Here is a 72,089-nt window from a genome sequence, read left to right as displayed (position 1 = left end):
AATTCTATCCTACCTCAAATCCTAACCTTGATTCACATTTTGCAGATTTCCCCATAGTAGCCGTCATGGAGCACACAATGCAGCTGGCATGCAAGGAAGCCCTCCTCCGTAGAAGGGAGCATAATGCACAAGTGCCTCCACCAGAGTGATATGTGCCTACCCTTAAGAGGTACACACCAAAAAGAGGCCCTAAGCAACACTGCCCCAGATGCAGACTAAAAACTCCCCAAGCCAAGAGAATAAAGGCTCAAGGGAGCACCCGGAGTGTGGCAACACCAGCCGTGGAGGCCCCCACCAGACGCTCGGGCACCAGGTGCTCGAAAGAGGAGAAGGTAGCTAGAGACAAGTGAAAATTTGATAAATTGTTTAAAAGCATTCTTGAAATAGCTGCAGCCAGGGACTACACCATTCAAATCCCGGTCGATATCTTCCCCACCCAGCATAACAAGAGCCCACCACCAGCACAGCCCTAGTCGTCTGATCACCCAAATTCACCATGCCTCTCATACAAATAGAATAGGCCCTATGTACATAAGTTGCTTGCCAAATGCCATTTTGTCATGATTTTTTGTCCTTAAGTGGTTAAAGGGGCAGGCTCCCCTACTGTATAAACCTTCCTTACCTACTACTAATATACGTCACGTCTTTAACAAGCGCCAAGGATATGCATCACAGTCAGCACCATATGATTTTGATAAAGTAATATCTTTTTGTGCTGCATCTGTTCATTATAATTGATGCATGTGACTTGCATATACTCTCACAAAGTGTCAAGTGGATGCAGGATGACACAGGTCTTTGTACGAAAGTGTTCAATGCCCAAGTCACCTCACAACCACCAACCTCACAAAGAGCCATGACGAAGTCACACTGCCGAAAGCGAAAATCCCCCTTGCCGATTGCCCACATCGCATGGCCCAAAGCATGATCAGGCCACTTTCTCTTTCTGGGTCAAACTCTACACCTAGCACTCACCGCAACTGTTACCTCAATTGTACCAACATCGCATGTTACAAAGAGGTTTTGCAAAATCTCTAGTGTATCTCCCCATCTCAACAATTGTTCCTCTAGCAATGAGGTTGGGACACAATCATCGCTGTAATATCTTTCGCAGCCTTTGAATCTCGACATTTCCCGATCCAATTGAAAGGTTGTGGCCTCAAAGTAAAAAAGAAAAGAAAAGAAAAGAAAAAAGCACTCGTAATCACAACACGACACCTAGGGCCTCAAATTAGGTACGCCCAGTGATCTTGCTTGGCTAGCTCTGTCTCTAGTCCCCTAGCCCTCTACACATCCCCCATAATTGTTCAGGGCACATCAAGGGTAGGACATGCCTAGGGAGCTTGTCTCGCCTATGGTTAGACCTGTCACCTTGACCCATTTGCACGATTCCTTTTTGCACTCCGCCTTAATACCATTGCAATCGATCGTGGTAAGCACCACACGAATGGCCAAGAAAAGTACACTGTACTCATCAAGCAAGCCTGGTAGCTACCAACTATACCAAAATTTTGGCATCAATGTGTTCAATTATGCTACATCGTGCTGTCACAATGCAAAGGATGTCTCATACACCTTCATGTGTACTTCTCCTCAACATGGACAATTTTGCTTGATCCACACATTGTTACAAGGAACTAGACCCGTGATCTTCTAACTATGTAATATCTAAGTATGCACGAGCACTCATATAATATCTACACCGAAATATATGCACAGTTTGGGTCCTCAAGTGCAGGACAATACTCTCAGCTTGCTTAGAGTTCGTCGACCTGTCTCCCAAACTAATCAAACTACATCTTGTGCACGATAAGAAGACTAGCACTACCCCCAGGGAGAGACCACATATGAGAGGTTTTCAAGTGTAGGTATTGATGACTCCACAAAAAGTACCATCTGCTCTTCATCAACACTTAACTCTAAATTCGTACCCTTTATCACCCTGCAAGCCCGTATAACCCCCAAAAAACCAACACTTGTGTGGTGGTCATCAATGCAATCCCTAACAAAGAACAACCCTACCACCAACTCCAACAACCCTACCACCAGCCACCTAGGCCAACAACGTGCCCCCAACAACCTTCCTCTGCACCACCACCAACACTCCTCCATGGCAGCCTACAGATGTCCCTTTCACCCACGTCTTCGGTGCATGCCAAAGCCTGCTACCTACAACGGTGAGTGCCATGGGACTAACACTTGTCTAGGAGGGGGTAATGTTAGCCCTCAGCGAACAAGGTGGAAAATCCAAAAAATCTAAAGCAAAAGACAAAGACCAAGGCAAAAGTGAAACGGAAGACAAAGGCGCGCCAAGAAAAATATGGAAACACAAGAAGTGCAGAAAAGTCCTAAATAAAGGAAAAATGCACACAAGAAAAAGTGCAAGTCAATACTTTTGTAAAAGCGCGCAAGCGCATCAGGACTTGATTTAAAGAGTGCCAACCTCTCACCCGTGCAATTTGTAAATGTAGACAGGCGGTGGAAAGGAAGCTAGGAAGATAGGAGGACAATGGGAAAAAGGGCCTAGGCCACGGTCAGCCATGTAAAAAAGGGGATAAGGGGATGACTGCCCAAAAGGGATTTAGGGTTTTGTATATAAAGTTAAAAAGTGAATGAGAAGCTCATTCTTGTGTGTGGCCAAAAGGCGGCTCTCCTCTTCTTCTTATTCTTATTCTTCTTGCTTGCTTGAGCTTGTGCTTGAGAGAGGGAGTGAGTGTGTGAGGGTGAGGGACTAGGGAGGAGAAGCTCTCCATATTCTCCTCTCTATTTCTCTTCTCTTCTCTTCTCTTCTCTTCTCTTCTCTTCTCTTCTCTTCTCTTCTCTTCTCTTGCTCGCGGCAATGGGAGCTTGAGGATGGAGCTCACTTGAAGCTGGCACTTGGATTGTGGAGCTTGGGTTCCAACCAATATTTTCTCTATCATTCAAACTCCAATTCAAGTATGACTATGCCCACATCTATGAGAAAATATTTGCCTAAAAGAGCTTGGGTGTAACCAAGATTTTCTCGATCATTCTACCAATCATTGGTATCATAGTCAATGGAGTCATCATCTCATTCATCTTCACTCTCGTCCTCTATCAATTCTTCTTCATTTGGTTTGCTTTCCTCTTCAACATTGACACCTAGCTCTCACATCATAGAGGCAAAGATGTCATTGTGATAATTGAATAGGACTTGGTCAAGGTTCATCAATTGCCAATTGTGGCTATTATAAGTAGCTCATCGGGCATGGAGGTAAGCTCACTACACCTGTAGAGATGGATGGCGCATCGGCTGTGTGAGAGGTAGCCATTAGTGCTTGGCTTGGAACACTTGAAGCAATAAGTGGTCCGTGGGTCTTGGCGGTTGAGCGAGAGCTCCCACATGGTCATAATAACCATTGACATACTAAGTGTAGATGTCAAACCCATCTAGCTACGCGGTCCATCATCAATGCCCACACATGTTGAGCTTGCCATCTCAACACTCTTTCCCACTCACTTCCCTCCCCTCCCCCCCCCCCCCCCTTTTACCACCCCATATGGTAGGTCCCATTAGGCTTTCAAAAAAAACCCAAATTTTTAAAATCCCTCCACATATATTTAAACAAAATCATTCCTTGGTGTCTTTTTGTGAGAAATGCTTCTAGTTTGGTCATTCTCTTACCTCCATTCCACAAATCTTCTCAGCTTTCTATGTTGATACACCCATAGCCATACAACCCCTAGCTTGTCCTAGCCATAGCCACACAGCAACTAGCTTCTCTCTTTCTTCAATGGTAATTCTGTTGCCTCCATCCCACAAATCTTCTCATATTTTTATGGGATGGAGGTCATTCTCTCTTTCTTCCATAGTCATTCTCTTACCTCCATTCCACAAATCTTCTTATCTTTCTATGCTCATATAGCCATAGCCACATAGCACCCAACTTTTCTCATTCTTCCATCTCCATATCTATCACTATTTTGAAGTATTCTTACTTGTATTTTTCTCCTTCCAAGTAGTATTCTTCTCGGATTTATTCTAATGGCATCTACATGTCAGCAAAGGTAACTCTGTCATTTCATATCTAGTATCTATGTACACAAAAAGAATGAGTGTGGCAAATGGGAAAGAGCATTGTTCGAGAAGGATTCATGAGTTTACATGCAACCTTCAATAATAGAGTCTCATCAAGTTTGTCACCAGGGTGTATTACAAAATCATTGTAAGGACAAAGTGCTTGGGTTTCGAGAGGTTTGAGTTGGTGGTCTTGTTGCATTAATTCAACATGTGTAAGGTGTGAAGGACTTGAAACTACCTCCTCGGACTAGTCGATAATTCTTTCCCTTGAATTATAAGTCACTACTTTTATATTCTTCACTTTCCATATGCTATTGAGGTTTTTACTTCTCTCTTGTCAGACATTTTCCCTTCCAATCTTGTTGAGGATCAACTTTCAGAAGCTTATCTCGGGCATACAAATCTCCACATGTGGATGTGGGTGAGACAATGATGATCGAAAAGTCATTGCAATATCTTCTAGATTTTCTTTTATAACTTCATGTACATAGTACCTACATCAATTAATTTGTATGGTTCTCTTAAATTACTTGTCCATCTCTCAATTTGTTAGAATGGCACATTCCAAATGAGTGGACACTTCAAACATTAAAATTGAAGATCGTACATGACATTCATAACTCATTGAAATTTGAGAGAGCCTCAAGATCAATGGATCTTTCATGGTTTGTCCCAATTCATGTTTTTCTAAATACATTCAAATCCAATAATGCACATCATTATTCCTCCATATTTATTTGTAAGACCATAAGTGAGGACTTTCTTTATTTCAATTTTGAAGAAGAATGAAATGAGGTGGGTGGGGTGCACAAAGGCGAAATATTTTCATGCAGAGTGGTAGTCCCTAATACTATCATCCATTACTTGATTGCATGCTCATCATTGTACATGTGTATATATTACTAATATTGGATGAAAAAAGTAGGCCAATGGATTCTCTTAGAGTCCACTAAAGATATGGGACAAATATTTGATATTCAAATTCATATAAGGTGCACTCATGGCTCTTAGAGATGCCATCGACTTGTTGAAGCATGGCATAGTTGGCATCCAAGATTTTGAAGCAATGCAAGCTAGCTTGGTGGCAAGTGCACTTGGAAGAGTAGCAAGTCCCCCCCCCCCCCCCCCTCCCCCCCAATGGGCCAAGTTTAGACTTTACCAGACTTTACCAAACCCTTGAAGGCTACTGTCGATGCCAAGTAGAAAGTAAGTGTACCAATAGTTTGTTCAAAGATTTTGTTTTACTATGAATACTATTTTGAGCTAACTTCTTATCAATGTAGGCTATGCTCAACATTGATGACTTCGCAAGTTGCTAGAAGGGCCAAGGAGTGTTTGAGAAGGACGCCTCAATAGGGCACCATATTGGCTAAATCTCGACTAGCAACATAGCCATTGTACAAGCTACTTTCACCCAGGATGGGCAAACTCAAATCTCTATCTTGAATGCCTTGTCAAAGGTGCTCTATGTTTCATCCATCACCCCAACTGTGCACAAAATAATTATTGTGAAAAATAAGTTGGTAAAGCATGTATTTGGCACATGCCTATGTGGAATTGTGCTACAAGCTGTGGGTATTGGAAGAGCCATTGGGGTGAGCCAGTGGGCATCCATGCACGAGAGTATCAAGGTTGGTCTGCTCCAGAGGCCAAGAAGAGACGCAAGTAGCTCCACAATAAAATCAAGCACCCAAAAATTGCCTCAAACTTATATTGCGCCCATAATACCAAGCAAAAATTTTGTGATTAAAAAAAGTCCATTGTACTCTCCAATATAATACTAAAATTTTTCTTGCAATCTATCTCTTGAAAACGTTTTGTATCTTTTTCTGTTCAACTATCATAATATTAAAGTCTTTCATGAATGGATGTTACATGGTATATGTGTTAATATTTTCAAAGTATGAAAGATGATAAAAATATAATTAAAAATTTATGGATAAATTTTTTATTGTTTGATATGCTAGATAGCTTAGTTTTGTCATCTTGCCCTTTCATGTGCCATAGCATCCTAGGTCTCCTATGTAAATGGGCTTTTTTTAATCATGTTTTGGCATTTTGAAAAAAAAATTGCTCATGTACTTCATTGCTTGGATGACACATGTTAAGTTGTCATTAGGTAAAGGAGAAAGGCTAAGTGGCAGACTGCCTCAATAATAAAGTGCTCATTCTATTTAATTGTCGAGTTTTCAAGTGATGTTCCAAATTAAAAATTACACCATCATACACAATTATAGTATGAGACATTCGAGATTGAATAAAAAGAAAAGGTTTTTCATTACATTTTGAAGTTTACTAAGTGCATTACATTGCAGTGTGCATTACAAAAACTCTAGGCCCTTGGCATTGATAATCTCTCTCCCCTCTTATCCTTGTAGTTAATTGTATGTCTCTTTGCATGGTGGTTACCCACTTGACATGAATTGTGCATACATATGCATCCTCAAAAAGAGCGATAAGGTAAGCTTCTACGACTTCATGGATAGCCTCCACTATAAGCGCTTCCATGTGAAATCGATCTCTGTAAGAGTGAAGGATTTCCTTCACTAAGTATGCAAATGGTACTTTTCGGATCAATAGGTCTATGCTCTTTTGTACTTGTGGATCTCCCTAAGGGTTGCTAGGTGATAGTTCTTCCTCCTCTTTAGCCTTTTTCCTAGGAATCATTTAGTTAGAATTTGCCATGGTTGTCATCTCTGTGCTTGTTTGGGCTGAGGCTGGGGCTCAAGTGCAAGTTTCTCGATGGGGGCGGGTCTGGAATGGAGAGGAGGAGTACTAGAGGAGGACGATGATGTTAACCTCATCACAAGTAAAAGTGGAAAGGCACAAGTCGATAGCCAAAAGAGGCCGCCAGAAGGAAATCAGACACAATGGAAGAAGCAAGAAGGGAAACGGTTGAAAGTGCAAGGGTAGCCTTAAAAGCTAAGGCAAAGGCAAAAGCGCATTTTTCAATGTGAGGCATCCCCAAAACCTTTTGCAAAAGAGTGCCAGCTCCCTCCTGTGCAAATTGTAAAAGTAGATGGGTGGTAGGAGGAAGCTAGGAAGATAGGAGGACAATGGGAAAGAGGTCTTAGGCCACAGCCGGCCATGTAAAAAAGGGGATGACTTCCCAAAAAGGATTTAGGGTTTTGTATATAAAGTCAAAAAGTGAATGAGGAGCTCATTCTTTGGTGTGTGGCAAAGTGAACTCATCTTCTTCTATTCTCTTCTCTTTGCTTCTTGCTTGCTTGTGTGTGCTTGAGAGAGGGAGTGTGAGAGTGTGAGGGAGTGAGTGTGTGAGGGTGAGGGATCTTGGAGGTGAAGCTCTCCATCATCTCCTCTCTTCTTCTCTTCTCTTTCTTCTCTTCTCTTGTCTCATGCGCAGCTATGGAAGATGGAGCTTGGAGGTGGAGACTTGAGGATGCTTGAGCTCACATCTCAAATCGTGGAGCTACCAGTGTGCTTGAGGGAGGAGGCAACTCATTTGGGCATCAGGGTAAGCTCACTACACCCTTGTAGGATCAAAGGTGCGTTAGCTAGGTGAGAGATAGCCATAGGTGTTCGCTTGAAACGCTTGAACAATAAGCAGAGTGGTTCGTGGGTCTTGGCAATTGAGTGTGAGCTCGCCTCTACATTTGGTTCCATTGCCGCCACCAACAAATTCAAGCTTGAGCACTTGTGTACCTCAAATCGAGCGATGAAGTAAGGGTTTCACCCCCAAACCGAAGCTTGAGATAGGTAGGAGGTTTTGGGTTTTTAATCTTTGCAACAAGTAGGTATTTTGGTTTTTTTATGTTAGGCAAGTAGGAGAAATCATTTCAATAACTTACTTTTGATTTTTGTTGCATTTAGAGTAGGATAGGACCAAGAAATCAAAGGAAAAAACTTTAGGGTTTCTACTATGAAACAACCCCAAACAGGGCACAAACAAGGAGAAAAATGGGAAAAAATAGTGCTTAAAGATGTTAGAATCGTGAAAGTGTAGCCATTTTGAGTATTAAAGAACTGGCCATTGAAGATCGCAAGGATCCAATTCTCTGTTGACTTTATATTCATGAAGGGAGTGGACTATGACATCATGTTAGGCTGGCCCTGGATGCGCAATGCACGGGTCATAGAAGACTATGATAACAGTCTACTCTTCTTAGGCAATCAAATGGAGGCAGTAAAAGTAGAGATGGATACATGGAATACCACACTAATCGACTTGGATGCCATCTCCACCTTGCTGAAGGGTGATGCACAAATTAGACAATCTCACTGACCAAATATATCCCCTGTCTCGAAGATGAGCAAGATTGGATGCACGTTCTCACCACGATAGATCTCCCATTCTCGGATAGTAAGGAGTATGAGCAAGCTCCTAAGACAGCTGATAAGCCCAGAAACGCACCCTCAATGCCAATCTACATGATGGCCAAAAACTCGAATGGATGATTCAACCCTGTCAGGCTCCACGTCCCAAGTAACAAGCAAGAACTCCTGGAGATCCTAGAGTGTCTAACAAGCAAGCTAGCTGGCATTCTAGTTGCTAACCTTAAACCTCTCCAAGATCTCTTGGATGAACCTAAGTGGCAACGGACCAAAGTGCACAACTTAAACTTAATGTACAATTGAGCCTTAGTAATCGACGAGAAGGAAATTCCCTATCAAGACCAAGGAGATGACAAATAGTCAAAGCAGAATGGTACTAGCGAAGAATATGAGGATTACTGTTCCTTCAGTGATGGAAGCGAAGGAGAGAGAGATACGGTGGAATGTGACATTGAGGGAAGGGTGATAGAGCAAATTCAATCTGACTCCAACCCGCATTGGAAGAGTGCCTTTAGAATCGAGAGAGGAGTCATGCACATGGATTGCGATCGAGCCTGGATGGAGCATATAGGGGCAATTGACTATGATTGTGCTACATGGCACATAGCTCAATGGCTACTTCTGCTTCTCAAATTTGACTTCTCTGTTGTCATACGCAAGGGAAAGCAACACTATATGGCTTATCATATGTCTCACATACCCACGAGAGAAGCCATTGGACAGGGCATTGGATATGAATTGCCCCCCACATACATCTATTCACCCTATCTAGCGAAAGAGATCTATTTAGAGCCGACTTGATGCCATACTAGGTAGACAACATAGTCCAAGTGTTGAAGCACAAACTACCTGACCGACCCATAGAAAAATCCAGACTAAGGCGACTCATTCTCAAAATCCAACCCTATCAATTAATAGTAGGCCAACTCTATCGGCTAGGGCAAGACAGATTGCTATGAAGATGTATGTGTGAGCACAAAATGCATGACATACTAGTTGAGGCACATGGCAGAATTGTAGGAGGACACTTCAGTGGAGATACGATGGCCCACAAGGTGCTACAGTCTCAACTATGGTGGCCCATGCTTTTTCGAGATGTGGGATGATTCGTGAAACGTTGTGATGAGTGCCAACGGATCAAGGTGCCAGTTCACAAGGACAAAATAGAGCTAAGTCCCATCATAGCACGACAACCATTCGAGAAATGGGGGATCGATTTCATTAGGCCTATCAATCCCGTGGCTCAATATTCACAAGCCAAATACATCATCATTATCATTGATTATCTCACAAAGTGGGCGGAAGCTCGAGCCACTAGGAAGAACGATGCACAAACCACTACTAAGTTCTTATGGGAGTAGGTAATCTCTCGATTTGGCTGCCCCATCAAACTTATTAGTGATGAAGGCACACACTTCATCAATGAGGTGATTGCTCGTCTCCTGTCCACCTTCCTGATCATCCATTAGAGATCCTTACCCTACTACCCTTAGGCAAACAACCAAGTGGAATCAACAAATAAGATTTTGGTAAACGTCCTTACCAAGGTAGTCTTTGCTTCATGCAGTGACTAGGATAACAAGGTAATGGCAGCCTTATGGGCCTATCGAACAACCTATAAAATGGATGTGGGACATACCCCCTTCAAGTTGACCTACAGAACGGAGGCAATTCTACTTGTAGAATTCTTCATCCCTAGCTTGAGAATTGCCATTCAAGAGAGATGGGAGGAAAAGGAAGCATGGGTGAAACGTCTAGTTGAGCTAGAATGCTTATCAAAAACTCAACTTTTAGCTACTCACATGCTGATTTGCGAAAAGGCATAACACAAGAGTTGGTTTGACAAACACGTCAAGCAGTGAGATTTCAAACAAGGAGAGTTAGTATTGTTGTACTCGGTCAAGGGACATAAGCAGGGGTTTAGGACCTTTCAGAGTTTGCACCATAAGATGAATCGATAATGTGGAACTTGAAACCCTGGAAGGTGAGGGCATATGCTTCTTTAATGGGGTAGCCACATAAAAAGTACTACCTCCCCACACATCCACTTCACAAACCCCCGATGCTAGAATCCCCTGTCAATGTATGAGTAGCCACCATTATGGAGATTGAAGTGGAGGATAAGGAAGCAATAGCTCCAGCTTACCTGTGCATGACCATTATAGCCCAGCTGACACATGCCATTGATGCATTGATCGATGAGGGTGCTGACTTTAATGTCTTGACTCATGATCATTGGACTCAAATCGGCAAACCACAGTTATAGCCCACTAATGCCAAACTCAACCCATTTGGTGGCGGATTATCTGCACTTTTGGAAAAGTGTAAAGTTGCAGTCTCTATCAAGTTTGAAAGCTTGCCCATGATCTTGTATGTGTTTCCAAACAAGAAAGATGCAGCCTTAGAATCACTGTTAGAATGAACCTTTAAGTGATGCACTTACTGTCACAGCCTTTAGCAAGGGTTGCATGACTCTATCATAGTCCGCAAAGCCACCGGTAGAGAAACCCACCATCAAGCCTAAGGAGAGGGGTCGTGATTCGTCACCACCCACCAAACCTCAGCACCCGCAAAAAGCCGACCACAAAGCTAAAACCCTTGACCACCAGCTCAAATGGGTGCCAAAACATCCAAGACCACCACCTAGGAGCACCCAACCACGTACTCACAAGGCTAGGAACCTTCCCTCAAAACCTAGGAGGCCTAGAAGAAACTACATGCATCGAATGAACAATCAAGCCAAGATGGGTCCCCAATACGTTATTGCAAGCATAAGGTTATTACAAGGGTAATACCTGGATTTGGGTAGCTAAAGCCAAGATGGCCAAGGATACTACTCAAACGCCTTGCCCACACAAAGCATCAAGACAAATCAAGCATCAACGTCACAAAAGCCTTTGCTTGCAAAACCCATTACCCTTCCAAAACCTAAATCCATCGAAACTCAACAAGTCCATCAACCAAAACTGTAGCTCTCTACTCATGAACCACCTCAACCTTGCCTTACTAGTACCCCAACTGCCATCCAAGCATCTAGTAGAATGCCACCCACTACACTGGCCATGCCTAGTACACCAAGGCCACACCCCCAATTGGAACCGCAACCAAAACTGCACATGTCAGCTGCTAAACTATTAAGCCCAACCAAACCAAAGCCACATGTTAGCCTTAGACCCTCTTACTAGCGGAGATCCATTCTAACCTTGGCCACGAACTTAGCTAAGAATATAGGCAATGACTTGGTTCCTTACCTCAGATGCTTGGATGCCACGTTTACCATGCCGACTAAAAGCTACAATCGGCTAAAAGTAATTCACTCTTAGGAATATGCTCCACGCTAATGGAGAACTATTCAAGGTGCTCATCCCTTCAATGTGCACACAAGGGAGAACCATTGAAGGCGCTCGTCCCTCGTGTAGGTACCAGCTGGGCAACAGCTCCAATAAAAATTGTGATTGTGTCTCTTCCTATGTATAATGATGAAAATGTTTCAAAGTGCCACAAACTAATGATAACATGAAGCTCTCTCTTGTTATATCTAGACAATGTTTTGAGAAATGGGATAAAGACTTTGTTGACCCATTAGTTGTATAACCATAGGAAACTAAGCACCCAACGTTTTAGTGAAAAGATAAAATGCTTATACCTCACGTGTCATGTGTGTGAGGAGAAAACTAGTAATGCAAAAAAAAGGGCTTTATGGGTCATTCCAAGCACACATGAGTTATAAGTCCAACGCAAAAAAGCTCATTCTCCCATGGTTTTCAAGACAAGGGTTTTCTTGTCATCTGGTTTGGTATCTCCCTCTCCTTGGTTTTTGGCAATTCTCACCAATCTCCTCCAAAAGGCACTCCTTCTTCTCCATCCACCAAGCAGTGGATCTTCTCCAAGCGATGAACATTCTCCCCATCCTCCTCTTCCCTAGGGAACATCTTTCTCCTCCTCTTGCAAGCAAGATCATAGTTGTTATCCTCCACCTAATAGCAACTCCTCTCCTCTTCCTCCTGCCACTAGCCTTTTAGGAGCACTTCTCCTCCACTAGATAGCAAATCTTCTACTCCTCCTTATGCCATCCAAGAAGTATAGTGGCCCTTCTCTATTTACCTTCTTTTTACCTCCTCCTCCTTCTCCATCAAAAGGGCTTATCCTCCAACCAAAGCAAGCCAAAGAAAGAGTTGACAAAAGCTACCTCCTCTTTGTTAAAACTCTCCCATATACCCATTAACCCTTAACAAGTTCAGCTATGGACATTCTGATAGCTCTCTTCTTATTGAATTTGACAACAAAGATGGAGGACCCCCAATTGCAATCGTTAATTCTAGGTTTGCAACATGATGGTGGTTATGCTACAGCAAATCTTTCTTCCCTTCTTCAAAGTCTCACTAATTCATGTAGATCTCAAGAATGGTGGGTCTTCCTATGTCAATGTTTGTTCTAGATTAAAGTGCAAATCTATTTGGCTACAAGAGATTGATGTGCGAGATAATTTATATAATAAGAGATATAGGGTGAGCTTCCAACAACTCCTTCAAGAGCTCAAACCTTTTTGGCCATTGCATCAAATTTTAGTGTGGTCTCCAAATAGGAGAAGTCATTGAGCTGCTTCTACTTGCTCATAATGACTCCACTCACCACATAGCTAACACTTTTGGCATTGGGGAGTCTATGATTAGAAAACTTTGTCACCGTATTCTGCAAATCCTTGCAGTGAAATGTAGACCTAAGTTCATTTGCATTCCATAAGGCAGCCGCATGTATAATAACAAAATTTGAAGCTCTCACTTGATTTCCATATGTTTATGGAGCTATCAATGGCATGCATATCAAGTTGTACAACCACAGGAAGCCAAGCACTTGACATTTTATTGAAAAGAAAAAATGCTCATATATTTGTGTGTGAGAAGAAAGCTAGTAATGCAAAAAGAGGGCTTATGGGTCATTCCAAGCACATATGAGTTAGGAGTCTAGCGCAAAAAAGCTCATTCTTGCTTTGTTTTCAAAATCAAGGTTCTCATGTCACCTGATTTGGTGTCTTCCTCTCCTTGGTTGCAAGTTATGGTACTTTGAAGCTTTTACTTTGATACTTAGCATAGATGCTTTGATACTTATCGTAGAGAACTTAGTCACTTTAGATACATACTTATTGCTTGCTTGGATACTTACTTCCTTACTAGTTTTAGATAGTTACTTCATCACTCTATGCATGTACTTACTCTACGTATTTGGTCACTTAGTTGCTTGATTATTATAGATACCTAGTTACTTTAGGTGCCCACTTAGGTACTTTGCTTACATACTTACTTTGACACTTAAATTACTTTTCAAACTGGATATAAAGTGACACAACAACTTTGTAGATGGAATGACATCATCCATTAATATCAAAAGGATAGAATAGAAATGCAATTTCATGGGTGTTGTATTCCTTGTATTGACAAGGAGCTGGACAATTTGCAATTGAGTTTCTAGTTGCTTCTCTTCATGCTTCTCTTTTGACTCAATGTGCCTAGGTTCCACTTCCTTTACTGCTTGTGCCCAATTACTCATGCCTCACTCAAGTGTTGCACCAACATTGCCCATTGACATGCTTTTTCATTTTTTGTTGCGTTGGCCTCAATTGCTCTCCCAATAGATGGGCCAACATTGCTTTCTTCAATCTTGTTCTCATCACACTTGTGTTGAGCCTTCTCTACAATGGCGGCCCTTCCAACCGCCTTAGTGTCCTCCTCATTTGTCTCCATGGGTTGTCTTGGGTTTTGAATTTCAACTCTTGGTGCATTGGAATCCTCCTCATCAACTAGAGATACAATGTCTACATGGGCATATTCTTATCCATTAAAACCACCCTAAAGACCATAAATCTTTGGGGTGGTTGACAACATATTACCCATTCTTTCATAAGACTCCCATCTTGATGGCTCTATATGCGATGTGGCCTCTTTGCTAATCTCTTTCATGTATGCCTTCTTCAAGTTGTCCCACTTATTTCAACACTGACTTTTTGTGGATTTTGTTCCAGAACTTGCATTTACATCTCAAGGAAATTCAACCCAATGCTTAGCCTTCAAATTCCCTTGATCCAAGGAAATCCATTTATCCTAATAATAGTCAAGAAGAGTGGAAATTTGGCAACAAGATTTGATCTCACTCTTCTTTTTGCATGCTGTTGGCCCTTCCATCACTCGAGTTGGTGCTGAAGAGACTTTATGCAATGATGGAGTATTTCTTTGTGACAAGGAGAGTCCGGTGATGGCTTGTAGGCATGCACATTTGAAAAAGGTCGAGAGTTTGGGACATCAAAAGAGTGTTGAGGACTTGCAACATTACTTGATGGTTGTGTTCATTAGTTTCTTAACTTTAATAAGAATTGATTTAGGATCACTTACGAAAGCGATGAAAGATTTTGTTGTAGAAAGATCAGCAATCATAGGCCATAGATTAATTTAGGACATGAATAGAAGATTATAGATTGAGAAATTGTTCAAAGGTTAACATTTTGTAGATTATTGATTGCTTTTTGGGTTATAGCGATTGTAGATTATACATTAGAAATTGCACAAAGCACAAAGGTTAGCAATTGATTTATAATCATTTACGAAAATGAGGCAAAATTTTGATGCAGAAAGGTTATAGATTGAGATTATACATGAATGGATAGAGTATGTCCCTCTCAAATGAATAATAGATGAATTGAGACTATATTATAAGCTGTATAGATTGAGACTAATATGAAATTATATAAACCAAAAAGCTCTTTATCCAAAGATTATAGTTGGAGAGTATCCAAATACCGATTTGGAAACAATGATGCATCTACCGAGGTATACTAATACATAGTACTCAATCCAAATTTCCAATGTGAAAAATATTGGCAAATTAATGCAAGCTAATTGAGTCAAGTTCATAGAATTGAAATCCATGACAAAGACATGTAAGACATATATGTGAAAGAGTGCAATTTACAATGCTATTATAATCTATAATAATTTGGAGACAAAAAAGAAAGTGGCTTAGAAGATGTAATTCAACACTGAAAACATGTTCAAGGGATCTTACAATTGAGAGAGAGAGAGAGAGAGAGAGAGAGAGAGAGAGAGAGAGAGAGAGAGAGAGAGAGAGAGAGAGAGAGAGAGAGAGAGAGAGAGAGAGAGAGAGAGAGAGAGAGAGAGAGAGAGAGAGAGAGAGAGAGAGAGAGAGAGAGAGAGAGAGAGAGAGAGATAACTATGTGACAATAATACTATCATTATCTACGATTAATTGATACCCAAAAGGAAGTTGCTTACAACGAATGGATTAATTAGTGGTGTACTTTGTGTAGGTTAATCCTAAACACATGCCATTACTCACCACACCACAGCTACAAAATTTTCAAATGTTGAAGAACATTCACTCTAGCATAATCAAAAGCTTACCACACTAGCTTGCACTTTTGATCAGAGGTTGTTGTAGGCAATTGTCCAGAGGATGGCAGTAATGCTAGAGCAGTGTTGGATGATGGAGGAGTTGCAGGCTGGAGGATGGAGAGGTGGTGTGTTGAAGCAGTGTTGGATGAACAAGAGTAGTGTTGGAAGCTATAGGGGTGGCAAGGCAAGACACTAATGCAAGGTGGCAGCCATAAGAGTGGTGGCATAGGACTAGAGCTGCCCGATAGGATTCTCAAGGTAGTTTTCAAGCTTCCTCGCACAAGGAAAGTTGGACTACAACAAATAGCATTGTGCCACGTGTGCCTGATGAGGACCACAGTCTCGTTTCTTCAAGGTTACAACCTTTTTCCTGTTAGTTACATGCATGCTAAGGGGGTAGACATTAAAGATGCGCCATGTAAGAAAAGCACCCACATATGAGTACTTGTAACTCATGTGCATGGGCTATCATACACACTTCTTTTTCATTTCAATTCCAGATAAATCAATTTCAAAATGGAAACTTCAATCTCTTTTGTCTTTTTTTTTTGTGCATTTTCAATTCTGCTCATCCTCTCAGATTATGGTGCGCCTACGTGGCTCAATAAAGCGAGCCTGCCTAGATAATTTTTGTTTTTTGGAGGCATTAAAAAAATACAAAAACGATTTGCCAGAAATGCATGCCATCCACACAGTCCCGAGCCGGGAGGCTACGTATCGACGGGGAAGCCATGGATGGAGCCTCTTTGCAAGCTTCTTCCTGAATCTTGTGTGGAACTGAGACGGCCTTATTTCACGTCACTCACAGGAGAGGCTGGCAAAGCTTGCTCCCGTTCGATGCGCACAGGAACTTGCTAATGGAATGCTTTGATCGATTGTTCACGCTGCAACCTGTTAAGCAAGACAGGTGGAAACATGAAAAACTCTGCCTGCACATTAGGGATTTCCTCTAAGAAGCTTTTTGCGGGGCAAGCATTCAACAAACGTAGTAAAGCTTAAGTTCCTACTGACAAAAATTCATGGACTTGGATGCGCCCGGTCCGTTTTTCCATGCCGCACCAGCTTCTTTCAACCCTCGGGATTGCACTGCTGTGTCATATGCTTAGAACACAGTAGCTCATCTATCATCACAGCGAAAATCGCCGTGCTTTACGACAATGTCTAACTGCAAAGATTTTGCAGAAGTTGTACTGACCGCTGATAGGTTTTATCCTCTTTGCAAGCCTTCCAGGGCATTACTAAGCGCAAGTAGGGCCATTTTGTTGAGTCGGGACTCCGAGTGTTGTGCTCCAGCATTTTCACCCAAGAAACGATGGAGATTGAGCTACACATCGCTTGATGGTCGGAAGGATATCTTCTTGACTGGGGACAGAAGCATGCCAAAAGGTCTAGCCATGGTACAGATGCATGCAGCAGAGGCAGATCTTGTACCCGTTGAAGGTGGTGTTTATAGTCAAACAGAGAGTGGAGTATCTTCGTCAGCATTTACTGAGGCACAGTCAGAAGTACAAACAGATACAGAAGTGATTTCTGGAGGAAAGCAAGAGAGAGCGCAAGCCACCCTCAGAGGAGCAGGAAATATAGAGAAAGGACAAGCTACCCTCAGAGCAGCTGGCATATTTCCTGGGGGCTATCGCAGGCCAGAAGTGCGTCTTCCAGGACTAGTGCTGATGGTGACAGCAGGGGATGTCTTTGGACCTGATGCAAAGGAGTCACTGGAAAAGTTAGACTTGGCTGTGGCAGGTGGGTTGACAATGGTTGTTTTAGGAGGTGCAGAGGGTGATACTGGAGCTAGGGTCTATGAGGCTGCTTGTGTGCTGAAATCCATACTTCGAGGAAGAGCTGGGCTCCTTGTAGCTGAGCGAGTGGACATTGCTGCTGCATCTGGGGCTAGTGGGGTACTTCTTTCTGATGAAGGTTGTTGATATGTGCACAAATTTCTGGGATTGTTTTTTCTTTTGCTTTTAATGTCTGTGCTGTTGAAATGCATTGACACATAGATTCTCTGAGGCTTTGTTAAACTTGCTGTTGTTTCTACTGGGATGCAGGTCTTCCTGCTGTTGTTGCTCGCAGTATGATGCAGAATGTTAGTTCAGAAAATTCTGTTCTACCTCTAGTAGCCAGGAGTGTGGCTTCAGCTCAATCTGCCTTGACTGCAACAGCTAGTGAAGGAGCAGACCTTTTGATCTTGCAAGTACCACAAGATGCAGATGTATCAACCCTTGTTCGGAGTGTTTGTGAAGGGGTCAGCATTCCAGTTTTCTTACGATTATCGAACATCAGACTTCAGTCAGTTTTTACACCTGAGAGCATATTTTCTTCAGCAGTGAAGGCTGGAGGGAATGGGCTTGTATTTGATGGAGTTGAACTTAGAAACCTGGAAATGGACAGCATAAACAGTCTGGTTTCATCTTTGATCTCTTCTATGGAGAGCATGGGAAGGTCTTTGAGTGAACCAGACATGTCTTTGCCAAGCCCAGGGCTTAATGAGCCTGTTCAGAACATTTCTGAAGTTGGTGAATTAATGTCCCTGGATACACAAGCCAAATTGATTCTGGATGAAGAACGAGTTTTGTTAACCTCTTTGATTGAACTTGTCCATGAAGCATCCCCTGAGGTACATTAGCATTTTTGGTTTTTTTGTAAAGTATTTGTATTTGTTAAGCAGTACAAAACCATCCCCTAGGTGTGCATTTGTTGTTAATATTCTCTTGTTTGAAACGTTGTGGTGTGTTTTGCTTCACCCAATTTATGAGGACTTTGATCTGTTGTTCAATTTACGGACTCTTGATTTCTTCTTTCAAGCTCTAATATGCGCAATGTTTGTGATTTGACTGGTGCAAGTTATGTGGTCTTTAAGGGTAAGTTGAAGTTATTTGCATGAGCCTGGCTTCTTGTGGATTGACAGGAAATGTTTCTGATTCGCTTTAACAGATGGAAGAGATCTCCTTGCTTGAAGATGCAGTTGCACAGCTAGATGAACCATTCTTACTAATGATTGTGGTACGATCTCTATATAGAACTTTGTGTTTGCAAAGGTGCACATCTGTCTCTAATAGCAACAGCTTGAAAATAACATGGCTAAATAGTTGCATATATACATCAAGCGACACATAACTTCCATTTAGATGCTTCATAAAAATTATTATTGAGTTTTGGGTAAAGTCAAAGACAGAATTAACACCATCCATGTAACGGCAAAATAATAGTGACTGTTTTGTGCAACTCAAATTAAAAATACAGCAGCAATGCAAGGTTACTACCAAAAGGAAAGTGAAATCATAGACTTTCCACATTCACTAGGGATATGCGCCCTACTATTTATAAGTGATTGAAGAAGTTCTAGAAGGGATTCCCATTGGTCACTGCTCTTTAGTTTTTTGAGATCCCATTGGTTCCATTGTTGGGTGCACTTGCTGTTGTGTATCACATGGAGAACTTAGGAGATCATTTGTAGGAATTTTGGTGTGATCACAATACTTGGGCTGTAGGCCCTTTCATAGTCTCATGAACACATTGGAAAACCTGCACTTGGAGGGCATTAGGGGTGTTACATCCTTGGACATGTCAAAAGAGGCAAGTGAGTTTGTACGTAAAGCATGATAATTGATTGCACTATTCTAAGTTTGAGATGTAAGGGTCAAGTTGACAACTTACAGGATTCAAGAGGACTAATGGAACTTAAGTGGTTTCTCTTCCATTGAGCGTGCATGGAGGATTAGTTTATGGAAAGTGTGAGCTCTCACCTACTTCTTCACATGGTTCACACTCTACCTATCCTTTGTCTATCTCTTTCTTGATCAAGGGTCAGCTGGGGCCATCTCAAGCATCTCCATCACACTTACCCTAACCTTGCAAAGGCGGGGAGAAGATTGGCATCTCTCAGTCAATGCCAATCATGGGGGATGCCCTATAGGTCGTGGGCCTCCAGATCTCCCTCATTGAGAGAGATAAGCGGTGATGGGAAAGAAGATTACCCTCTTGAAGTTTAGCTGTAAGGATGATAGGAAGTTTGTATACTACCAAGTGGAGGAGGTTAATAGTGCCCTTGCTTCCATGTGGCAATCAAAGGGATTTAAGATTCATGTGTAGAAGTGTTGTACAGATGGAGTAACTCTTTGGTGGGAGTCATACATCATGACCCATGATTTGACATGGTATCATAGCATACCTTTTCTTGACATGGTATCAGAGTAGAGGTTCTTAGAGAGCTAAAGATACTCTTCATTGGAGAAGGCAAAGATAGGTTGCGGGTTTGTCATCACCTTCAGATCTCCCCTATTTCTATTGTATCATTGGGAGATACCTTTCCCTCCCCTCCTCCCTTTATGTGTTTGCCATGCTCGTGCCATGGCCTCTACACAGATGGAAGGACCGACCATTGGGTGCACCTCCTGTGGCAAGAACGGTCATACCATTGGTGTCATTGACCTTTGCTCCCTATCCCACCGAAGATTGTTGTCATACCTGTTGGAGATGTAATCCACATTTGCTAGAGAAAACTAGCTCATAATCGGTGCAATGGTGATGAGTTGAGACTAGGTTTGAATCCTAGGCCAAATTGAGGAAGATTTCCATAATTGGATAGACCCAAGGTCATCCATCGCCTTAAGGTTTTGGGGGCTAGATGGCTAGCCCAATTATGGGAAACTTCTGGTTAAGTGCACACTAGTGTGAACAATACTGGAATGGGTGACCTCTCAGGAAGGGGAGGTACAAGGGGCTCCCACCCAAGTTCTAACTTGGTATTGATGAGTTGAGACTAGGTTTGAATCCTAGGCCAAATTGAGGAATATTTCCAAATTAGATAGACCCAATGTTATCTATCACCTTAAGGTTTTTGGGGCTAGATGGCCAGCCCAATTATGGGAAACTTTTAGTTAAGCGCACAGTGGTGTGAACAATATTGGAATGGGTGACCTCTTGGGAAGGGAAGGTACAAGGGGCCTCCACCAAGTTTCTAACTTGGTATCGGAGCTTAGATTGCTGAGCTTGGGTGGCACTAGGATCTCAACCAAGGTGTGGCTTGAGGGGGGGGGGGGGGGGTTGTTGGAGATGCAATCCACACTTGCTTGAGAAAACTAGCTCATTATCGGTGCAATGACGATGAGTTGAGACTAGGTTTGAATCCTAGGCTAAATTGAGGAAGATTTCCATAATTGGATAGACCCAAGGTCATCCATCACCTTAAGGTTTTGGGGGCTAGATGGCTAGTCCAATTATGGGAAACTTCTAGATAAGTGTACATTGGCATGAACTATACTGGAATGGGTGACCTCTCGGGAAGGGGAGGTACAAGGGGCTCCCATCGAGTTTCTAACTTGGTATTAGAGCTCAGGTTGTTAAGCTTGGGTGGCACTAGGACCTCAACTAAGGTGTGGCTTGAGGGGGGGTGTTGGAGATACAATCCACACTTGCTAGAGAAAACTAGCTCACTATTGGTGCAACGGCGATGAGTTGAGACTAGGTTTGAATCCTAGGCTAAATTGAGGAAGATTTCCATAATTGGATAGACCCAAGGTCATCCATTACCTTAAGGTTTTGGGGCCTAGACGGCTAGCCCAATTATGGCCCAATTATGGGAAAATTTTGGTGAAGCATACACTGGTGTGAACAAAACTGGAATGGGTGACCTACTAGGAAGGGGATGTACAAGGGCCCCCCACCTAGTTTCTAACTATACCATTGAACCCGGCAGTCGTTATGCCAACTCCCCATTTTGGGCCACAAAGATCATTCTGCATCAGCTATTGGATTTTTATGCTCCAGGCAATAAGATGCATTTGATGCGTTCTAAGTCCTCTCGAGCAAATGAAGGCTTTAAGACCCCACGCGGTAATAAGCCCTCTTGGAGATTGCCACAATGTGCTATGGAGGTTTCCCCCACCTAGTTTCAGGTGCAGTGGCTTCCATGGCCATTGGTTTTGCAGTCTGCTCCACTGAGAGACAATGGCTGTTGGGTATCGTCTCCTTGTTAATCCACTCCTTTGAGAGATAGCGGTTGTTGGTTATTGTCTCCTCCTTAGTCCACTCCTTTGATACCCTATTGCTTGGAGGACTGCGTTTCGCTCCCTTCACAGTGCCAGTTCCCTATAGGACTGCTTGAGCTAGGGCAGTTATCTTCGAGCTTTTGCTCCATGGTATCAACATGGTTCATTCATCATGATAGAGTGACTCACAATTCATCATCTTCTTCACTCTTCTTTTTTTGAAATTTTGAGTCTTTTTTTTTCTGTGTGTTTGCCATACACTATGTTTCATCCTACAAACTCTATAGTCTCTTTGATATGATATGAGTGCATACTGTCTTGCCACTTTTCTTGACAGCCACTCCACGTATTGGGACGGAAGAATTGTCACCAATGGTGATGGAACCCCCTTTGGCATAGAGATCTTGAAGCTAATCCTGTTGAGAGGTCTCTGTCAATAGGACATGGGTTCTCCTTGGTGGAAGAAGCAAGTGTAGTATCTTCAACCTTAAATAAATGAACAAAGATCAAATTTGTAATAGTAGGGTTAGCCTTTGAATCCTTTGAATTGTCTTTTGCCTTCAAATGGGGATACTCGTGCCAACACTTCTCCTCCAGACGAGTGCCCTTCTTGTAGTGTGGGCACTTAGGCTTAGACTTCTTCTCATCCTTCTTGTCATTCTGTTTCTTGTTATTGTTGTTTGCCTTCTTGTTCCCCTTCTTGTTTCCCCCTCCTATACTTCTGGTAAAAGCCTTGGTAGAGATGGATCCTTTGGCTCCTATCTCTTCGCGACACTTGTCATTCTCCAATATAAGCAGAGCTAGCTCCTCCCAAAGAAGAGTCTCATGTGCTCTGGAGGTAAGAAGGTTGGTGTAGAAAGCATTATATTTAGGAGATGGTCGTTGGGTAAGGAGAACCATTGGCATATCCTCTGAAGGTATCATTTGACTAAGGGATGCAAGCTCATCCTGCATATCCTCCATTTGGTTGATGTGATCCTTCATAGAAGGAGAGTTATCAACGGAGAGCATTTGAAGCTGCTTCTCTAGGGTGATATGGTGGGTGAAAGTCTTTTGATGGTACAAGGAAGAAAGCCTTGTCCAAACTTTTGCCTCCATCTGCAACATGTGTACATGAACAAGGACAGAATCTTGTAGGCTCATAAAGAAAATTAACCAGGTGTGTGAGTTGAGTCGACCCCAAAGGACTACATGATCCATAGTTGAGCCTCCCACTTCGTAGGATCAAAGGGAGTAATTAGATCCATTCAACCAATCTTTGGTAAGGAAGGGAGAATGAGCTTTTGAACAAAAGGTGCCATTATAGGCATTGGCAGGCTAGGACAAGCCCTATGGGAGACATGGAGAGAGGGGGGAGCTGAAGGCTGCTGCAATCTTTGAGACTTGTCAGAAGATGGTGTCAATTCAGAACAGGGCTTGAATCTCTGATCTTCGCAGTGATCACAATGCCTATCTGAGGGAGTATGAATAGACTCCTCATTTGAGTCATCAAACACATTGAACGGGTGGTACTCCATCTCTTTAGACTTGCACACACACTAAATCTGCTGTGTTTTGCTATAAAAGAACTTGAATGGAGAGAATAATCAGCTACACCTGCATTTTCAGTAGCAGTGTGGTCTCCTCTAGTTGGAACTTCTGTGTCATCACTTAGGCAATGATACTGCGTGAAAGTGTGCAATGGAAGAGAAACACGAACAGGGAGATAAAAAAGACAAGAAAGATAGCAAGAAGAGAAGTGAAATCTTCACTGAATCTGAAATGAATGCTGAATACAATGATGGACTGATCAGTCCTTGCACACAGCCCAAAACATCAGTGAGGGCACCAGATCAGGCTGATGACGATGTTAGCACTCGAGATAGAGGAGTATGATGTAGGGGTGTGCAACCTGCAGAAAACTTAGATGATCTTCCCCCAACTGTGTGACTGCTATAAATAGCCAAAAGTGGCCAGAACTGGCTGATCAGCTGAAGGGGAATAAAATAATGCAGTTGACAGTCATAAACCGGCTGATCAGCCTGCCTGGTGTGCAAAAATGCTGATGTCAGTTGGCAAACAGGCTGCCCTGCTCTACCTAGGCATAGTGTGAACACTGAACACACCTGAACACACTCAAAAAGAATGCAGATAAACTGAATAATCTAGAATGGTCAGAGCTCCAATGTTTCTGTCAGACTCTGATGGAGCTCTCAACCAAGAGATGAGTGATTGACAAAATGGCAGGCTAATAAGCACATCTTGCATGTTCGACTAGCCTTAGTGCAGGTACTTCTGCCTTAGACCTCTTGTCATAGTGATGGCGAGGATTGTTTTTCTGCAAGAGACACTTGTTTGCAACCCATGATTTCATGATGGGCGATGCTACAAGTCTACAAGTAAAGAATTGGTCAAGGCGTGTTGTGTGGCTCTCTAATAGTGATCTCAGAAGGAGTCACCATTGCAAAGTGCAGGAATGTGGAGGGAAAGTCTAGTTGTGCCAAGGTAGTGTGACTAGGTATATCAAGATTCGTCCTGCTGCAACCTGTGACTTCATGATGGATGATGTAACAAGTCTGCAAGTAAGGAATTGGTCAAGGTGTGTTGTGTGGCTCTCTAATAGTGATCTCAGAAAGGAGTCACCATTGCTAAGCGCAGGAATGTGGAAAGGAAGTCTAGTTGTGATAAGATAGTGTGACTATATACATAAAGATTTGTACTTCTGAAGTTGTGGGAAGGCAGAGTCTATGCACATAAAGATTTGTACTTCTGCAACCCATGACTTTGCGACGGACAATGCTACAAGTCTGCAAGTAAAGAATTGGTCAAGGTGTGTTGTGTGGCTCTCTAATAGTGATCTCAGCAAGGAGTTAACGTTACTAAGCACAGGAATGTGGAGGGAAAGTCTAGTTGTGCTAAGGTAGTGTGACTATGTGCATAAAGGTTTGTACTTTTGAAGTTGTGTGAAGGCAGAGTCTATGCACATAAGGATTTGTACTTTCTGAAGTAAATATACCTTCATCCCAAACCGAAAAAGGCATATACAGTGGTTCAATATTTCTGTTTACACAGGACCAATCTCTAAATCAAACTGTGTACTGTTGGTGTAGATCAGTAGGCAACTGACATTTGGCACATGATGCTTAGTATAAATCATATTCACGAAAGTAAGTTTTGAAACCCAACATTGTTTGCAAGAGGGAAAATCTGAAGTTGAAAAAGAGTTGATGATCATCATGTTTTAAACTTTGGCTATTCATTCTGCTTTAACTAATATTCACAGATCTAGACCAAAGATGTATTTATTCTGTGCTTTGATATGAAAAGGGTGAATTCAACTCTGGGAAATCATCTGTGATAAATGCCCTTCTTGGGAAGAGATATCTGAATGAGGGAGTTCTTCCAACCACAAATGAAATAGCGTTACTCCGACATGCTAGTAGTGGGATTGATGGAAAGGAAAGATCTGAGAGGCATCCAGATGGACACTTCATGCACTATTTGTCTGCTGAACTCTTGAAACAGGTGAATGCTGATGTTAAGGTTTCTAGTTTGCCTGATCCAAATAGACTGTATTATATGCAGGATCTGGACTTTCTGTGATGTTCTCATAATTTTAAGCTTCATTTGGTCAGTGCAGATCAACCTCGTAGATACCCCAGGTACAAACGTTATACTCAAACGGCAGCAGAGACTTACAGAGGAGTTTGTGCCTCGGGCAGATTTGGTGCTCTTTGTCTTATCAGCAGATAGACCTTTTACAGAGAGCGAGGTAAAGGGCCAAGCACAATAGTGTGTATGCTATATTGATGTTTGATGTGAGACTTGCAATGAACATTTCACTGAATGGGAGAGACACACAAAGTTGAAAGTACTGGTGTAATTGCACTCGATAATTTGCAAAATAATACCGCAGTGATTAAACAAAAAGAATAAGGGGAGAGACTTCAAATCAAATGTACAAGTTGATGAATGCTGTAATTTAGAAAAATCACATCTGATTCTGCACTTTGAAGAGGATAGGCCCAAAAACTGGAAATCCCAAAGCCTGGAAACTGGGTGCCAAACCCTGAAGAGGGTAGACTCGAATCAAGGTAATTGGATGTGGGAAAAGGCAAAGATGGATGGACAGGCAATACCACTAATGCCTTTACAACTGATAATTATTACAGTTGATTGACAATGAAGGCAGAAGCTTTAAGCCCTAAACCCATTATGGACAATTATCTAGGTAGAAGCCTAAACCCCTAACCCTTCTTTCCCTCTCTCCCTTATCCCCCTCAAAGAGAAATCTCACGGGGGGTGTCATTCCTTGCCTTCTGCTGAGGCTTTAATTAGTCCTGTCATCTCTGCCTCCTTTTTACTTGACCCTCCCTCTTCTTCCTTCTCTCGTAACTTCTTCTCCCCTCCCCTCCTCATCTTCTCGACCCTTTGTGCCCCTCTTCCTTCCCTTGCAGCTGCCTTCATCGCTAGTACTGCCCGATTTTCTCAATGAATATGAAGAATGCTGCAGTGATTTGTTGTTGTCAATGCATGATCCCAAGCTTTCACCCAAGACCAATCCCATGCGATGAATGATATCTGATTCAACAGGTAGAAGATAGTTTGGATAGTAGATACCCTCTTGTTCATGAGTTGTGCATGCATTATTAGATCAAGATTAATGTGTTCAATGGCATTACTGACTTCCATTTACTTGACCACTGGGATTTTGAATAGCTATGCCATTTGGGAAGAGAATGTCAATTCTTCCAGGTTAACCACTAACAAGAATGAAAATAAAACTCAAATCAAAGCCTGCACTCTAGGATTGTGTCCTCAAGAAGTAGGCAGCAAGACAATTTCTAGACAATAGTATCGGTAGAGTATATGGTAAACAATAGCTTAATGCAAGATGATGCACTAGGTTTCAAGCAATAGGAGGAGCAACATGACATAGTCACACTTACCACATCATTGAAATATCTCATACGAGGTAGATGATCCAAAATTAATCTATTAAATAATCCATGCATAGCAGATAGGCACAAAGATGGGGAGCCAGTGCTAAGTGTCAATATAGTGTTCATGTGCCAAAAGTACCTTGTGGGTGGAAGGCTAGAAACAGACGTTAGATTGTAGATGACAGTAAGGGACAGCTGAGATTGCGATGTCCTCCGCGAAAGGGGTGTGGGCAACAAGCTGAAGACATGTGAAACCTTCAAAAACGAGATGTCTAGCTGAATCGAGGGCAACATACCTATTTATAGAAAGTTTGGGCCCTCCCAAGTGGGTTTGTGCTTATGGAACCTAGACACTCTCTAGGAACACATTTCTTTTAAATAAACAAGGTTACTTCATTTTAAGCATGTTTTGGGGCTGTTTAAGTGAAGCTAATGCATTTTTTAGCTCAACAGTTATGCAAACTCTAGGAGAGTAGAATGGATACTTCCTTAGCTCAGCGTACTAGAAGGGTTGCTAGGCATGTAGCACATGATGTAGGGGAGGCCCATTTGGTTGATTTTATAGAAGTAAATCATTGTGATAAGTATGTGTTCATGAGCCCATTGCTAGATAATGATGAGCTTACCTCCTTGGATGAAGCTCAGAAAGACGCACATTGAATGGAGGCCATGCAAGAAGAGTTAGACTCTATTGCCACTAACTCTACATGGGATATTGTGGATACCACTTGGTAAGAGAACTATTGACACGAAATGGGTTTTTTAACTCAGACACAAGGCTGATGGCACTATTGATAGGTACAAGGCACGGTTGGCAGCAAAAGGCTATGCATAGAAGAAGGGCATAGATTATGAGGAAACCTTTGCTCCTACATCCTATATGAGTACGGTAAGTATCATTTGGCCGTAAAATTTTGGCTTGATGCTATCATGTGTGCAATGTATATGCTGAATCATAGCCCCACCAAAGCTTGGACTGATTGTACGCCTTGTGAGGTGTGGCATGTCATGATTGATATGCATATTTGCATGTCTAGCATATGCATTGGTACAATAGCCAAAGAGACAGTAGCTTCAAGTTAAAGCTATCAAATGCATTTTCATAGCTTACAATTCGGAAGGCAAAGGGTACCACTTGTATAAGCCCTCTAAAAACAGTGTTTTTGTGAGTAGAGATGTGGTATTTGCTGAAAATGCAGGTCAACCCTTCATTGATTGCAGAAAATCAGCCATTTGTCGGATCGATGGAGATGTTTAACAGCTTATTCCTTTGTTTCAGCATAGTTCACCAAAAAATGGTCATTTCCAGCCATCTATCGAGGGGGTACAACAACAAAATCAGCCATTATTGCTTGAAATTGACAGCCGGAAATTTAGGCCATTGATTATGATATTGCTAAGGATTCTGTTTATCATGAAAGGGCTGCTTTTCGAGGAGCAAAGTGTGTTACTAGATGGCTGTTAGTGTTAGAAGTGGATGCAGTGATGGAAGCCTGCAAATTGCTGTAATAGACTGCTGAACACAAGAGACAAAGAAAAGAGAAAGAGAAACACTGCAAAAGAAAAGAACACTGCACAAGGAACTTAGAGGCAATGAGATACTCGGGAAATGAGGGATCTTTAGAGAGAAAAACATGCCAAAAATACAGCCTCGCAAGGATTGCACGAGTTCCAAGCAGTAAAGAAAGCACATAGATAAAAGATCAACCATAAATAGAGTGTAGTGAGGAGAACACGACATCTGGATGCACATGAATCCTCTCTAAAGCTGAGCAGTGGACAAAGTGAGAAAGCGGACCAAAAATAATCAGAACCAGCCTGAAAATATTGTTGCCTAGCCGTGCATAGGAGCAAACAGCCAAAATGCAGGTGTTGATCAATAAAATGTAGGTAGGAGACACCAAAATGCAGATTTGGAAGGGTTAGTAATAGGTCCCCAGCCCTGAAACAGTCCCAAAAAGCTGAAAACGAAAATGATAGTCTACAAAACACTCAGGAAATAGTCTGAAAATGATCAGAAGATGGTCATGTGGCTGTAAATCAGTCGCAGCAGCTAGAACAGGTCAAATCAGCAAATGAAAAGTCAAAACTCAGACCTGAAACAATGTAAAACAGCATCGGGAACAATGATCATGCAATTTGATACTATGTCAAAGGTGGATGCAATGACGAAAGTGTGAAAATTGCTGTAATAGATTGCTGAACATGAGATAAAGGAAAGAGAAAGAGAAACACTGCAAAAGAAAAGAACACTACACAAGGAACTCAGAAGCAAAGAAATACTTGAGAAATGGAATCCATATGCCAAGATATGAGACAATACAAAACCAATGTGAGTCACTGGCTATGAAAGCACTGACATTGGCTCCTCTCCCTCCACTTGAACCAGTCAGGTGATGAATGATCAATGAATGTAGAGGAGAAGCCTGAATAAATAGACAAATATAATGCCATAAATCATGTCAGGTCAGCCCTTGTAAAAATGCTAAAATGACCATCATAAAATGCTAGGAAAAATGTCTAAATAATCAGGACAATATGTTGGTGCCCTAGTCCACTGAATCATATGCACAGACTTAGCCACGAATCGACATATCTACTAACAGTCAAACACCTTATGGGATAGCAAACAATATGTTTCTCTTTTTGGTAAAACTTGAGCAGCCACTAGACATGCTTAATCTCATCTTATTGCACAAGCTCTCGTTGCTACATGTAATGAAGAGCTCATTTCTTTTAATGATGCTTCTCAGAGTGAGCATTGGATGATAGCCATGCAGTTAGAGTTGGATTCTATACACAAGAATGGCACATAGGAGTATGTGTCTTGTCTCCTTCTCATAGGCGTGTCGTAGGCACAAAAGCGGGCTTACAAACTAAAACAAAAATCTGATGGTTGCATTGATCACTACAAGGGGTCCCTTGTTACCAAAAAGTATGTCCAACAACATGGGATTGACTATGATGAGACATTTGCACTCACTTCACGCATGACTCTTCTTTGTAGTGTTATTGCTTTGGCTGTCCATTCTTATTAGTGTGTGCATTAGTTAGATGTGAAGATTACTTTTTTGAATGGTGATCTTTATGAGAAGGTTTATGTCACTCAACCTCTTGGCTTTGTTCAGAATGACTTATAGAGTAAGGTGTGTTGGTTGCATTAGGCCCTCTATAGTTTGAAATAAGCACCTAGGGCATGGTACGGGAAGATACATGCATATTTGGTTGTTCTTGGCTTCAGTAATCTAAAAGCATGCTTTATGTTCGTAAAGATGGGGAAAATCTCTTGATTCTCATTCTTTATGTGAATGACATGTTGTTGACTGGTGTTAGAGATTGACATTCCCTAGATACACAGTTTCAAATCTGGGCAGTTTTGTAGTAGTTTCTCCAGATAATCCACATGGTAGTCGGTCCATATAGTAGGCGGCAGGGAGTGTAGGTGCCATCTAGCATAGTCGATCAGGTTTGGTGCAGTCGGAGAGTGTAGGTCCGACAACGGCTGTCCAGTTGATTGCATTAAATGCAGAGAACCTGCATTATTTTTGGCATTTTTCTTGGCCTATTTATTGGCCTTGATTTCAATTGTCTCCAACAATTGTTTTCACAGATTTCAGGTTGCAAACCGTGGAGATTGCCCTCAGGACTGATGGAGATTTAGATCTTCGAGATGGAGACATATGCAGATATTCTCTATGTCGTGTTGTCGCAGCGCGTAGGGTTGAAGGTTACCACAGGGGTTTGGCAAGAAAATTTGACAAGATAGATGGAGATGTGTCTTCAAGAGATAAGTAGATTACAGTGAATGTTTAAAGGTTCAAGAGGTACTTCACCGTCAATCACAGGGGTTTGAGAGAAAAGAATATATGGGGGTTCAAGAGCTTAGACTCTGGAGATGATAGAGATAAGAGAAGGGTTGAAGGTTTCAAGCCAAGTCCTTGAAGATGTTAATAGAGCTTCCAACTGCATGTTCTTAGCAAAGATCACAAGAGTATTATCTCATAAGTTCTAACTCAAATCAAGCTTGTTTTCTTGATTGTAAGAGCAATAAAAAAATCAAGTACAATATGCTGTCATGTATCATAAACAACTTTGCATTCCATCATTCATACATGATGCCATAGCATGAATCAACTTTGCATGATTACATTCAATGTAGACTGTTAGGGACAAAAGCTTATGAGTCAATTAGAAGGCTTGTAGGGCAAAGAGACTTGCTTGAAGAGAGCTTCAAATTGAGTTCCTAATAAGGATAAGTTACCACAGCCAAGAAATAAGAGAAAACACTCCTCTTAGTTCAACTCAAAGCATCTATGAATGATCTATAAACATTGCCTTGCCATAGGGGCTTATAATACTTGCATATTTTGACAAGATGTCTTCTGTAGAGTAAAGAATGAATTTAAAGAACACTGCTGTAGCTAATTCTCTAAATATGACTGAAGATATCAGCTCCAAATCAGCCCACGGAAGAGAAGGGGTTCGAAGAAATAGAAGACGTAGAAGAATACTCAGAGAAAGAAATAGAAAATGTATAAGAATACTAACAGAGATGAAGCCTGTCAGTTTATTCCTGCATTATGGGAAGATAAAACTCTTGTAGACAAAAACGTGTATAAAATAATGCTTTCCTCTATGCTGCTTAGATCGCTAATATGATGCTTCCATTGACTCCGAAAGGGGGGTATAATACTAGGATACCTGGCTAGAATTCAGCCAGATTACTCTTTCATCTCCCACTTTGGAGTGCTGTTCATTGCTTGAAAACAGCGAAATCGCGTGTCGCGCGATTTCGCCAATCTCTCTTTTTACATAAAATCCTCTCAAATTAGTTGAAAGCTACATGCTTTTTTTTTACATGTTATTATAATCTAGAAGTTGTCTATAGTTGTATGGAGTTTTACAAAATATAATATCTAAAATATCAAAAATTGGCTAAAACTTGTCCAAAAATCTAATATTTTTGAACCATGGATACTAACACTAATGTCTAAAATAGCATTGGCTCTCTAAATCAATAAGAAAGCCACACACTAGATTTTTTTAACACGGTATGCGCGCTATTTGGACCATACAAAATAGTTTCAGAAATGTGTACAATGCTCGTGTAAATAAAGACAAAGTGTACTTAAATCATAACACTGATACATGAAATAAATACATGATCGCACAATGAAAGAGACCGGTATAATCATGGCAAGATACTACTACTACATAGAAATTATCTACACAGATCACGTGGCCAAAAAAGAAGGGTGTGTGAGCTCCAGGGATCCAAGGGCGAGCTAGTCCGAAACCTCGTCCCGCCGCAAAGGAGCATCGAATGGACTCTGCAAAAAAAGAAACAACTACACATCAATCCACCATACAATAATGCATTCTAATTAAACATGGTAACTACGGTCAAGAAAGATGAGTGACTTACAGGGCCGTTCCGTCCATACAATCGGTCGATCAATTGAAGGAGTGACCTAGGGTAGGGACCCATTTGAAGAGGAAAATTTTAGTGCGATATAAGGTTGCATTTTCAGTGTTCAAGTGCGAGCAAGAGGGCTGCACATCAGAATAAGGCTGAGGCGAACGTGGGGGTACGAGATAGGAGAAGATTTGCGAAAATTGCTAGTTGGTTTTGTTGTTAGAGAAGGAAGAAGGTTGCGTTTTGGGCCTTCAAGTGCAGATTTTACCTTTTCATCGCTTCCAGTGGGTGAAGGAGCAAGATGAGCGAATAAGAGCCCTAGCACGCTGTCTTCTCACAGACAAAGGGGGTTGCTTTTTGTGTTTTGTGCATACATTGTAGGTGAAGATGCCTTCTAAGGCCGAGGTAGAGTTTCAGGCAATCATGGACTGGAAGGTGCCCATCTTATCGGCTCTTCCATCAGATCAAAAGCTCGATGGCAAGAATTACTGCATTTGGCAGGTCATGATGCTTGCCATTTTGGAGTCCTATGATTTGGCAGAGCTTGTTACGGAGGCTATTCATCGTCCTTCCTTGCGCGATGAGTCCAAACTATCTTCCAGTGATAAGGTAGAGTTGGCAAAGACTCAGGCACATTTAAACTCAATGCTCGTATGTTGGGATAAAGGCCCATTTTCACCTCCGTGTACAATGCACACACACTATTCAGTTGTACATGTGAATGCACCATTATATCCCCCAAGTATAAATACATTTTATTCTTTGTGTACCAACACATTGTTGGTATACTCAAATCTAATCGTACTTCCACTCCCTCTTTGACTCTAGGTCACTGTTACTCCTCGAACGACTATTCATTCCCAGCTGAGCTCAAACAACTGGTATCAGAGTACAGTCTGTGCACACTTCTCGAGTCAATAGACACAATTGACAGGCGATACACAATCAACAAATAAAGAGGCCGTGAAGAAGACCAACAGCCGAGCAGAAGATTGCTCGAGGTGACCAATAGGCGTGTGACGTGATTACGTTGTAGACCAACGTTGACGGGGCAGTGAGGACTAGCAGCAGAGCATGTGGGCACCGGATGTGTCACTCTAGCAACCCACGCCAATTGGCAGGGAGCGTCGAGTCGCCCACAGCCAGGCGCCACATGATAGGTTAGGCGCACCTGCAACTGGGTGTCACGCAACTCGCTTGATGAGTAAACGGAAATTGCAGACATTGTGCATGGTGACCTCAATCAAATTGGGGATTTTGTGAAATTTGTCAGAATTTTGCTCTTTTGAGTAAAATTTCTTGACATTGGACTCCAAAAATTTGGCACTTTTTATGCATTGGTAAATTTTTTCTCAGTTGTGTCAGATTGACTGACTTCTATGCGCTACTGGACTTGAAATTTCGGGGCTTTGTGAAAAATTTGGTAAATTTCTGCAGTTTTTTGCCTGTGTGGGGCTGGTTCGTATACAAATAGCAGAGATTTATTACTGTTTGAGGAAGAACAACATTGTGTTTACTGGTTTAGCTTGTGCTTCTACAGTCCAAGGCATTTGCTTTGTGTTCGTGATAAAATAGTTGCAACTTCTTCCAGTTCAGATATCAAGAGTTTGATGGAAATCAAATGGTTTGATGGTCATCGCTTTGACCTTTGGAAAGACCGTATGCAGGGTATATTGTTTCTAAAGGATTGTGAGGATGCTTTGCAAGAAGCTAAACCCGCACAAATGTTTGATGCAGATTGGGCCAGAGTAAACAAAAAGGCTATGGCTCACTAATAACAACTTGACAGACATTAAGGGGTTAGATACATGTTATGCAATATGGGAGAAGTTGAAAACTACCTATGAGATCACCATATGTGTTAATTAGGTGCATTTAATACGCAAGTTGGTGAATATGCAACTGGATGAGTCAAAGCCTGCAGCTGAGCACTTGAGTGTATTTACAGGTATTTTAAATCAGCTCAAGGATGCAAATTTGGATCTTGATGATAAGTTGAGGGTGATCTTTTTGATCATGACACTACTTGATTCTTGGGAGACCTTGGTGGTTTCTCTCAACAATAACCCCAATCTCTCATATGATGGGGTGAGGGGTTCAATCTTGAATGAAGAAATTAGACGTATGTCTAGTGGAGAAGGCAGCAACTCAGCTTATAATATAAGAGGTAGGGCTGAAAAAAAAGAAGTAAATGCAAGATAGAGAAACAGAAGCAAAAGCAAAGGAAAGGAAAAAAGTGACATTACTTGCTATCACTGTGGTCGAAAGGGCCACAAGAAGCTTGATTGCAGATATTACAAGAAGGAACAAGAGAGAAAGAAGAATGCAGAAGACAAAAAGAAAAAGGAGGATAAGACAGATGTATCTAAGGTAGCCAAAGGCAAGGAAAAGGCCAATGTGGCCTCCAGCGTAGTCATAGAGGAGCTTTCGGATACAGAGATTGATGTATCATGTGCAATTGATTATGATGCCCTTGTATGTCACATGCATGATATGCAGATTACCAAGGTTGATGTGATTGATGCACTTTTGACAGTTGATGATGGTGTCACTCAAACTTGGATTGTAGACTCTGGTGCCTCTTTCCATGTAACTCCTTGCTTGGAGTGTTTTGCTACGTTCAATGTAGGCAGTTATGGAAAGGTGTATCTTGGAAATAACCATGCTTGTAGCATTGATGGGATTGGCACTATACACTTGTCTTTAGATCAAGGGCAAGAGCTTCTGTTGAAAGATGTTAGATATGTGCCTTGCATTAAAAAGAGTTTACTATTTGTTGGTCAGCTTGACTTGCATGGTTACACTACACTGTTTGGTGGTGGTTTGTGGAAAGTGAAAAAGGGTTCCATGTTGATTGTAAAAGAAAAAAAAAGGGCACTTTGTATTGCTTGCACTGTAAAGCTTTGAATGGCAAGTTTCTTGCAGTTGCTGAAATTGATTGTCATTTGGAGTTATGGCATAAGAGATTAGGCCATATGAGCCAGAAAGGACTTGATGTCCTTACCTCTTTGAAGAGGGTTGATGGAAAAGGCTCTAAACTTGACTTTTGTAATAAGTGTCAGTTTGGAAAGCAAATAAAAAATTCCTTTTACTCTGGTGTCTCTCGTAAGTCCAATGTCTTGGACTTAGTGCATTCTGATGTATGTAGTATGCTCGTGAAATTGTTGGGCAGTGCTGCATATTTTGTCTCTTTTATTGATGATTGTTTCATGAAGATTTGGGTTTATCTATTGAAAAAGAAAAGTGAAGTGTTTGTTGTTTCTAAAACTTTTCATGCATTTGTGACCACTTACATAGGTAGAAAGCTGAAATGCTTGAGAATTGATAATGGGGGTGAGTTCACATCCACTGAATTCAAGTCTTTTTGTGACTTGCATGGAATTAAGAAGGAGCTTACAGCTCCTTATAGTCCTTCAAATGGGGTGGCTGAAATATATAATAGGACTTTATATAAAAGAGTGCGGTGCATGCTGTGCATTGCTAATCTCCCTCATGAATTTTGGGGAGAGGCACTTAAAACTGCGGTTCACATTTGTAACCGCTCTCCAAATAGGTCCTTAAATAATGGCATCCCTGAGGAGGTTTGGTCTGGCAAATCGGCCTCATATGACCATTTACGCATATTTGGCTGTGATGCTTTTGTGCATGTTAGAGATGAGCTGAGGAACAAACTTGACCCAAAATCCACCAAAGGCATTTTCATGGGCTATGGTGATGAGGGTGAATTTGGCTTCAGAGTGTGGTTACCTCAGTCCAAGAAAATTATTCGTAGCCGTAATGTTGTGTTTAATGAGGCAAAATTGTTGAAAGGTACTTTAGTCTCTAATGAAGATATGAAAAAGGTCAAATTTCAGAATTTGCAGCCATCTATTACTTCAGATGATGAGCCTCATGGTGCTGTACCACAGGCTGAAACTGAAGATCAGCCGGTTACTTTTAAGCCAAATGATGATGGATAGCAAATAGGAGCACAAGGAGGTCATGAACAACAAGATAGACTTGTTGATGTTGACAATGCAGGATGTTGGTAATGAAAATGAAGGTGCTGTACAGCATGAACAACATGCTGAAAATGGCTTACAACAGCCAATAAATGCTGAAAATAACATACCTCTAGATGTAGACCCAATTCTTGAAAATGTTGATCATTGGGTATGCAGGTATACACTCGTAAGAAGGCAACCACATAGGTATGACCCGTACAGATAAGGGTCAGCAATAAGCGGGAGCTAGCTATGTAGGAAGAGATTAAATCTCTTTATGTTGATACTTGGGATCTTGTGTCGTTGCCCAAAGGAAGGAAGCCTCTTTCAAACAAATGGGTTTACAAAGTAAAGACAATTGATGGGAAACCTAAGTACAAAGCAAAACTGGTTGCTAAAGGGTATGCATAGAAGGAAGGGATTGACTTCCAAGAGGTCTTCACACCTGTTGTGAAGATGACTACTCTACGTGTACTTTTTGTTCTCACTATTGTATTGGACTTAGAGCTGTATCAAATGGATGTAAAAACAACTTTTTTGCATGGTGATATTGATGAGAAAATTTACATGAAACAGCCTGAGGAACGCAAGCTGTATGGGCTAAAGCAAGCACCACGACAGTGGTATAAAAAGTTTGATACTTTTATGCTATCTCATGGGTTTACACGTAGTATCATGAAGACATATATTTTTGAAACCTCACTTAACATGTGGATTTATTTTAAATCACATGATTAAGTAAATGTTGCACATGTGAGATGGAACTGGGATTAAAGTAAATTTACGAGGACGGGACTTGAAGAAATCACAGGATGCCAAGGCAAAAGTTGCTATAAGTTATGCTGCACAGGTACTTGGTAGTGTCTGGTGCCAGTTGGTTGTCTAGGTCATTTATTTGGCCATAAGTGTCAGTTGGTAACACTAGAGAAGTGGTGTTTAATGGTACCTAACATCAATCTGATGGTCAAAGATAGCACAAAGACACTCAAGAATGGAAGTTGCTTAGCCAATTTAATTATTGGACAATGCTGGAAAAACCAGTTCGGAAGGTTGCCACTGTTAGAGTGTAGCGATGCGGAAGCATGGGACCAGGACTGAGAGAGAGTGAACACAGAGAAAAGAGAGAGAGAGAAAGAGACAGTGAAACACAAAAAATCTGCAGTATAGAATGCTGTATAGGAATGCAGAAATATACATGGGTGCAGAGAGAATATCTGTATATGTCTTTGCCTTGAGGACCTCGATCTCCGTCAGCCTGCATGCTGTCTGTGTCAGATACAAGTAATCAGAATGTGTTGGAGGATTACTATAAATAACATAAAAGAAAATGCCAAAAACAGAAAATTTGTTCGACTGCACAGCCTGGCCACCGACTGTAGGCTGCCTTGTGGCACCTGCGCAGATTGTTGACGTGGCCTGCCTGTTGCTCTGTCTAGGGAATGATATCTCTAATGTTAGCAGAGTATTTGTCAGCTCATGTGTGAGTCTGAGCTTGATCTGGGCTGGGCATTTTTATTAGGTATTTTAGGTTTTTTCTAGTGTGGCATTTTATGCCATTGGGGCATTTTATGTATCAGTCGGCCAGCATTAATGCTGTCCGACCAGCATTATTGCTCCCCACTTTTTCAGCCTATTTATACTCAGTGGCTCCTCCTCAGTCAGTCACTTCATTTTCACCATCTGCAGACTCTGTGGAGAGAGGAGCCAGTGCCAGTGACCACACAGCCAGTGACTCACTGTTGTATGCGACTGCCTCGTGTTCAGATATATGGATTCCATTTCCCGTGCATACATTTGAGTTCTCATCTGTATCGTGTTCTTTTCTTTTCTCTTTTTGTCTTGTGTTTCAGCAGTTTATTTCAGCACATGTTTATGCTTCCACCGCTGCTCCACTTCTGACATGGTATCAGTTTTCAGGATTTGTGTTTCTGCTGTGTTTTCTTGCTGATTTCAGGACTGTTTTGTACCCCTGCTGATCAGACGACTGCTGTTGCAGCCAGGCGACCTGTTTTGGGGCTGTTTTCAGCCTGCGTTTTTTGCAGTTTTGCCATCGCCTGCTGCCTCTGCACCCTCTGCTGCCTACGCACCCTCTGCTGCCTGCGTTTTTCATCTGCAGCTGCTAGTGACAGTTTACTACCTGTTTTCTCCAATTTACAGCCTGCGTTTTGCTGATTCAGCATCTCTCGTGGCTGGGTGGCTGTTCCTTCAGGCCGTTTTCTCTGTTTTTGGCAGTTTTTGACTGATTTTTTGACTTTCTGCAGCAGATTTTGTCTTCTATTGATCAGATTTTGGGTTATATTGCATGTGAACTCTCTTTTTCTGTAGTCTGTGCTTGTGTTTTGGCTGTGTTTCCTCTCTAAATTCCATCTCTTCTCTACTTCTCTTCTTATCCTCTCCATATGGCTCCTCCGTGCACTTCCCCTGATGCTAAGTTGCATGAGACATCCTTGAGATTACAGGGGCGGCTTCCAGCACATTATGGAGGTGAGGCTTATGTAGCTTCAGAGAGGGGTGACAGGAAGAAGAAGTCGAAGGCCCAGTGTTACCACTGTGGCAAGAAGGAACATTTGCGGAAGGACTGCAAGAAGTTAGCGGCTTCCGGGAAGGAGCAGAAGACGAAGCGGGATGCTGACTCTACCGATGAGTCCTCTCCTTCATCAGACTCCGACTCCGCTCCTCCGACCAAGGTGAAGTCCAAGGTGCGGAAGGGCTCCTCTTCTTCGGATCGAGGGAAGGGCTTGGTGGCCCCTTCCTCGGCTGCTTTCTAGTGGTGGTGATGAGGTCATCCCTCACGACTCTCTTGTGCCAGAGAGGGAGTGTGAGCGGGTGTTCAGATGGGGCAGCCGCGCCTCATCTATATTTTTATACAGGTGCACAGGTTCCAAAGAGGGACGTTCCTGACGCATCGACTTCAGTCTGGCGGAATCAAATCGTGGATCTGGGATTGACATCCAGGTTCATGCTGAGCTGGTTATCTGACAGAGAGCGGGAGGCTTTCGTCTGGAGCTCACATGAGGGGACACTTTGGCGGTCTGGCCAAAGGCGGGGAATCCATGGTCACCTATGTTCAGAGGCATTTTTGACAGGATGGTCTTTTATGCTCCTGCGAGACATTGGTGATGGATACAGAGACATGCTATGATCTTCTCTATTTTCAGGTGTTTGGTACGATCGACATCGACATCAGGTTCTCTTCGAGGCACCTTGGTGGTGGCTTGATCACCCACTGCTTGGGTATCCATGGTTCTACTTGGTGGTTCTATGTTATATAGTTTCTGATCCCTTTTCATTGTACTATTGTATTGTATCAGATCACTCATGATCTGAGAGAGGGTGTTAGCAGAGTATTTGTCAGCTCATGTGTGAGTCTGAGCTTGATCTGGGCTGGGCATTTTTATTAGGTATTTTAGGTTTTTTCTAGTGTGGCATTTTATGCCATTGGGGCATTTTTATGTATCAGTCGGCCAGCATTAATGTTGTCCGACCAGCATTATTGCTCTCCACTTTTTCAGCCTATTTATACTCAGTGGCTCCTCCTCAGTCAGTCACTTCATTTTCACCATCTGCAGACTCTGTGGAGAGAGGAGCCAGTGCCAGTGCCCACACAGCCAGTGACTCACTGTTGTATGCGACTGCCTCGTGTTCAGATATATGGATTCCATTTCCCATGCATACATCTGAGTTCTCATCTGTATCGTGTTCTTTTCTTTTCTCTTTTTGTCTTGTGTTTCAGCAGTTTATTTCAGCACATGTTTATGCTTCCACCGCTGCTCCACTTCTGACATCTAACACCCCCTCTCAGAGCTTGGACAGTTGAAAAGACTGAGGGATCTGGCATGTCTCTGAAGAAGAGCTTGGGGAAGCACCTTCCTGAACAAATCTGCAAGATTATCCTCCGTCTTGTAGTACTCCCATCAATGGTCCCATCCAGAAGCTTTTCCCGAATGAAGTGGTACTGGATCTCAATGTGCTTCGTCCGGGCATGGAATACATGATTTTGTACCAAGGCAATGCAACTTTCATTGTCGCAGTGCAGAAGAGTAGGACGAGTCTGGGGGAAGCTAAGCTGCTCCAACAATCTTCGAAGCCACACAACCTTACATGTGGTGGAAGACGTGGCCTGATAATCCGCCTCACTAGAAGAAAGGGCTACCATGGGCTGCTTCTTGCTACTCCATGAAATAACAACTGAACCCAAGGTAAAACAATAGCTTGTCCACATTGCCAGCCCAATCCGAGTCACTTCAACCTGCAAAAACGAAAACTGAAGCATCTGTACCTGCTGGATAAGAAATTCCTAAGTCAGAGGCTCCCCTCAAATATCAAAGAATCCTTAGGGCAGACTGCCAATGCACCTGTTTGGATTCACTCATGAACCCAACCAAAAGACCTACATCAAAACAAAGATCAACATGAGTGTTGAGTAGCCAAATCAAGGAGCCAATCAGCTGACGGTAGCGGGAAGCATCCGTCAAGGGAGAAGTTGAGTATGAAGTGGCCTTTCAGTTCGGATCCATAGGAGTAGAAATGGGCCGACAAGTCTCCATCTCAAAAGTCACCAAGAGCATGCTTGGAATGAGAAGGCTAACTTGTTCCTCTAGGAGAAATAAGGGTATCGGTGTCTAAAGCCAATCCCTAGTTGTATGTACACACTTGAGGTGGAGGTCGTGTGTTGTTTGCCCTTTATGTGGACGACTTGATAGTGATAAGTGACCAAACTGAGTTGGTCGAATAGACGAAGGCAGCACTTCATGAGAAGTTTGAGATGACGGATATGGGACTTTTTCACTTGTTTCTAGGTCATGAGATCTATCAGATTCTGAGGGGGATCTTTATCTCCCAATAGTGGTATGTACAAGAGCTCTTGATTACGTGTGAGATGGAGGGATGTAAGACTCTTACCACTCCTATGGACTTGAATTGGAAGGCTACAACTCATTCCAATTCTCCTTTGGTAGATGCTCCCTTGTATAGGTAGTTGGTTGGCTCCTTGATTTGGCTTCTTAATATCCGTGTTGACTCATGTTATGCTGTAGGTGTGCTGGCTGGGTTCATGAGTGAACCCAAGATGGTGCATTGTCAATCTGCTCAGAGGATTTTGTGGTTCCTATGGGGGACTCTTGATCTTGGGATCTATTATCCCGTTGGTACAGGTGCTACGGACTTGGTACTTACAGGTTGGAGTGATTCAGATTGGGCTAGTGGTGTGGATCAACAGAGGTCCACAACAAGTTATTGTTTTATCTTGGGTGTTGGTGTTGTTTCATGGAGCAGCAAGAAACAACCCACGGTTTCCCTCTCTTTGACTGAGGTAGAGTATTGGGCGGCGCCTTCTACTACATGTGAGACAGTGTGGCTTCGCAAGCTCCCGGAGGAGCTTGGCTGTCCGAGATAGGTCCTATTGTTCTACAGTGCAACAATGAGATTTGCATTGCCTTGGTTAGGAATGCTGTGTTTCATGCTTAAAAGAAGCATGTTGAGATCCAATACCATTTCGTTCGGGAGAAGATCCTGGATGAGACCATTTCCTTGGTCTATCGCAAGGCAGAGGACAATCTTGCTGATGTGTTAACCAAGGCGCTTTCCTAGGCTTCACTTCGACAACACTCTAGATCCCTTAGCCTTTTGCTGTGTCCAGGATCTAAGGGGGGTGTTAGAGATTGGCATTCCTTGGACACACACCACTTTACAACACTTTCTCTAGGCGGTCCATGTGGCAGTCAGTCCGTACAGCAGGCGGTAGGGAGCGCAGGTGCCATGTGGCACAGTTGGTCAGGTTTGCTGCAGTCGGACAGTGCTGGTTGAATAGCTGCTGTCCAATCCTGACCTGCATTATTTTTGGCATTTTCGTGGCCTATTTATTGGCCCTGATTTCAACAGTTATCTTCACAGATTTCAGTCTATACACCATGGAGACTGCCCTCGGGGCTGACGAAGAATGAGATCTTCAAGGTGGAGACATACATAGATATTCTCTTTGCACTTGTGTATATTTCTGCATCCTTATACAACATTCTTCACTGCAGGTTTTCTATGTTTCACTGTCTCTTACTCTCTTTCTTTTCTCTCTTTGTTCACTCTGTCTTGTTCATTCACTTCCACATTGCTTCACTCTGACAACTGGATCTCATGAGACAAATTGCAGCCTTAAAGGCTGAATTGCAGTGTGCATTTGATTTCACATATCTTATCCACTTGCATTACCATCTGGTATACTGTTTATTGTAGAGGGGGTCATTTTTTGTGAATGTCTAAGTACATTGGGTAGCTCCTTGAGCTTTTTCAGATGCAAGATTGGAAGTCTATCTCTACTCCAATTGAGACAGGCCACATGTTTGCACTTGAGGATGCAGGAGATCCATCTGATGCTTCTCTCTATCAGTAGGCTGTTGTATGTCTATTGTAGTTTTGTAATACACGGCTGATATTGGCATACATTTATAGACAATGATTGAGTTGGATGTTTTGACATGTGAGTGTCCATTGATGGTAATTGTTTCATGCTTGGTAATTCATGTATCTTTTGGTTCAGCAAGAAGCAGTCTATAGTGGCCACATCTAGCTATGAAGCTGAATACAGGCCATCATTCACAGCTATATTGGAATGTGTATGACTAAGATGCCTTTTGGTTGATCTTCATGTGAGACAACAATCACCCACTCTTGTTTATACTGACACTCAGAATGCCATGGCAATTCCAAGAAATCCATTTTTCATGCTCGTACTAAGTACATTGAGGTGCATTATCATTATGTTAGAGAGAGGCTCCACCATGCAAGGGAGATTGACTTGGTTTATATCCCTAAACAAGACAACTTGGCAAATGTGTTGTGAGTATGTGTGTTGCCGAATCCTAACCTAACAATACATGCACCATCTGTTGAAGAAACATAGATGCTCAACTGTGGAGTTGCTAAAGGAAATGTTGCAGGCAGATGTAGTAGGTTAGGGCAACAAAGTGTTTTCGTAGCAAGTGTTTGAGAGGGAGCAAGGTGAGTAGGTGGCTCTGGATTAGTGTGCTATATGGAACACGGTGAGTACATGGCTTTGATCTTCTCTAGTCTTACTTTGGTGCATATTCTTGGATTGAGCCCATCTTGGTGAGATCAATAAGTTCGCTCTCTTCTCTTCACAGATCCTTTCAAGCAACAAATAAAACAGGTTTATCTGTATATCTTTCAATTTTGAAGTTGAAGATGTTATTTATGGTTTCTTCCGTAACTCAAATGATTCTCCTAGTTATATTCATATTTTGATGGTAGCACTTCCAATATATCTGTTAATTGTACTTGATTGAATCCATGCTTGATACTGTGTATGGGCGGCTTTAACAGATGACCTTTCTTCGATATATCAGGCAGTGGGATAAAAAAATAATATTTTTACTGAACAAATCAGACATTTATGCCGACATTAATGAGGTATGCTCTATCATGCTGGATGATCATAAAAAACATGCTAAAAAAGTTAGACTGACTGATCTACTGGCTGAGTACAACAGTTCAAATGTGTAGTTTGTTATGGACATCTTTATGAACTTTGTCCCAGCAATTGTGAGTTCTATGGTAAAAGTTTAATGAAAGATCCTAGTGTTTTGTTAATTGGAGGTGCTTTATACAAATTAATTACTTTACAGTTGTTTCACAAGACACCCTGACTGTCGAAATTGTGCCCTCAAAATGAAAAAGAAACCAAAGGCGGTGTTGCTAGTGTTCCAAAATCCCAGATACCACTGTGCAAAAAATTAAAAGAAATCAGACCAATCCAATAATGAGCTTATGTTTTCCTTAAAAATATTTGTGTGTTGAGGAAGTAACCTGCCCCTTGAAAATGAACAATTGCCAATTGTAAGCTTAAGTCATGGCATAAGTGCCAGTGGATTTTTTCTAAGATGTTGATAGGTTTTGCATCTTGTTTATGTGGTAAGTAATATTTTTCTTAAGTCATTGAAACTGGGTTCTTGCAGCTTGAAGAGGTGGTAATGTTTGTTAAAGACAATGCTCAACGGTTACTTGGCGTTGAGGAGGCGACAGTGTATCCTGTATCAGCTAGAAAAGCATTCAAGGCGAAATCTGAGTCAAATGTTTCTGATGGCAGTCTAGATCCCGACAGGCTCACACGTAATAGCACTTGGACTTCCAGTGGCTTCGACAAACTTGAAAGATTTATTAGTGATTTTTTAGGTGGATCTTCTGATGCTGGTGCTGAGCGGAGGAGATTGAAGCTGACAACTCCTTTGGGGATTGCTTTAGCTTTGCTGGAGGCTTGTGAGAGACAACTGGCTGCAGAGGCAGAGAAAGCTGAGTTAGACTTGGATGTACTTACTGGACTACTTAAACGCCTACAATTGACTCAAAAGAGCTTGGAAAATGATGCTTCTTTGCGTCGTCAAGGAATATTAGCTGTGGTATGAACTAATAGCATGAATTTGCACAAGTAACGTGTTTATTCTGAATGAGTTAGCTCTGAGGTTCTCTGAAGTCAATATGCTTTAGGTAATTTTGTTCTTTGGACATACTGGATGTGAAACTTTTAGGCAGATGTTTGTAATTTACTGCTAGGTAAAATTGATCCAATATAAACTCCAATATGGAGTCACTAAGGGAAGCTTGAAAACACTACTGTGGTGATGGTCCACTGCTCTTGTGGTTCTAACAGTTAGTTCTTCCAGATTTCTGCTGCAAAGGGACGTGCCGAAAAATTGGTTGATTCCGTATTACGCCTTTCAAATGTTGATGCAATGGCTAGATACCTTCTAGGAGGTGATCGAACTGGGACAATGCCAGTCAGTGATAGTTATGATAAGCTGATTATTGGCTCTGCATACATGGATGTCCAGGTAAAGCCTTCTAGTGGCTAGAAGTTGGTGTCCATGTGTGTACTGATGTTTCCAATTCTGCTCTTCCAACTGATGCTCATGTTAGCAAACCATTTGAACATATTTTCAGACTCTTTTTGTGCTAGAGATCTTTTTATGCTTCCTATGAGTGAGGTATGCATAAGTGGTATTTGAGTTGGTCCATCTACATACAGAGGCTTCTTGAAGAATATCAGGGCTGGATGAAGGATACTCTTGCACAGCAAGTGAGCAGTTATAAAGAGGTGGTTACAAATAGATGGCCCAATAAGAAGCTGATTAAGAATGAGGAGATGCTACTGGGTGGATGGGATCTCAGCCAGAATGAATCAACCCAGAAGCAAGGAAGTATTGCGGTATTGGATGGTTTTGACACTCAAGCTGCTAAGATTCTCCTTGAGCAAGAAATGCGGGAAGTGGTAAGCTTTCAGTATCACTACAAGGTGTCTAGAACTTCCAATTGTGGAATGGTTGCATTGCTTCTGCTGATAATGTCAGGAGACAAAAATAGGGAGTATGTTCAAATGAATTTGCTGCCTACATAAGCACCTATGATGCGTTGTACCAGAAATGGCACAGTGGCACAATCTCTAGATCAATTAAGATCAAGGCATAAACATTCTTTACCTGAAACTTGCCAATTCTATCAAGAAATGTGAAATCGTGTATATTTGAGCAAATTGTCCACTGTTTCATTGTCCCTGTTTGCGTTTTTGTGTCTGAGGCAACTTGATTAGGACTCGAAACATGTATATGCCTAAAGACCGTGGGTAAAATACCCTCTGTTGTGGTGTTGACTTCTCATTTTGCAAGCTCTTCTTGACACACATTTCTAAATATTATAATTTCAGAAATATAGTTAGTCCCAACAGTTACAGCTGCAACACCAGTTTGTGCATAGGATACGTACTAAACCTCAAATAGATTTCAAGTGCAAACTTGAACCTTGATACATTCAGACGTTAAATTTGGGTGTATCAAAAAGCTGAAACTGTGGTTTGACAGGGCCTCTCTGAAATAGGACTTAGATTGAGCTTACAGTCACCTGGACATATGAGCCTAGCCTATGAAAAGTAGATGATTTAGATTCACACCTACCTACAAGTAAAGAGGTGCCAAGTTGAAATGACTTCTTCTCATTGGCCAGATAGTGTAGAACCAAACCCTCTCACCAATGGTGACGCAAAACCTGTTAGCATGATTGCCAAATAGATTTGGTCCCCATCATCACCACAAACTAGAGAAGTTTTTCTGTTCAGACTACTATGAAATGGGCTTACTTGGAAGGTAAAAAATCATCAGTAAGAATTTAGTTCTCTGTTTTGAACTATTTTTGAAACAATTTTCTTTATACTTCTGCAGGTCCTTACCACATTTGGAGGTTTAGGTGCTGCAGGGGTGTCGGCTTCTGTTTTGACATCTGTTCTTCCAAATACAATTGAAGATCTAGTGGCCTTAGCAGTTTGCTCAGCTGGAGGGTGAGTTCCAACTTTCAAGTTGTTTTTACCCTCCCAAGTATACTCTCTCTCTCTCTCTCTCTCTCTCTCTCTCTGTGTTTTACCAACACAAAAAAAAACCACCCGTGTGTGCTCATGGAAGCTTTTCACCTGCTGACTGCAAATTTTGGTGCGCACAGTCTAGTTGGCGTTTGGAACCTTCCCAGTCGAAGAGCTGATGTTAAAAGAAAGGTCCAAAAAGTTGCTGATTCTTTTGCAAGTCAATTAGGAGCAGCAATGTTAACAGAGCAAAAAGAAGCCATTGCCCAGTTGAAGCAAGAGGTCGATGAGGTAATTGAACCTTACCTGCAAGCAGCTCAAGATGAAGCCAACAGGGTGAATGAGTTGAAAAAGCGTGTGCAGCAAACAATCGACCAGATTGAAGCTCTTCGACTGAGAGTCCAGAATTTGGGGATATCCTAACTTGATGGACGGATGCATATTGCAGAGCGAGTGGATTGGCAGAAAGCTTGTACAAGCTGTTGCAGATATTTATTCAATAGCTTTTCAATTCATTGCCATGGTGGATGGGACCTTGAAGTCTGACTAATGTCTGCATTTCTGGTTCGCTCGAGCTGGAACGGAGTTTGGTACTTGGCAAGCCCCTGTGGTGAACTCATGGCAGTGCGTTTGCTGAGTCCAGCTTGCATTAAGAGCTGGGCTTTCCATCATTCTGCACTCATGTAAGAGTTATGCTTGTAGACCAATTTTGTACCACTATCACTCACTCCCTGTACACGATGGAAATACGTCAATCTTGAGTAGGCCCAATTATCAGTAATCGAGTCTTCTATGTATACAGACGGCCAACAGATATGTGATCTTATATTGCCCATATATATAATTGCTTTTGTCGCCTGTCTTCTGCTGTTAATATCTCATTTCCCGTGTATAGTCGCTTTCCCGTATGCATACTTATATTAGAGGATCACTGTAATCGCCTATTTATTACTGTTAATATTCCGTTTTTTGGGTACTGTCTACAATTTGAATCAACGTGTTCTTTCAAGTGCGGAGTCCTCCATTACATTGAATCAATCACTGGTTTCATTATTATTCTCAGCAATACATTCAAGAGCTAATCACATTATGTGGCCAGGCTTGAGGTGCGTTATAAATACACGACTGTCAGCCCTAATTCCTCCTTAAAACATGAAAAGCAGTCCCAATGGTGAGGTCCTAGCAGTTGAAACTTGGGCCTGTAAGCATATCAGGTGATGGGCTGAAGACTTAGCAGGCATAGCACTTGGTTCCCGAAGGTGATGGCCTTGTGTTTGAAATTTGGGCGTAAAAGCAAATACAAGGTCAAGGTTCAAGTCTTGGTGGGTACACGAATTGTTATGACGCCCTTCTTCACACGGTGAGATTGTGTAAAGCTGGATGAACCCCTTTGAATGAAGTGCTTGGCTTCTGCCTAAGCAGGGCATTCTTCTAAATTTAAAGGGGAGATTTAACCTATATCTATTTATAATGTAAGATTTTGCCTGGTATTTAAGGGAATATTCCAACCTCAAGATGTTCTATCTTGAACCTTTGCAAAAAAAAAAGCACAATTCAAAGCCATTATAGAAGAGTTCAAAAAGCCTAAGCATTAGGTTGCTTTAGGGTTGCTCATGTGTACAATAACTCTTGTAGGCTTAGTAGTTCCTGTCTCAGTGGCACCCTGAAGTAGATTGTATATAAATCTTGAGTTAACATTTTGCCCTCTACACCTTTGAAGCATCTTAGAGGATGTTAATATCAGGTTTTTTCTTCCTTTCTTTCTCTCCCTTATGCTCTTCTGTGTCTTTCAATAGAAAAGAAAGCTGAAGTGTCCCATTGCCATGTTTATACTTATCAAATCTTGTGATTTTGGGATGTATCTTTCGACCCATGTCCCACGGTAATTTCTACCTAAGCATCCATTGACAAACTACCAAAACCAAATTGTCGAGCACACTCTTTGTTTCTCTTCCATTTGCCCCTCTAATGACCTTAAGCTCTAGGAAAGTGGTGATTGGCCAAGCTTTCTCCTTGAAGATTGAAGGTTTCGATTCCTACAAATTTGCACCAATATGTTGCATGCTATGCACTTATGCCATTTCTATGGATACTATTTCTGTGATTATAACACCCATTGTTATTGGAGATTTAAATTCCGTTTCTATTAAAAGGTCTAGGCATAGTTAATTGTCATGAATGTACTCCCTCTTTCGTATTCATGCTTGGCTAATTTACTACTCAATTTGATTCTAAGTTGGAGTTGTAGGTTGTAAAGTGTTGGTTTTTTACCTTTGAGCATTAGCATCATCATTATGCCAATAATTCAATTGAAGCTCGTCAAAAGCACTTGGAAGCTACTTGACGGTAAGAGTAAGAATCACAAGGTGTTCTTAGATTGTAAGGGCAGCATTATTGCGAAAACAAATATTTAAGTTACAAGATGATGCTAATTGGCATTTGCTACATAAATCTAGTCGGCAAATGACATTGATGAAGAGTTCAACAAACATATTTCAATTGACATTGATAATGAGCTCAATAGACACAACACATTGGTTAATGATTTGTGATTCTAGATTATTTGTTGTTTGAACAAATTTGCTTCTCTTGTAAGTATGGATACATCAAAACACCTCCTACCTTGGTCATCTAGCTTCATTCACATATTGAAAGCAATTAAGATAGAAGCTTTAGTTGCTTCAAAGGAAACATCACCAATATTCTAGAATGTAGCAATGCTAATATCGAGGAGATTATGTTGAAGTTGGGTGTAGTCAATACCACATCTTGTTTCAAACATGATGCTCTTCCAATACATCGCATGCTTGGTGCTTTAGACCATCCATCATAGAATGTAGAATCAATTAAATGTTCACACATTAAAATCTCCCAATATGAAACTTGTATGAGCAAAAGAAAGACATTTTAGGTTGGTGGATAATAGAAAGTGTTGTCTTCTAGAATCTAGAGCCTACAGACTCATCAGCCATAACAATTCATTCTCAAACATGATTTCCGCAATGGGAAATTTACTATGGACCTTTTGTTTAATCAAAGAAGGTTGTAATGATGATTGGATGGCAAATATAACTAGTGATTGATATCCAAATTCTAATGAGATCCAACATTTGTTCTCTCCTTCTATCTCTCTTGTTGAAAGTGAAAGGTGAGAAGGATGGAAGCTTGCACTTGAGAGCTAGGTGATATCCAAATTCTAATGAGATCCAACATTTGTTCTCTCCTTCTACCTCTCTTGTTGAAAGTGAAAGGTGAGAAGGATCGAAGCTTGTACTCGAGAGCTAGGTGAGAAGGATCGAAGCTTGCACTTGAGAGCTATATCGAGAGAGCAAGAGTAAGAAAGAGAGAGACAAGAAATGGGAACTCCAACAGTCACAATGTGTGACTGGGCCTTCCTTTATTCAAACTGTCACTAAAAGAATAAAGAATAACGTTGATGGGCGTTTGCCACCTGCAGTGTGTAGTGACGGACTGTCAGTGTAGTAATACACGGGCGGCTAGGCAGAGGCGCCTTTACTCCCAACAACCTCCCACTTAAAGGTGAATCTGCCCTAGTGAGGAGTGAAATGGAAAAAAAAAGGGAAAAAAAAGACAGTACAACATGTACACATGTACAACAGGATGAGGAAAGACATCATCTCATCCCACGGCCATCAACCTCCCGAGGAAGGCAAAGCGCTCTGTAGAGAGACTTTTCATGAGGAGATCTGCAGGATTTTGGTCAGTCGAGATCTTGACAAGGTCAACAGACTTGTCCTCAACGACCCCACGTATGAAGTGATACCTCACCTCAATGTATTTCGTCTTCGCATGGAAGACCGGACTCTTGGCTAACTGAATAGCACTCATAGAATCCGAATGTAGTGTAGGGATAGCATCAATACCAAGGTCAGCAACCAAACGACCCAACCAAATGGTCTCCTTGCAAGCCTCAGTGGGTGGCTGCAACATACTCGGCCTCTGTAGTAGAAAGGGCCATGCATTTCTGCACCCTGAACATCCAAGAAACAGCACCTCCAGCATAGGTGAATACATAGCTGGAAGTGGACTTCCTACTATCTATATGTCATGTATAATCAGAGTTAGTGTACCCTACGACTCCTGTATCTTGGCTGTCATAGCATATGCACATATCTGCAGTGCCCTTCAAGTACCTCATGATACCCTTCACGGCGTCCCAATGCTTCTTGCCAGGTGTAGCCATATAGCATGCCACAACACCAACTGCAAAGGCAATATCGGGACGAGTGGCTATCATGGCATACATAAGACTGCCCACTACGGATGTATAGGGAATCTTGGCCATCTCGGCTCTCTACTCATTTGTCTGCGAATCATCAGCCTATGATACCTTCACATAAGAAGGCAATGGACAACCAATAGGCTTTACGTCTTGCATGCGGAAGCGCTCAAGGATTTTATAAATGTACTCCCTCTGTGACAAGTAGAGGAGTCCATGATGCTTGTCGCATCTAATGCGCATACCAAGTATGTGAGAGGCCTGTCCCAGATCTTTCATCTCAAAGCTCTTCTTGAGCTGAGCCGTAAAAGCATCTAGCTCATCACAAGCTTTCCCTGCTATCAGCGTATCATCCACATAGAGTACCAAAATCAATAAAGAACCATCACGTGCTTTTTTTGTGTAAAGACACGGATCCATAGCACTCCTGCTATAGCCTTGTGACTGCATAAAGACATCAAACTTATGATACCATTCCCTAGGTGCCTGTTTCAAGCATTAAAGGCTTTTCTTCAATTTGCACACTAGGTGCTCCCTGCCAGGTTCTGCAGAGCCCTTAGGCTGCTCCATATAAATCTCATAATGCAAGTCCCCATGTAAGAAAGCCATCTTGACATCCATCTAGTATGAATCCAAGTCAAGCTGAGCAACCAAAGCCAAGACTAAGCGCAAGGTGGTCATCTTAACCACAGGAGAAAAGACCTTATCAAAGTCCACACCATGCTCCTGCTTAAAACCCTTTGCTATCAATCTAGCCTTGTATGCCAGCTTGGGGTGTCCAGGGGTACTTTTTAGCTTGTACACCCACTTGCATGGCAAAGCCTTCTTGTCCGTAGGCAAGGAAACCAAATCCCAAGTCTCATTCTTATGCAAGGAGTTTATCTCAGACTGCATAGCCCTCTCCTAGGAGTGACTGTCACCCCTACGCATAGCCTCATCATAAGTAAAAGGCTCTCCTACATTTATAACCAAGACATAATGCATCGAGGGCTGAAATCTATCAAGTGGACGTCTGTCTCTAGTAGACCGGCTTTGTTGCCTGCCCAGCTGCCTATCCAACACCCTGACCATGAGCATCTGCTGCAACTGGAGGTTGTCCAATTGGCTGTGTGGGAGCTCTCAACTCCTCCTGAAATATGACCTTGCGGATCTCAACAACTCTCTCAGGTTGCCTATGCATCTTGTCTTCATGGAAGACTACATCATGACTGTGGATGACTTTTTGCGCTTGTGGATCCCAGAGATGGTAACTCATCTCGCCTGCATCCCCATAACCAAGGAAAATGCATTTGAAACTCTTAGGATCCAGCTTACTTCTCTTGTCCCTGGGCACATGGCAAAATGCCTCACATCCAAAGACACGGAGATGCGCATAAGAGGGAGGTTTTCCAGTCCATACCTCCTCTACAACCTGGAAATCCAAACCACTAGAAGGTGATCTGTTTATGATATGTACAACTATACTAACTGCCTCAGCCCAAAAGCTCTGTGGTAGGCCTGCATGACTAAGCATACTGTGTACACGCTCTTGGATGGTTCTATTCATCTGGTCAACCAAACCATTCTGGGGGGGGGGTATAGGGGGCGGTCAACTGATGCTTAATAACCCTCTCATCACATAACTGCTCAAAAGCATGTTTATCTATCCTTAGACATTTTAGCCTATACCCAAACTGGTTCTCAACCAATACAAGCCATCTCTGAAACACAGCCAAGACATCGGATTTCACCTTAATGGGATAAGCCCAAACTTTTCGTGAAAAATCATCTATGAAAGTAACAAACTACTTTGCACCACCCATAGACTGACAAGGCATGGGCCCACAGACATCCGAATGTACCAATGCCAAGGGCTCGCTCATGCGTGGCCTACTAGACTTCTTATGCTGCGTAGACCTAGTCTGCCTGCCATAAAGACAATGCTCACATGAATCAAAACATGCATAATCAAGGGGCGGTAAGTACTGCAAACCAGAAAGCATTTTCATTCCCTTCAAAGACATATGGCCCAAACGGGCATGCCAAAGAGATATATGTGGGATAGAACCCATAGACAAAACATGATCAAGGGAAGAAGCGGATACAATCAAGGGATAGAGGCTACCAGCCTTGGCACCTCTTGCAATCACAAGTAGATACATGATAACCTGTGTCATCAAGCTATCTAGCTGACATGAGACTGCGTGTCAAAGCAGGTACATGATGTACATCCTGCATAACAAAACTGCTGCCAGAAGGAAACTACAACCTAACATCACCAATGCCCACAATATCAAGAGAGGTGTCATCACCCAAGCGCACAGAACCCGAAACAGTACGGTATGAATGAAACCACTCTCGGTAAGGTGTCACATGAAAGGACGCACGTGAGTCCAAGAGCCAACACTGTGCATACATAGAGTGTATCTCTATCATATGCAAAGCACTAGAAGAAGCTGTAAGGATATAATCATGATCGACATCCTCAGGCTGCATAACATTGATCTCTTCAATTTTAACACTGGACTTTGCAGGCACTGTGCCACGATCAGAAGACTTATCCTGCACTTTGTCTTTCCCCTTATCTTTGCGCCTTTCATTGCACATTTCATGGCATTGTGGCCTAATATGGCCCTTTTTTCCATAATGGTGACAAGTAACATCTGCATTCTTGCCACGAGATTTGCTACGTGACTTTCCACGAGACTTGGACCGATATTTTTGAGAATCCCGTCCATGGCCACTGCTACTGCCATGCTTTCCATATCCATCATTCCTGCCTCTAACTGTCATAGCATGCGACACACGAGAGGCATCCAAATTCTTACGGTTAACCTATTCCTGCTGAAGAGCACTCTCAACATCAAGATAGCAGTAGAGGCACATAATGCAGTGCAGAATACATCCCATGACTCATTAAGAGTACCAAGCAAGAAAAGAGGAGTGACATCCTCTGCAAAAGTGATGTCTTGCGAAGTCAAGTTCTTGAGTATAGCATGGAACTGGCTCAAGTGAGCAGTCATAGTCACATTCTCCTTCATGCGCAGATCCATAAGCTGCTTCAACCCCAATACATTTGACTGGCTGGACTTTTCTTGTTATAGAGATTCTTGATTTTATCCCACAACTGCCATGCACTCTGTTCTTCCTCAAATACATTGTAATGAACCTGTTCTGTGAGAGATAATACAATAGTGGACTTGCATAACTTATCAAGCTCAAGCCATTCCTCATCTGGCATAGTCGCAGGCGGATGCCCGCTCAACCTCAATGGTTTGATTTGCGATTTCTACACTAGCACCTGCCAAATGTGGCTCTTCCAATAAGAGTAATTCGTACCATCAAGCTTAGTGATGTTGAAAATAGTATGATCAGTGGACGAACTCGCCATAATGCAGGCTGGAAGACTGCAGACAGTTCAAAACTGCTTGTTGTTCATTGCAGAAATTGACCAAAAAATCACCAAAATCTAGAGAAAATGGCGAGAAAAGTGTAACCAAAGCTGCTACCCACCAAGTACTAGTGAAAGTACATCATTTCAAAATATTTCAGCATGAAAAATCCATGTCAGTCCGGAGTTATATGCTTGCTGTAATAAATGACAACAGGGTACTATGAGAGTCAATTGTTGACCAAATCACTGCACCAAGTCAATAAATGACAGCCAAGACATGACCAGCCATAAACAGGCACAAATCAACACCAAACAGTCATCAAGACCCTGAGCAAATACCCAAACATGTCACCAAAGCATCCGTCAAGGCATACCCCTTGGACAGTAGGGCAAAGTATACATAACACTGGCAAGACCTGACACCAATAGGTATATGCTCACAAGAGTGCAAAGCCCAAGCTTAGGTCAAAAGCAACTCCAAGATATCAGTGCATGAACCATGCAACATTTAAGTGTAAGAGATCCCAAAGTCTCAAGTATCTGCAAAATGCTCAAATAGCATAAACCTCCTGCTCAATGTCGGTCAAGCATACAAGATGCTCCCACTGGCACAAAAGACGGATAAACGAGCTCAACAGCTCAATCAAACCAAGTCAAAGTACCAAAGACAAGTAACCAAGACAATGCCTCAATAGCGTCCCAAGAGCATGACAGCTACAAGGCAATTGTAGGTAGCATCCATGCGCAAGACATACATCCCAATAAAGATCTCTGACAACCAAAGTGACATCCAATACAAAATTCTAGAATAGCAAATGAGAATCCAAGCCAAGTCTTCAGAGAGCATGAAATCTCAACAAGTACATGGTACATTGTGCCAAGACAAATGCATCAAGCCGTAGGCGTCGGGTAAGCATGTACCCAAAGAGCATATAACTGTCAAAAGCACTTACCACTGTCAAGCATAGGACGATGTCAATAAGTGCGGAATGAAATAAGCTCAAGATTCCAAGCATCCGGATCCAATGACAAGCTCGAAGTTGTCCCTCGATGATCAATACATCATAGCATAACCCAAGACATACATCCGAAACCAATAGGCATATGTCAAAGCATGAAAGATGTCTTCAGCCCAAGAGTATTCAGTATGCATTTACTGTTATAAACTGTGTATTTCCAGCCCCACAATCAGGCCAAAATCATAGCATTACATGTAGCTTCAATCCCCCAATCAATCGGGATGCAATAGGCATCAAACCGGTTATGTAGTCATGCCCAAACAAGCATAGGCATAAACTGTGAATGTAGCACTAGCATCAAATGTCTGTGGACTGTTTATAACAGTCCTGAAACACTGTTTTTAGCCACCAAACCAATGCCTAACCTCAAAGGATCAATGCCAAGTATCAATACATGTGCAAAAAGCCTGAAATGGAGCTCGAACAAGTGCTTAGAACAAGTGCTTAATCCCAAGCTGGAGCTAGAGCTGAAGTGGTTGAATGGTGGCTGTCTAGAATCAGGCGCAAATTTGTGTGATGATGCTGCTGCTCCTTCTCGTCCACGTGGAAGGTTTGGAGAGATTGGAGGGCTCAAACATGAGCCAAAGAGGCCTTGGAACAAGCCTCTAGCAGCCCACAACTAGTGGCAAAGAGATATGAAGGTTGGAAGCTTCAATGGTGGCTGCCTTGTTTACCTAGACTTGTGGACTGAAATAAATCTATGAAATTATGAAGTAATACCTCAATGTCAATGCCTTGATGGTGCCTCAATAGGCCGGGAAGAAGCTCGGGAAGCCGAGGAGTGACGGGAGCTCAAGAGAATGAGCTATGGTTGCCGAGAAGGAGACCCAACGCGAGTGGGGAGTTGATGGGAAGCTGAGAATGCCACCAGCCAAGCTCAAGAGTCAGAAAGTCGAGCTGTGATACCAGTTGAAAGGTGAGAAGGATCGAAGCTTGCACTCGAGAGCTATGACGGGAGAGCAAGAGCAAGAAAGAGAGAGACAAGAAATGGGAACTCCAATAGTCACAATGTGTGACCGGGCCTTCCTTTATTCAAACTGTCACTAAAAGAATAAAGAATAAAGTGATGGCGACGGGCGCCCGCCACCTGCAGTATGCAGTGGCGGTGACTGTCAGTGTAGTAATACACAGGTGGCTAGGCGGAGGCGCCTTTACCCCCAACAGAAAGAGTCAATTCTTTCTACCCTTGTTAGATAGTTCTCTCTTTTTCTTATTGTTGTGGGCCACATGGAAAGAGGTGTTGTTATTTGCATATCTAAATAACAATAATACTTGGAAAGAGCTCATACATTTGACCTGGATTTGTAACACATTGAAACCAAGAAGGAAAGAAAGGTATGCCTCTTTTGAGTTCTGGTGTTCTTTATATGAATCTATCAACAATACTTAGTTGTGGCTAGCATTGTTGTAAGATGTTATTTACCTTCAACTCCTTGTGCACATCCTTTTCAATCTTGTTTGAACTCAAATCTCCTCTCTTCTAGTGCTTAGCCTTGCCTACGATCTAATGTTTAGGAAATGCTATTATGTGTAGAATATAGACTTTCCTTCTACACAGAGATTTAGCTAGCAAGTCCCATTTTTTAGCCAGTTGTAAATTTTTTCATTGTATTTAGACCTTTGAATTTTCTTTTTAATGCACAAAAAGTATAAATTTCCCCCTCTTTTGATTGCAAGAAACTATTCACTTTCCTTTGTTTTGTAAGAGACTATTCATATTGATTTTGGACTAATTTAGATTTTCAATCTTGAAAAGTATCCTATTAAATTATAAATGAATATATTATACTCTAATATAAGAAAAATTTCAAATAAAATCAAGGTTTAGTCCATAGACTCCACACATAGAGGTAGCTTCTATAAGACTCATTTTGGCAAAATCCACTCCTACATGGTATTTAGACATCATAAAATTTACCTTGAATGCATCCCCATCCACAATTACTAGAAACATTTCAACATCCATAATCTTAGGCAATCCATAACAAGAGGCAATAGTATCATTGTTAAGAGTACCATAGTCAGGGAAAAGACAATAAGCACTCCATTGCCCCCATATGTGAATCTTCATGATGATGATTGTCCCAAATCTAATGTGGAAAATGCTAAGATAGAAAAGGTTCTTTATGCATCATACATGGGTAGTCTCATGTATGCCATGATTGCTATTTGCTTGAACATTATGTTTGTAGCGGGAATTGTGAGTAGATACATGTCAAATTGTAGCAAGAAACATTGGAAAGCAAGGAAATGCATCGAGGTACTTAAATGGTACATGGGATCTATGCATATGCTTTGGGAGGGGAGCAATAGTAGTTAACTTGGGTACATAGATGTCGACTATTCATGGAATGTTGACAATAGGAAGTCAGCCATAAGATATGTCTTAACCTTGAATGGTAGTGCAATCTCATGGATGTCTCACTTACATGATTGGATGGCCTTTCTACCACTAAGACACAATATGTAGTAGAGCACTATAGTTGATACACATCTGATATTGTTGTCACTCTCACGAGCTAGATCATCAGGCTTACAGACTGCTTATTTCTTTAAGTGTTTCAAGCAATGCAGCTATGACTACCTCTCATCTAACCATTGCAAACTCTCCCAATGAATGTAGTGAATTTACTAATTTACATTTTCATCCACCTTCTTTGTCTCAATTTTCACATAAACTCTACGAAGAAGAAGAAAAAGAAAAAGAAAAAGGAGAAGAGGAAGCAATAGCTTCTCCAACCGCCCCCCCCCCCCCCCCCCCCCCCCCTCTCATAAGCAAGAAGTAAGGAGAGGGCTCACAAGGTAGCACCCCACAAGAATGAGCTTATCCATTCACTTAAAGTTTTCTCAGTTTTTATATATGGCCTCAATTTTTGGGCACCCTTCTTCTGCATTTGCTAGATAGTCCTTTCAATTGCATGCACAATTTACATTCTCTTACTTGTTTACTGATTAGCTTGGCCAAAATGAGTAATTACAGTTTGCACGAGAGCGAACCCAATGCTCTCATACAAAAATAAATCCAAGTACTTTTTTATTTCAAAAAGTACACATTCTAAGCTATTTATTTATCCCACTTTTCTTGCACCTCTATAATTTTTTATTTTTTATTTTTTCTTCTTTTATATGCTCCTTGGTTGCGCCTTCGTAGAAGGGGTTAACATTAACCCTCCTCCTAGAGTGGGCGAGTCCCATGGCACTTTGTGGTTTGATGGGATCTAGGTGTAGTTGATGTCAGTTGATAAAGGGTAACCATTAGTATCCTTATGCTTGGGGGAGAGAAAATAATCAAGATGATATGGGCCACCAATGTTGTTGGTTTCATCAAGCTGCTCTTCAAGATATGTCCTCATGATAAAAGAATGTATGCACTTCCTAAGGGGTGTCCATCTCACTCTGCTATGAATTTTGTGTATGTGCTAGTACAACTTGGACATGAGTCACCCCAAGTAGGCTTGGAGTGTTGTCTCACACTTGAGAATCTACTTAGTGTTAGGGGAGGTGCAATACTACAAAGCTTAGGGTGACATATCTACTAACGTTCTCAGGATGTCCTACCCTTGAGGTGCCCTGAGTTTTTGAAGTGGGGAAGGGCTAGGGGTTAAGCCCCCCTAGGTGTTGTGATTGTGTGTGGCTCTTAGTCTTTTCTTTCTTTCTCTTTTCTCTTTTTTTACCACTTTTTTTTTTTGGGAAGCAATATAATGTACAAGTAAATGATAACGACTTCATTGGGGCTCTCTTTGATTTTGCAGTGGTGGATAGGGTAGTGGCCGCAATGATCTTTCTAAGCAAGCTTTGCTCATCATATAGGTTTTCAGTGGTGGGAACCTTGCTCCCAAGGGTGTTGTTAGAAGGAAAGGGTGGCTATAACTAGTGAATTGACTGACATTCATGTCTTCTAGTAGCTCAAAGCAGTATGGCGGTAGTAGTGTAGCATGGAGGAGCAGTTCACCATGGTATACCTATCTATTCTCACATTCATATCAAAGAAAAATGGGTGGAGATCCTCCTCTTCTATTGCCTTCTTCTGGTTGATTAGTTGGAGAATCAATCTTAACTAATTGCATGTTATAATGAAAGTGGAGTCTGGACAAGAAGAGAAATCCTCCATGAATCATTTGAAAGAAGGAATCAAGTCATTCTCTCAGAACTGAGGTTGTCTTCTAGCCTTTGTGCATTGAAATTGTATATCAAATAATGGAAATCATGCTTGTCATGCCTTGTAGAGTTGTAATCAACTCTGTGCTTTCTAAGATAATGCATATAAGTGGGGTTCCCTCACTTGCATGATAGTGAGATGTAGACACATGCTTCCATGTTGTCATTTAAGATATTCCTTCTCGAATTTTAGGCAAGGCAATCTATGGTCCATCATGGAAAGTTTTCAACACTAAGTGCTGAAAGGAAAAGGGCTAGTTCAAAGGCTTAATTAGAAAATGGCACCTATTAAAGAAGGATGTCACAAAGAGAAGTCCATGTATAAAAGTTGGAAAAAGAAAAACAGATCATTCTTGTGTGCACAACTTTCTCTCAAGTACTCTCTTTCTCACTATTCTTGCATAGTAGTTGCTTGCGCTCCCCCCCCCCCCCCCCCCCCCCCCCCCACCACCAACACACACACAGATTGAGGCAGCCTTAGTGAAGATGAATTCATATTCCTCCCATGAGCAGGTAGGGACTTCACATTGTTTGTGGTATTTTCATCAAGGAGGCCTAGTCGAGTCATCGAATACATGCGACAATGTTTTGATTAGTATTCATAGCCATGTTGGCCACTAGTTCCAAGAGAGATCTCATAAGAAGATTGGAGATCTAGAGGGGAATTTGACTTTTGATGGCTAATTTGATTAAGTGATATGGCTGCTTGACTTTGACTTGTTGTAGGCGCACTGAATTAATGGTGTTCTTAGGTTCAGACGGGGATCTTGCATCCAATGGTTGGGACTTGGACTTGATAGTGATAATGAAACATAATTGTAGCAATCCTTGGCATTCCCTCGTAGTTAGGAATGGCTAGCCTATGTGGGTTTCTTAGCTTAGTGAGTTGTGATTCTTTGTGGATTGTTTGACAATGTTTGAAGTCTAGGCTTCTTGTAGGATTGACTAGTGGTACCTATGGTTCTTTCATTTTGTAGGCTCATTGAGGTACATCACTAGGTGCTGGTGATCATAGGGTGTGGGAATATTAGCGTAGCCTTATGTGTGATCTTCAACAACCATATGTGCTTGTTGACAGCATATTATGCTTGTGCTTTGAGTAGAGTTTTAGGAACCCATCGAGCTGGATTCGATCAATAATGTTTGCATAATCATCATACCACCTAGTAAGCGGTTAGTTTTTACTAGTGATGAGCATGCTTGCTTTTCCATTCAACATTGGCACCCACTCTTGATGATTCGTATTGGACCGATGTACATGATTGATTTGTTTACAAATGGTTTGCCTAAGCCTTGAGCAATTCATTGAGGATATTATCATTGCTCTTTGTATGGGGTAAATTGGGATACATGGGGAGTGTCAGTGGTATTGCATTCTCAACCCATGCATTAGTACCCTTGCTAAAAGTTGTGATGATCTTGACATTGGGTAACTCTAGATGAATATGTTGTAGTTTGAGTTTGACCATACACTTTCTTAGTCATTTAAATGGGTGTCCCAATAGTACCTCATTATCAACCCCTTTTGTGTTAGGCAACAAGTAGAAACTGGTGGGTAGACTTTCAGTCTCGATAGTCAACATGATTTGATATCTCCCTAATAATGCGTAAGGAGATCCTTTGTATGGATTTAATTTTGTAGTCATCTTGGGATTTCCTTGCAGTTAGTGCGATGCTTAGGTAAGTGGTGGGTAAGGGGCTTTCATCTTCAGGATTGAGTTCAGTGATTCTAACTGCTTGTATGGCAATAGATGGTAGTGCCATTGGGGTTCTGGGTAGTTGATGTGCAGGTGGATAATAATTTTAAATTTGACTTCCATTGAAGAAGCCTATACTTTCACCGTTCAATGTTTCAAGCTTGACATTATCCTCTCTATTTATTGCACGCATCGGAAAGGGCCTAGACCTTGAAATTTCATTTTCTTCTCTTTTCCTCTGATGGAATAGAACAACACAAGGTCACCTTTCTCAAAACCCCATTGCTTGATGTGTTTGTCAAACTAGTCATTTCATCGTGTTTTTTCATAGATAAGAGTGTGTATCACCAGTAATCGAGTTTCTAACAATCGTTCTATTTTTATCAAGCAGTTAGTCCAAGCCTTCCTACCTTTCAACTGTTCTTGCACAACCACTCTTAGGCTAGGGACAAATAATTTGATTTGCATAATTGCATCGGTATTATAAGTCAATTTAAAGGGGGTTTGACTAGTTATGGTCTTGTAGGCTATACAATAAGCCCAAAGCGCTGCCATGAGCTTGTTGTCCCAATCACTTTGAGAGGCAGAGATGGTTTTGGTTAGCACATTAATTAGGATTTTGTTTGTAGCTTTAGCTTGACCATTTTCTTATGGATAATATGGGGAGGGTTTTCAATGTATGATCATGAATGTGGACAATAAGTGTGAAATCAATTCATTAATGAAATGTGTACCTTGATCACTCATAATCTCAATGGGATAGTCAAACTGTGAGATCACCTACTCCCATAAGGTCTTTGTTATTGTTCTCACATCATTTTTCCTTGTGGACCTAGCCTTAGCCCACTTGGTCAAGTAATTAGTAGCAACGATAATGTATCTAGCTTGAGAATATTAAGCTATGGGACTTATGGGCCTTAAAAACTATGTTCCCCACTTTTCAAATGGTTATCATGAAAATTTTTGGCATTATTTTCATATTGTCCTTCCTAACCCAAAACTTTTGTGCATTGGCATTTGTCATAGTGCTTAAGGAATCTTGCAATATCGTGAAGTAGAGTCAGCCACCACAACTGAGATTGTAAGATTTTTTGAAATGTGGAATCTCCATCAAAGTGACCCCTTGCAATTCCTACATGTGCTTCAACCAAAACTTCGCACATCTCATGCTCACATACATAATGTCTTAGGAGGCTATCTTGGCCTAACCCTTACAACTATGTGGTGGTCAGATGATTGAGTTGTGTTTTGATTATGAGTTGGCAAAGTCAAGCTTTTTCTATTGGCAAGTCAGGTATTCTATTTTCCAACACCTCAACAATGTCATAACCCTAGTGGGCTGTGAGGTTAGCTTGAAAGAGATATTCTTCTTTAGACATTTTAAACAAATGTGGATCATGTAGGTAATTTGTGATGCCTTTTTTAGCTAGCTCTCCATTGGGTGTTTGGGACAAATGGTCAATCATGTAATGCTGCTTCTCCTTTTGTATTATGATCAGGAGGCCAAATTCAAGAAGAAGTAGCAACCATTAGGCTGTGCAACTAGTAGTGCATGGCTTATTAACAAGATAGATTATAGCTTGGTGGTCTATGAAGAAAGTGAAGGGCATCACTAGCAAATAGTGCCAAAGCTTCTTAATGGAAGACACCATCCCCAATCCTTCTCTTTCAGTGGTGGTCAAATAGTTCATCTCAATGTAGGTAAACTGGTGATTGGGAAAGCCCACTAGGTAGTATAGTATATGTTCTCTAGGTTGGCACAACATTACTCCCACAAAATTCAAGGCATAAATATGCACATGGAATGTTATGTTCTAATCCAGGGCTCATAAAATTGGCGTTGTGGTTAGGGCCTTTTTTAGTGTTTCATAGGCACATTGGCATTTTTTAGTCCATTTGTAAACAATCTATAGCTTGACATATAAAGATAAAACAATTAGTGTGTAGTTTAGAATAAACCATCGGTAATACCTTGCGTTGCCAAGGAAGCATTGAACTCCCTTGTAGCTCACTGATGTGGTGGAAATTGGATAATGACTCTAACTTACACCTAGAATTAGCACTTCAAGGCATTTAAGGAAATACCGTATTGCCTACACCCTTCGAAGACTGTTCCTAGTTTCTTGAGATGGTTTGCACAATTGGTATGCATGCAAAGGTCATCAACAAACACTTCCAACCGTTTATGGAGCATGTCATGGAAAATTTTGCATACTAGTTGTTGGAAAGTGGTAGTAGGCACATTGATTAGGCCGAAGGGGATTGCAATATATGCAAATATGCCCCATTTAGTGGAAAAATCTTTTGGTGCTTGTTGCTTGGATGAACTTGCACTTGATTGTATTCTTAGAATCCATAAAAAAATTTGTAGGCTTTCTTTCCTGCAACTCTTTCCAACATGTGCTTGGTATAAGACAACAAATTGTTGTCTCTTTTTGTGGCTACATTGAGTTTCTTGTAATTTATGCATACTCTAAATTTTCCTTTTTTCTTCAACATAATGACAATGGGGAAAAGCCATTTTTTGTGCTTGCTTTCATAGATTAAGAATCTAAAATTTAGGAGTTTGTTGATTTTCTCCTTAACTATATTGGCACGCTTCGGGTTCATTGCATATGGGCATTGCTTAATTGGCACCGCATCAGGTACCATGGGAATGTTATGGGGTACAATGCTGGGGTCATCCCCCTAAGTTCCTCAAGTGACCAAGTGAATGCATCCTTGAACTCTTGTAAGATATGCACAAGATTAGTCTCCTTGTCCTCAATGAGGTTGTCGATAATGAAGGCAGTTCTAGTCTTATGATCTTATCACCCTCAAGAGCTAAGTTGATCTCTTTGACTTTGACTAGACCTTTAATAGGCTCACTAGTTTGTCCCTCTCATTTAGCCCTAAGTAGCACCATTGTCTTATAATCTTTTTTGAATTTGGTAAAAAATTTTGGGAGATCTTGAGGTTTCTTCTATTTCTCAATATCAATACATTTTGCAATCTTTCTTCGTTCCTTCTTAAATCGTTTGCATTGCAAGTTGACTACCATAGACCCGATGCCATCTAAGTTGACTATTGGGTCACTATCTAAGTTGACTATTGACTTGCAGTTATAGTCATAGTCTTTGTTGGATGAGAGTGCTTCACTCGATAGTTGTAGCTCAGAAGCAGTCTCAACTTTATATACAATCAATGGGTTTGCTTGACTAGGGTGGTATGCTTTGCTAATAACCTAGTACTTCCAAGTACTCTAGTCGAGCTATATCGCAATCCATTCTGACCACTCAATCGACAAGCAACACATGCATTCTCTAAGGTTTTGAGTTGACAATGATTTTCTCAACAAACTGCCCATCAGCGTCATAATCGATTGTCTCAAGCCCCATGGTTGATGCCTCATTTGCTGATTCACAATCAATGCAAGTACTTTCCATGTCTCCTTCATTAGAAAACTCATAATTCGTCATTGCCTCTTCCTCCAATTCAGCGTTCTCCCCGAGAAGAGCCCAGTTTAGATCATGCACCTTGGCATCATCAAGCTTCTAAAAGCTCTTTGATTGGTCTTAGGTTAACACTAGGATTTTTGTACAATTACTTTTTCAAAAAGTCAAGGATCTTAATCAATTTTAGCTTGCTTGTAGACACTTTATAAGTCGTGTTGGGAGTTATTTTGGCATTTCTTGCCATGATGACTATTGGGATTGATGGTGTATGTTGGTTTATTACTTTTGTTGTTTTTTCTTGCTCCTCAATCATAATGGTTGCTTGCTTATAATTATCCTCGTCATCTGAGGAAGGACAGTCAATGGTTGCAAGGATACACATCCAATCTTGCTTGTCATCAAGACAAGCAATGTATTTTGTGAGTGGGGATTTGGCATTACCCTTTAGCATAGAAAAGATGGTGTCTAGGTTGATGGGTGAGGTCTTCCAAGTATCCATCTTAATTCTAACAGCTTCTATGTGGTTTTCGAAGAACATCAAGCTATTACCCCAATCTTTTGTTTCATTGGTCAATGTAACATTGGTGAATTGCCCCAAGCTTGCAATACTGCATGGCTAAGGATGCTAACTTCTGCTCTTGTGTCTACAATTCCTTTTTTGGTGGAGTCTCCTAGTGCGACAACATGAAGTATTATGTACACCTTTGTTCCTTCCCATAATGCATTTACTTGTAGGTTCCATGTTGTAGGATTTAGAGTTAGGCTAGGTATGTGTGTGTTAGTAGTGTTGTGCAGGGGATTACTATTTCAAGCTACATTGGTCATTCAATCCACTTTTTTAATACATTCCAAAGTGAAGGGCTTTGCTTCAATAATAGCCCTAATAGTACAAACACCAACATTGAGGTCAAAGTAGTTAGCAAGCTAGCATCAGGTTTCTCATGCGCATATTCATCGATGTTTTGTTTCCAATGGGTATGTGCGGTGTTGATGTTGAATTGTGTCTTTGCTTACCTATAGAGTTGTGTCAGGCATGTGGTTTCCCTCTAGTCCCATGTAGGTAGGATAAGTGAGTGGACTCATTGTTGAAAGGTCATGTAGTCCTTTATCCATTATGGGCTTAGGGTTCTAGAGGTGTGCCTGAGTCTCTTTTACCTAGCTTCACACTTTATCGATAGCATCCACTACCTCTTGGGATTTGAGTATAGACCTTTTTCATTTGTTGTGGGAGATAAAGTCTTGGCTTCAACATCAAGAACTTTTTTCCCTATTTTCAAGGTTGTTGCGTTGTCGATCTTAAGTGTTAGTTTCACTTTAGTTACTTTTCCCCTTTCCTTTGATACTTTTTGCCTATGGATGAGGCAACCAAGTTGTGTAACGTGCCTATCGCCACTCAATCTATCTACTCATAGGGCATAGTCCCATTTCTGTCCCCTAAAACGGCATGAATCGGGGTTCTATCCTAACAATTTCTAAGGTTTAGTCGTCGGTAAAACTTGGTGAGAAGCCTCCCAGTTCTCTAGGACCACCCTGCCGTAGGATAGACCCGTCGGGGGTTTCGCCCACCCGCTTCCCTCAATAGGTGTTCTTTAGTTATCTAGTTAGGTCCTATCACATTTATGTGTGACATTTAAAATTTTCTTCCTTAATTAAGCCTTTTAGGAAATAGGGTTTGTTCGCATAACTTATAGTACTAGCACGAAAACAGAGCAAACAATCCTTTTGACAAACAAGTTTCTTAACTTATCTTTAAGTTAATCTTTGCCTCTTGCCCATACATGAGAAATTATGTGTCCCTTTTGCCCTGCAGAAGTACTCAGTCCAAATCACGTGGCACCATAATTTCCATCCTTTATCTAGAATAGGATATTCCAATGCCATAGATGTTGGGCTCACGGTAGTTTTCAACTCCATTCCGGACTTAGCAAGGGGTGTCCAGAGCTCCATCTGACCCCAAGCAGCCTAGGAGTGAAACACCGTTTCCGTGGTTGGCCTTTTCACCGCTCGACCTTCGGCCCATGAATCGAGCAGTGCCCTTCTTGGGTTAATCTGCGGTGTGATCTTGGAGGTGATCCACCCGTGTAAAATATCATTCCCTTAATTAATCCATTTAGGAATCAAGCATAGTCAAGGCAATCCACCCTAATATAATATTTCAGAAAGCATTCCTTTATTCCCATAGCAACTTGTCATCACAGACCCCTACCATGAATTTACCACCAATCACAATCACTTGGAATAATCATCCAAACCACAATCCAACAATTAGTTGAATGTACAAGCATTTAGGGTGTTGTTCGATCAATCGACCAAAACCAAATGTATTTTTCCCTAACAATACAAGAATAGGCGCGATAACAATTCCATCGCATATTCGCTCTCCCCCTTGGGATCAAAGAGCGATTCTATGCAAAATTTACTTATTAACACTTGTATGCACAATTCTTAATGTCATTCTTTTTACGATTATGCCATTCATAACTTCTAACCGATTCATCCTTGTAATTTCTCTATCAACGAATAAGCCATATGCAACTAGGTGCAATTAAATTCCCTTGATATATGCACTTCGCAAACTCCATCTTTCAAATATTTGTGATGAATTTATCATTTTCAATAGCCCATTCTCGTGTGGCATAGTATGGGCCTGATGTGTCTCATGTGAAACTAAAACAAGCAGCTTAACAACTTAGAAATGTATCCGGTACCATAGTTGTATTGGTGGTGGTACCCTTGCTCGAAGCTTTGTTGGCTGGTTGTGGGATCGCCATCCTCACATGACATTCTTCGCTTGGGAGTCATCATCTGCAAGTAGATTCAAGAGAAAAAGAAGGAGGAATGAATTTGAGATAGGAGAGCGTAAGAGAAGATGGCTTAGTCAAAGACCGACATAGGGGAATTTGAGCTAACTCTCTCCCTTGCAGCTTCTCAAGGTAACTCTTCTCTCTCTCTCTCTCTCTCTCTCTCTCTCTCTCTCTCTCTCTCTCTCTCAGCCTCTCGGGGTCTTCTTGTGCTTCCTTGTGTCTCCCCATGCCTCATATTTATAGCTAAAAAAGAGAAGAGGGGTTGTGGCTGAAAAGAAGGGCTCTTTGTGGAGGGAATCTTGGAAAAATCAGTGATTTGATGCTCAAATAATAAATTTGATGGTTCCATTGGCTCCGAAAGGAGGGTAAAAACCTAAGGCACTTGATTAGAAATCTTTCAGATCACTCATTCTTTTTCTCCTTGTTTGAAGTGCTATTTACTGCATGTAGACTGCGATCACACCGCACCCAATTTCACAAATCTCTCTTTTTTTAAATTTAAAAAAAATCTCCAAAACTAGCTAAAACATCACTTGCATTTTTAAAATATGACATCCAGTTCTAGAAATCTCCATATCTTTTTAGGATAATATCTAAAATATCTAAAATATGCTAGCTTTGCCCAAGATCTAATATTTTTGGACTATCTATACTATACACATTAACACTATTGATTAATATGGCTCACAACTCTCGTTCACATTGTAACTTTCGTGAAGGGTGGCTACGGTCCTTGTCAATCCAAGAAGAATATCGGATTACGACTCTCGATTTTTTAAAATATATTTTTAATTAAATAAAAATTTCTAGTTATTAATGTTAGTTAGTTTTTACTTTAGTTAGTCTTTAGTTAGTAATCTTATTAACTTATTAATTGACTAACTAACTTTTAAACTAAACAACTAACTTTTAATTGCATGGAAATATTACAAGTTGCTAGGTCTAGGCACTCCAATGCCTGCGTGTTTTGCTTGAGCTCTAGTCATGAGGTTTAATGGGATTTTATCATGGGGTGTTTTGACACTAAAGAGCTCGAGTAGCACTAATGGTACGCTTGTCGAGGTAGTGGAGGATTTTGGCCTTAGGCAATCAATGTACATATGTGTGGCATTGCACTCTAGACACCTCAAATTTGCCTTGTCTTTATTTGCTTGTTCCCCTTTTGGACATCTAGATGATATATGTCCAAGGTGGCCACATGCCTTAACCTCATCACCTACCTAAAGCCATGATTGGAAATAATAAAAAATCCATCAAGAGAGGATATGCTTCTTTGTCATAAGTAACTTATGGATTTTTACATATAGTTCCTCTTGGATTGGTTCTTCCATGAAGTGTATTGGTGCGTCACTCATTGTATGCTTGATTATAGGTCCAAGTGGTCTTAGTATCCCTACCTAAGTATTGAAATATTTCTTTGAACATGTAAGAGTGGTGCCTTCTTGTATGCAAATGTAATATGAACTAGTCTGTTGAGTGTGAAGACATGAGGATGATGAGTGGGAAGGATAAGGATTTGAGGTGGCAAGTTAAACTTGACCCAATGCAATCTATCCAATGTACACATGAGCCTATTTAAAGAGGCAACCTCTATGCAATGAGTATGTGGTTTTCTTTGCTTATCAAACTTATGGCTATCTTTATCTATGACCCTCCTTGAACTCTATCTTTTCACTTGGTATTAGAGCCACTATCCTTGTGGCTATGAGGTGTGCATCAATTATCCATGCAAACCATTGAAGATCAAAGGCAAGAAGTAGAGATTTCTTAAAGCAAATCACTCAAGGATTGAGGTATATTTGGTTCATTTAATTCATCAATTCTTTCAACTTTCAATCGGTGGGGTTGCCAAGCTCTATTATCAAGCAAGGGGGCTACTTTCACCAAGCTTAGGCCCTACTTGTGGCCAAAAGTAGGGGATCTACTTATCAGTCAAGTAGGGGGACCTATTCTTAAATAGAGAAAGAGAAATAGAAGAGAGAGAAGAGGTGGTTCCTTGTGAAAGACTGGAGCCTAAAATCCGATCAAGTTGTTATGAGAGGCTGTCCTAATCAGAATCAATATCGGCAATCCATGTAAAAGACCTAGGGAAAATCAAGCCATCTAGAAATCATCATGCTATTGTTCATTTCTCTTCCCTTTATTTAACTAAGCTAAGGCTTCATAATCTTTGCCTCAAAAAGGTCCCATTCACACTATCTCCTTAGGAACTAGTTCCATTTAAACCCCATTCACACTTTAGCCTCAAATGGGTTTATCTATGAGCATTATTCACATTGAATCTACTCGAATTCGTTCATCTATAGTCTGGAATTCAATGTTTATAAGTCAGACAAGTATTGATACATATTATCTGTGCAAACGATTTTTCAAGATGCCCATTCACACTCTTAAAAGGATAATATTGGATATTGTAAAACAAAGGGGTATTTAATAGGCGGGTTTCTTGATTAATCAAAACTCCTTGTAATCCCAAAAAAATCCTCTTTTTAAAAGGATTTAGACACTAACAAGTGTGATTATAAGCTCGGTAAGGCCTTTCCATAAAAATCATGGCCTCAAATTCCAATATATCCTTTGGAATCGAAAAATTTGAGAGCGGGGAAAAATATCACACTTGGGAAACTCAAATGCAATTCCTATTCATGCGTTAAAAATTATGGATGGTCATTTGGGATAGTGCATCATCACAAGTGTCTAACGAATGGGTAGAAAAAGATGAATAAGAACTTACCCTAATCGGTTTTCATCTTGCTCTAGGCCTTATCCACCACATTAACATTAAATGAACAACAAGAGAAGCATGGAAAGAGCTTTATAAAATTTTTGGTGCTAAAGCAAAAAAACCAAGAGATGTATCTAAAGATGGATTTCTAAAGTTTGCATCACGAATTCAAGGACTCACTTGGTAAGCATGTATTAGAATTGAGAAGTTTAATTAATCAATTTGAAGGCATCTTGGTTAAAATAGCCAAAAGGGATGCAATAGCAATGCTACTTGTCACTCTACCTAAAGAATATGCATCCTTAAAAGATTCTCTTCTTATACATGAGACACTTAACCTTGAGGGTTGCATATCATCAATACTATTAAAAGAAAAGAAACTCAAAGGGTAGACTGATGTATCAACAAAGCACGGACACCATGTTCTTTATAAAGAAAGAACATAGGAAATGCTACCGTTGTAGAAGGAGAGGCCACATCAACACTGAATGTTGATTGAAGCACCTACCCAAATGCAATCACTGTAAGAAGATTGGACACCATGAAGAAGCATCCACGTTCAAAAGAGAATCAAATATCATGAAAGAAAATAACCAAGACAAAAAGGTGGAAGGACGTTTGAAGATTGAAGTCAAAGAGCCTAACCACCCACTAGCAGTAACCATAGAATGCACCTAGTGAGGGGGACAATCAATCTTTGTAGAATCAATCATGTAATCACTTGACCACCTTGTCGTAGTTGAATAAGGCACCAAGGGGGGGGGGGGGGGAGTGTTTAAATATTTCTTTGAGAGTATGTAAGAGTTGTGCCTTCTTATATGAAAATGCAATATGAACTAGTCCTTAGAGTGTGGAGAGATGAGGATGATGAGTTGGAAGGATAAGGATTAGAGGTGGCAAGTCAAACTTGACCCAATGCAATGTATCCAATGTACACATGAGCCTATTTAAAGAGGCATCCTAGAGGTTGTTGGCCTCACAGAATTGCTCAAAATTGTTCCATGAAACTATATGGGTCATCTCTAGCCTTATATTTTTCAACTTTTCTTGTGATTGTTAGGATTTTAGTTTGGTTTCTAGTATTGGGTACAATTCCTAGTCCAACTAGGATAGATGTAACTAGTGTAGCACTATTCCGCTCATTGGCTAAATTATGTAGTTGTCGCTTGGTTAAGAGTTTGGTTGAAGTGAGGTCAACTTCAACCGCTCTTTCTATGTTATCATTATCTCCTAGTCCCATGCGCCTTGCAAATATCAAGATGTGTTGCATTTGGTTAACCTTGGTCTCTTTCCTTTGCCTATGGACCCTTTGCATTTGTGTGAATCTCAAGATCTGTTGCAACATGTCCTTTCCTAGGCTTCTTTCGTCCTCTATCTTGGGTATAATTTCATGTGCTAGTTTACTTGCATGCAATACTCATGCCTTTTTCTCGTGTTGCACTAGGAGCTACTCGATTGCAATTGCAAACTCTAGACAACCAATTCCTAAGTCACCATCACTTGATCCATATGTTGACATGGTAACTTTCTGTTCTTGTGTGACTAAAGTTTTGATGATGTTAAGGAGATTTGGTAGAGTACTCGACTCGTCTATGAAAGACACTTTGTCTAGACACTTGTTCCACTCGGGTACACTTCGAGTTGTGTAATCTAGGGGTTTGTTTTGTAGCCTTTTCCCCTTGTGTTAGTATTGTTACAATCCAATCTTATGTGGTTTTTGAGTTCCAATTTCCTTTTTAATATCTTGTGATTGGTTCATTCTTTCTCCACCTTTTTGAATGAGTTCACATGTACACCTACTTCTTTCAACAACAGACAATCCCTTTTTTCCAAATGCAATTAACAATGAACGATGCATTCAAATAGGGTTTCAATCCTTTCCAACCAATGTGGACATATGTAAAATAACTTTTTGACTAATTTCGTACAGATCACATGCAATGTTAAAATCTCAACAAAAACATCAAGGCTCAAAAACAAGTAATGCAGCACTTCACAAACTTCACGTTAGCTTTCTTGTTTGGCACTTCATCCCTTCTTTGCTAAGGTGTTCTACACCTTGTTTGTACTAACTCTCTCAAGTCTTAAAAGATCAAGTGCTACTCTTATAGGCTAGTTAGGAGTGCTTTGGTTTCTACTTACAAGGCTTCCTAGGTAATCTTTTAGGGGCCCTTTTCCCTTGTGTCATGCTTGATATGGTTCCACTAAACCCTAGGATGTTCATACCCCAATTTTG

The 72,089-nt window shown here is 41.3% G+C and overlaps 1 protein-coding gene across 4 annotated transcripts; it reads left to right on the top strand.

The window, feature by feature from the left end:
* Positions 1 to 16,399: 16,399 nt before the first annotated feature.
* FZL (FZO-like protein) lies at positions 16,400 to 47,265 on the top strand. Of its 4 annotated transcripts, XM_087692240.1 has the most exons (11): positions 16,404 to 17,655; positions 17,787 to 18,355; positions 18,673 to 18,741; positions 25,035 to 25,232; positions 25,348 to 25,479; positions 43,385 to 43,471; positions 44,017 to 44,457; positions 44,722 to 44,889; positions 45,084 to 45,326; positions 46,270 to 46,385; positions 46,544 to 47,265. In XM_087692240.1, exons 1-11 carry the CDS (start codon positions 16,896 to 16,898, stop codon positions 46,824 to 46,826), a joined length of 3,066 nt encoding a protein of 1,021 aa, XP_087548366.1. In that variant the 5' UTR covers positions 16,404 to 16,895; the 3' UTR covers positions 46,827 to 47,265. The 4 variants fall into 4 exon arrangements, with proteins under 4 accessions (XP_087548374.1, XP_087548367.1, XP_087548370.1 ...); XM_087692241.1 differs by lacking the exon at positions 43,385 to 43,471 and having other exon boundaries at positions 16,403 to 17,655; XM_087692248.1 differs by lacking the exons at positions 46,270 to 46,385; positions 46,544 to 47,265 and having other exon boundaries at positions 16,400 to 17,655; positions 44,999 to 45,128.
* Positions 47,266 to 72,089: the final 24,824 nt, after the last annotated feature.

Source organism: Lygodium microphyllum, chromosome 2 (genome assembly GCF_053477565.2).
Source record: "Lygodium microphyllum isolate KBCC chromosome 2, Lygodium_microphyllum_v1.1.10, whole genome shotgun sequence".
Classification (NCBI taxonomy): domain Eukaryota; kingdom Viridiplantae; phylum Streptophyta; class Polypodiopsida; order Schizaeales; family Lygodiaceae; genus Lygodium; species Lygodium microphyllum.
Note: the sequence above shows the minus strand (reverse complement) of the source record. Positions and strands in the feature narration are given on the sequence as shown.

What these genes read in the sequence shown, in the direction of transcription:
- FZL (XM_087692240.1), top strand. Translation starts at nt 16,896, where the DNA reads ATGTCTAACTGCAAAGATTTTGCAGAAGTTGTACTGACCGCTGATAGG. An exon ending in GGTACTTCTTTCTGATGAAG is followed by an intron (nt 17,656 to 17,786) that starts GTTGTTGATATG and finishes ACTGGGATGCAG; the next exon opens with GTCTTCCTGCTGTTGTTGCT. An exon ending in TTTATGCCGACATTAATGAG is followed by an intron (nt 43,472 to 44,016) that starts GTATGCTCTATC and finishes GGGTTCTTGCAG; the next exon opens with CTTGAAGAGGTGGTAATGTT.